The 72,089-nt window shown below is 37.5% G+C and overlaps 4 protein-coding genes, 2 long non-coding RNA genes and 1 pseudogene across 9 annotated transcripts in view; 3 read left to right on the forward strand and 4 right to left on the reverse strand.

Annotated features, from left to right (window-relative positions):
• The window catches only part of LOC121781841, a 1,573-nt gene extending 170 nt beyond the window's left edge, over positions 1 to 1,403 (reverse strand). Inside the window, exons 1-3 of the long non-coding RNA XR_006046194.1 lie at positions 1,322 to 1,403; positions 866 to 913; positions 1 to 289 (exon numbers count right to left, since the gene is read on the reverse strand). The exon at positions 1 to 289 is cut by the window's left edge and continues 170 nt beyond it. This is a non-coding gene — a long non-coding RNA (uncharacterized LOC121781841). The remainder of the gene's footprint in view (positions 290 to 865; positions 914 to 1,321) is intronic.
• Positions 1,404 to 2,658: 1,255 nt separating this feature from the next.
• Positions 2,659 to 3,697, reverse strand: LOC121781482 (bromodomain adjacent to zinc finger domain protein 2B-like). The gene is made up of 2 exons (XM_042179214.1): positions 3,186 to 3,697; positions 2,659 to 2,689 (listed from the first exon to the last, which is right to left on the reverse strand). Exons 1-2 carry the CDS (start codon positions 3,695 to 3,697, stop codon positions 2,674 to 2,676), a joined length of 528 nt encoding a protein of 175 aa, XP_042035148.1. The 3' UTR covers positions 2,659 to 2,673.
• A 5,573-nt stretch (positions 3,698 to 9,270) lies between these two features.
• On the reverse strand, positions 9,271 to 12,627 carry LOC121780612. Of its 4 annotated transcripts, XR_006046064.1 has the most exons (6): positions 12,409 to 12,627; positions 11,756 to 11,937; positions 10,883 to 10,920; positions 10,345 to 10,449; positions 9,618 to 9,697; positions 9,271 to 9,327 (listed from the first exon to the last, which is right to left on the reverse strand). It is a non-coding gene; the product is annotated as an uncharacterized LOC121780612 (long non-coding RNA). The 4 variants fall into 4 exon arrangements; XR_006046063.1 differs by having other exon boundaries at positions 9,274 to 9,697; XR_006046062.1 differs by having other exon boundaries at positions 9,293 to 9,327; positions 9,618 to 10,449.
• A 9,030-nt stretch (positions 12,628 to 21,657) lies between these two features.
• On the reverse strand, positions 21,658 to 23,573 carry LOC121780714. Its single transcript, XM_042178348.1, has one exon. It carries the CDS (start codon positions 23,566 to 23,568, stop codon positions 21,745 to 21,747), a length of 1,824 nt encoding a protein of 607 aa, XP_042034282.1. The 5' UTR covers positions 23,569 to 23,573; the 3' UTR covers positions 21,658 to 21,744.
• An 8,790-nt stretch (positions 23,574 to 32,363) lies between these two features.
• Positions 32,364 to 37,318, forward strand: LOC121781483 (L-arabinokinase-like). The gene is made up of 11 exons (XM_042179215.1): positions 32,364 to 32,539; positions 33,562 to 33,669; positions 33,882 to 33,950; positions 34,067 to 34,150; positions 34,298 to 34,374; positions 34,921 to 34,987; positions 35,833 to 35,890; positions 36,493 to 36,560; positions 36,634 to 36,696; positions 37,035 to 37,088; positions 37,169 to 37,318. Exons 1-11 carry the CDS (start codon positions 32,462 to 32,464, stop codon positions 37,316 to 37,318), a joined length of 876 nt encoding a protein of 291 aa, XP_042035149.1. The 5' UTR covers positions 32,364 to 32,461.
• Positions 37,319 to 37,651: 333 nt separating this feature from the next.
• LOC121781484 (L-arabinokinase-like) lies at positions 37,652 to 38,986 on the forward strand. Its single transcript, XM_042179217.1, has 4 exons — positions 37,652 to 37,699; positions 38,286 to 38,342; positions 38,654 to 38,823; positions 38,932 to 38,986. Exons 1-4 carry the CDS (start codon positions 37,679 to 37,681, stop codon positions 38,984 to 38,986), a joined length of 303 nt encoding a protein of 100 aa, XP_042035151.1. The 5' UTR covers positions 37,652 to 37,678.
• A 3,807-nt stretch (positions 38,987 to 42,793) lies between these two features.
• Positions 42,794 to 55,983, forward strand: LOC121781485 (annotated as a pseudogene).
• Positions 55,984 to 72,089: the final 16,106 nt, after the last annotated feature.

The raw sequence follows: 72,089 nt of genomic DNA on the forward strand, positions 1-72,089 counted from the left end.
TGGAGAATACGCTCAAACAGCCAACAATTTTTAGCTAGACACTGGCATTGCTAAAGATGAGCAAAAAACTCACAACCCAACAAATATAAGCTATGCTAATCCTAAGAGAGCCTCCTCAGTCCTCACCAACATGTAGCTCAAAACTTACAGCTATCATCAGCCTCTTCTCATCTACAACTTAATAGCCTTTCATCATCCTCGCCTTTCGTCATAATCTCAACCTGTCCTGTGAGTCGCTCCCCTTCAAACTGCCCAATTTGCGCCTTCTCGCAGCAAGCCGGGGTCTCAACTGCAATACAGTTTCAATAGTCTACATCACGCGTGTATGTATGCAGAGAGGCAGACTGGCAGTACAGAAGCAAATGATGGCGAGAGAGTTAACGAGCAAAAGAAGCCTACTCAGAGGGAAGTTCATCAATCTAGGAGACTTTCTACAGCCAGGAAATATTACTAATCAACCATACATGGCCTCGACATAATACTATTAACGCCCAATTCCTGCTAACTTTTCTCGTAGTGATTCAGAAATTCTTCAGTGAAATCCGATAATGCACATCAAAGTCAAAGAGATGAAACTTCTTTTGGTGAATCAAATATTACTAATGGTTGTAGTCAGAATTATTCTATAGTAAGAACGTGAGAACACTGCACTTAACCTATAAAGTATCTGCACTGAACGTATAAAGTATTTGCCCAGCGAGGAGCACTTAATGCACCTTAAAATTATCCCAGTGCATATACTTTAAACTTTATACATTTAGTGCTATTAAGTGCAATGGATCGATTCTCATAATCTCACTTTCATAAGGTTCTTATGCGAACGCTTCCTTTATTATGCGTACATATATGAAATCAGAAGACATACCATTTCCACATACTTTAACTGCTGCATGACTTCATCCGTTTCTAGTTCCTGAATCAGCAACAGGTGATTACTCTTGGTACAAATAACTGTCTAGCTGCAAATTGCATGTCAAAATAGGCAAAAAAATTTCACATGATAAAACTCCATGAAAATTGGGAATGTGTAACATCAGTATTCAGAAGAGTTCCATGCTGACAAAAGGTGTTGATTAAGACTCCAATTGATATCATTCATCTTCGAACTGTTCTAAACATTTCAACTTTAGTCACACACAGATCAAATATCACAATACTGAGTTCAGAACAGATATATGAGTATAGAAACAGCAAGAATATTCTTAAGAAGAGAACAAAATTGTTGGTTTTAGCACTTAGGAAGAACAATGTCTAGAGTTATTAGATAACAAGACAATTCCAAAATCATAAAATGTAATAAAAAATAGAATTAGCAAAGTACCTGGGGTACAGCACAATCGGCATGTGTTGGGTCCCAAAGAATGCAACAAAAGCATTCCCAGTCATCTGTTTGGACTTCAAAGAGGGGGCTCTGCCGATATTTGTGTTCAAAACTCAGTAAAGTAATCAAATAGAAAAGACCAAATATCTTGAAGTTAGATACTTCTCAACCATTATTGACAAACAAGATGGACACAGAAGAAGATAGCCATATATTGACCATATTTTAAAGCTATGGCAGAATCTTTACAAGGTTTTTCAATCGAGATTCAAAGATGGGCAAATAGATAAATTCTTATTACAAATCTGCTCATACCATTATTACCAAATAGTCTCATATATATGTCACGGTGTCAAAAGGAGACATTGTGCGGTCGAAGTTAACAGAAAAGTTCAGATCCAATCCAATCCTTCATTAATAGATCTATTGCAGACTTTACTTAAAATTGCATCTATTTAACTGCGATGCAAAGAGTATTTCGAAAACATGCTAATTTTTTTCAGTTAGGACAATCTCTGGCCAGTCATCATATATGTCGCTCTGTCAGTGTTCAAAAAGTTATGGATGATCCTTTTGCCATGTAATAAGAGGAAACAATGAAAGCAAGTTCAATAATTTCCCCTCCTACCTGCCTTCAATAAGATTCTTGTCATATGAATTGTTAATTATCAATAGTTGTTTTCTAATCAAACATACCAACAAGATGCAAAGTCCATTAATTGAAGTTGCATCGGATCAATATAGCACCCTAACTTCTTAAACTAAACAACATCCAATTTAAATTCACGAAGTTGCAGTTATAACCTCTACACTAGAGGTACAATATCCTGTCTGCAGTTGTCTCATCGCAGTCAGCAGTTGTCTCATTGATAATGAATAGCCATAAGAATCTCACTGAAGTACAACATCCTATCTCTCTCCATCCTTGAAAATTGACCAGCATTCCAATCCCAAATTTAATCCAGATTATGAAATGCATTAATTTTACCTGCGCCATTTTGCACATACGGTTCCATCAATGCCTTCTCCAACTCCATCGATGACTTCACGGCACTGAAGCCAATTACCAATAGGAATGCGCTTCAAAGATTTGATAGTATCCCTATCCTAGAGAGTGATGCTATTCCTTTTAGTACCCTTAGGGACATGCTGTTACTGATACATGAAAAAACTAAATCATCGGAAATGTTACCTGCATACTATTTTTACTTGAAGTATCCACTTCTAGTAGATCGCCAAAAAAAATTGCATTCCCTGGAAATATTGATAGCATCAATCACTAGGGCTGGGGAATAGTCAGATAGGCACTAGGCAGACAATTATAATGCGGAAAGCAAGATGGAGCATCAATCTTACAACTCGTGGAACCTATAAGATCAACCTAATCCAGGTCAATCGAATCCATTTTTATTTCCAAGATGATAATAAACCAATCAAGTGTGTACCCCTAGAACAATATGCTATGTAACACAACCTATAGCCTATTGCAGAGCAATGAAATTTCAAGATCATTTGACTGCAAGCAGTGGAAAAGCAAATATAACATATTAACTTCAACAGTTATGTATGATGCTTTCTGAGGATCTGTTGAACATTACTGGAATTGGAAACACTGAAAGTCTAAAGGCTGGCTGATATAGGGTTATTTGTAAGAGAAAAAATGAAATGTTCCTGGACAAGTAAATCTAGACCTCAATGGTCCAGAAAACTTGGGGGATGAAATGGGGCGATGGTAAAGCGAAAAATACCAACTCCATAAGTGAGTGATCATATTGAGAGTTGATCCACTATCATGCATGACAACAGCCACCAATAACGGAATAATAAAGAGAGAAAACAGAGTACATGAAACTGAAGAACATACTCATCAATGAGGCCACACCAATCAGGAACATCTGCTTGAAATTCATTGCCAACTCGCACATTGGACATATACGGTTCAGTATCTCTAACCATGAACTCCAAGGACCCCAGTTCCAATTCTGATTCTGAATGCCGATTTCTGCCAGTTTCAGTACTTGTGTTTGCCAAATTGCTGCTTGTAGATTTATCTTTCAATATTTTGTGCTTTTTTTTCAGACAGGAGCTACAAATCCACTCACTAACTGGCAATACTTTTATACGGGGATTATAGCAAGCAGTATGAAATGCATCATCACAATTATCGCATATTAGCATGTTTTTTGAACTGTCCACCTGCTCACATACTTTGCAAGACTTCAAACAGTAGTTGTTAGTATTTTCATTAGAAGCCCCATCTCGTCTAACCCAAACTTTATCAAGTAGTCCCTGATCTCTAAGAATTGAAATGCAAATATCTCTTTCTGAAATATCTTCTGGTGCCTTCCCAGCAATCAATGCACCAAAGAGGAGCATTCCCCTGCATCATCTGTATGAAATTTCAAGGCAGGTGAACTATGTTCCAAATTTGATTTTGATGATGAACAATGATCATTAGCACTGCTGTCATTCAAAATTCTGTCCACACCAGTTGTCAAGCCATCTTCAAAACCAGCTTCTTCCCCAGCACAGAACCAGTTGGAGGGTGCTGTCACTTTGTTATTTTCAACTGGATGCACCACAGGAGATCTTACACCTTCTTTTCATGCTCGGTAGCAGAAACCACACACTCTTTCACAGCTAACAGAGGAGCTTCAGAACAGACGGCAGAGTGACCAGATGATTCAATTTCGAAGAATGAAACAGAGTTCTTATGGTCTCTTCTACGTTGGTAAACAAAAGTGGGCACGAAATTCTGAGACATTCTACTGGATGTTGATAGCAGGGAACAACTTCTTGAGTAGCTTAGGAAGTGCAGAACATCATCTGTTTTCCTCTCCTCTTTAAAAATCTCTCCACAGCCATCACAATGGCGTCCACAACAAACTGAACATCTTCTCAGAATATTGGTACCTGGCATTAAATCAAATGCATGCCCGTGTTTCATGACATCCGAAGAACAACTTCCATTTAAAAAGAATTGGGAACTTCCATAGGCATTTTAGACTGTTATATAAGTAAAAAGCAATCAGAAAAGCAACTAAAATATCAATAAGTGGACTGTATATAACTGTTTAGAAGCCTAAAAAGAAACATTTACTTAATTGGCCCGCGCATGAGAGCGAGACTGAAGGCTGTGAATTTGAGCATGAAGACGTTGAGACGCCAAAAGCCCTCAAGCTACAAGCAAAAATATATGAAGAAAATATATCAGCTCGATCAAAACATGAATAAGGCATCCATGTTCGAAAGCTTGGAAGAATAGACTGAAGCAAGGAGGAAGGGTGATGGCTGGATTGGACCATGGTTCATTTGAGAAGGATTGGAGACTCCTGTGCATGGAATTCCTTGTGCTTGAGGAAGTAGAAGGTTAGGGTCTATAATCAAGTTTTGAGTTAATCTTTAAGTTGTGTTTTATTTCTAGTCTAGCTTGGGGATCAATTCCAAGTTCAACTAGAACTCAAGTCCTAGAATTAGGTCATCTTTATTTATCTTTATCATCTTAAGAGAATAGGTTATCTTCCTTTTTCAGTATTTTTAGGATTTTGTTAGCCTACATATAGGCCTTTAGCTTGGTTGTTTTCAAAACTTTTGTTTATTTAATAAACTAAGTGTAAATACTCTCTATCTTCAATTATAGTTCCTCATAGCAAAGTGTTCGGATTTATAGTTGATTGTGACTTACAAAACGACTAATCAAATGGTCCCCAACCATTTGTTGCTTTGATTTATCCACCTTTCATTCCTACTTTTCCGTTGTAGAACAGTAAAATATAGATGTATGCGGAAAAGTAAATACACATAGTAGAGAAGAGTAGTAGGTGTAGATGTAGGTGTAGGTGTTGGTGTATTTGGTGTGTATTATTACTCAACACAGGCCACATATATATAGTACAAGAGACTAAGCTAGGCTATGTCATATCACCGACTGTGGGACAGAATACTAATATTCTTAACACTCCCCCTCAAGCTGGAACATCTGTATTGTCCAGCTTTTTACAAAGTTCTCAAAAATGTTTTTTTCTATGACATCGACAACAATAGTAGTAGCCGAAACTATAGGGCAGTAGTAGTTGCAGCTGTTGCATAAGTAGAGTTGTAGAGCTGCAAGGTAGAGTAGTAGTAGCTGTAGCAGAGTGGCAGCTATAGGGCAGTAGTAGTAGTTGTAGCATAGTGGCAGCTATAGGGCAGTAGTAGCAACTGTAGCAGAAGTAGCAGATGCAGGGCAGTAGTAGCAACTGTAGCACAGTAGCAGATGCAGGGTAGGTAGTTAGTATCAACTGTAGCAGATGTAGGGTAGACTGATAGTTGTAGCAGAGTAGCAACTATAGAGCAGAAGTAGTAGATGCATGGTAGTAGTGACAGTTGTAGGGTAGAATAATAACTGTAGCAGTAGAGCAGCAGGTAGATAAGCAGCAGCAGGCAGCAGGCAAGAGCGCAGGCAGATAATAGCGCAGAGCAACGGAGCAGGAGTACAACATCAGGCAAATAATAGCGCAAAGTGCAGCAACGTCAGAAACCCTAGTTTGGTAGTAGAACAGAACACTCATAATTTCGGGTAAAGTATATCAGAGTAGAAACGGAAGAGCAGCGGCAGAAATCCTAATTTCTCTTTTTTTGGGGGGGAGGGGGGACCCTAATTTTTTTTAGAGACGGATTCGAATCCGCTCTGATACCATGTAGAACAGTAAAGTAGATCAGAGTAGAAACGGAAGAGCAGCGGCAGAAACCCTAATTTCTTTTTTTGGGGGGGAGGGGGGACCCTAATTTTTTTAGAGACGGATTCGAATCCGCTCTGATACCATGTAGAACAATAAAATATAGATGTATGCGGAAAAGTAAATAGACATAGTAGAGAAGGAAAAGTAAATAGACATAGTAGAGAAGAGTAGTAGGTGTAGGTGTAGGTGTAGGTGTAGGTGTAGGTGTATTTCATTGCTCAACATAGGCCACATATATAGTAGAAGAAACTAAGCTAGGCTATGTCATATCACCGATGTGGGACAGAGTACTAATATTCTTAACATCCGTATTTCATCGGTTGCTGTTCTTGTTCTAGCAGTGCCGAGAGTGTTCGACGTACAGCCAACCGAAAGATCACCATTGAAGTGTGTCTGAATATTGTTTTGCCGTGAGATTCTTGAACACTTGAAGTCACAAGTGGTTGACCAATTGCTTCTTCACTGTCCATCTTGATTGAAAGTTTCTGGAGCGCACGCCTCAGTAGTTCGTAACGAGGAGCTTGTCATTAATCCATTCAGCTATTTCACCCATCAAAGATTGCATATAATTTGTAGACAGAATAGCAGAATGAACTCATATATACTGGTTTCCAGTCCATAAGACACAGTGGATCAGTACTCATTAGTAAATAAGTCTTGTGAAATCCACTGTTCAAGACAATATCAGCATGAAACCGGTGTTCACTGTAAAAGGTGATCTTAGCGTGTCATGTAACACCTTGATGTATGTTTGAGTTAAAGATATTAACATCTAAAAACTGAACAGCAAGAAACAGTTGACCTTTTTGGATTGTCACTTGGCACACCTTTAACTGAGACATTTCTCTACTATAAAAGGCAAATTTATTCAAAATTACACCATCTTCACTGCATAATATCAAGCCAAGCTCTTGATCACCACTCAACTCCCCATGTTCAACATAAATATACTTGAATAAAGTTTACAGGAAATGTGAATATAAAGACAGACTAGATGAAAGGGAAAAAAAAACGAAGATTGATCTTCAATAATGTGAAACCATGATAAAAACACATCTACTTGGATATCAAACTTCTCAGGGCATACACCAACTCACGAGCCATAAATCCTACAAAGGCTCCTAAGGTAGTCTTAGTTAGAAGCAAGATGTGTTGGGAATTTATCCTAGACCAACAGACTGACTGCCCACCGCAATCACACGAATCAACAATCTCTGGCCTTGGAACCACAATATAGTAGGTAGAGAAAACCAACAGGGTGAACAGCTATACCATATAATTATAAGTCGGTGCCACCTGCTGCTGATGAAACTAATAAAAAAAATTCTTATCAAACACAACCTAGGTGAAGGAAGACATGGCTGCTAAAAATCTTAATCGTACACATAATCGAACCTAAAATCCCGAGCTTCAAATATTATGCAAAAACCCCATCGGATATCACAAATATCAATATTAATAAGTCAGTAATCGAATTCGCACATCGCCTATTATACAGAGGTCTTGGTTTTCCATCCTCCCACACATCCCCCATTCCCCAATATTTCCTCTAAATCTCAAATTTACAAGTTTTCCAACTATCCAATTACCATAACATCATCCACACCATTATAGGAATCTGTATTCATAAAAATTGCTTTCTAAAGCTCTACTCATCAAATTGACAACCCATTAACTAGAAAGCCTCTTTCCATTCCAAACAATTAATGTTATTAACATTAAGGGTTCCCTGCATATCATTCCTCTTTCTAACACGGACTGACAATTTTGCAGTAGTGAATCAAACGATTGCAAACCTATTTGAACAGATAAACAAGCATTCACACGATTATACAAAAAATAATGCAGAAGTGTGCCCCAAACTTGATTTCCTGTGTATTACAAAGCTAATGAGAATAAAGAAGCAAAAAGATGATTCTTATCGTACTATTTTTTATCAGAGTTGAAGGAAATAACGACGGCAAATTCAGGCAATAAGGCAAGATTGAATTTTTGTGTGTATACCGTTAGTCTGCCATTGCAACAGTGGCATCAGTAGAGTCTTACTCTCCAACGCTTTTCGCTGGGCTTTGGGGGTTTCTGTCCTAGGGAGAGAGGGAAGAGGGGAGAAGAGAGTTTTGTAGTTATGCACTATGCTGTATTTTTATGTTTGGCAAAGAAGAGTTGGAAATAAGGCCATGTAAATATACTTATGTGAAATTACAATATTCCTTGCCGCACTTAAAGTGATACGTTTTCGTTTTGGGATATCTCATTTAAATTGACACTATTTTAATATATTCTGTCTTATTCTTTTTTCATTTAACAGACAAAATATCATTACATAAAATCTTGTGTTAAAAACTAAATGATTCACTTTTTTACCAACATATTTTCCTCTCTACATGGGTGTCTCCTCATCAAGTTAATTTTTTTAGTACTACTATTTCACGGAGAAGAGCATCTTAATGCGTTACCCTATTTTCTGCAAAACTTTAACAACTTAAAGAGTTATTTATGCCGGAGGTATATAAAAATTCATACCTGTAAGGTATCATACCTTATCAAAAATCACGGTATACCGAAAATTCGGTATTTTCGGTATTTTTTCGGTATGATAAAGACGGTATTTTCGGTATTTTTCCCCAGCCCTACCACTAACAACCAACTATTATCCCACAAAATTATGCGAATTCGAAATCTCATGTTTTTTGACACTAAATATTACTCTCTTCGTCCCTCTGTAGTAGAGGCGTTTCTTTCCGACACGGGATTTAAGAAAGTTGTGTTAACTGAGTTAAATAAATGAATAATAAAGTAGAAAAAGAAAAAGGTCGAGAGATGAAAAAAGAATAAAGTAAGAGAGAGTAAAGTAATAGAGAAGAAAAGTTGTTGCTTTTTGCCAAAAAAAAAGAAACGACTCAGCTATAGTGGGACAACTCAAAAAAGAATACGACTCAGCTACGGAGGGAGTACAAAATAGTATACATAACAAGGAATGCTATTCTCAGTCAGAATATCAAATATATTGGCACAGAGACCATGTGAATATAATGACAAAAGCTTTATTGATTGTGTGTTGCAATAGAAGCTGGTTGGCGATCCTTACAACTTACAAGAAGAAGCCTTTAGACTATAGAAACAAATGAAGAAGAAGAATCAGAATCAGAACCATCACAGCACTGATGCAGTCTGATAAATTCGGCCTCGAATTCAAATCCTAAAACTGAATCCTACAAAATCATCAAAAAACTCAGTTTGATCCATCATTTTTCTAGTCAGCTGGCTCCATCACCGTCGTAAAACCTGCACAGCAGACCAGTCAATCAGAAGAATGCATAAAGATTTTCCGACTTGTGCTCAACTACTCAGACTAAATTATAGAGATAACAGAAAAAATGTTGGAAACATCATTCAAACACCAAAAGTACAAACGAAAACAGAGAGGCTAGGAACAGAATAAGATTATTCCAAGTGAAGCAAACTTGAAAATTATCGTAATGCAGATATATGAAAGCGTTCCTTTTCTGAGAACTAGAAGAGTATCAATACCAAATAATTCAGACATATAATGAGAGTATTGTACCATGACATACCTCTTCACATGGCAGTAAAAGTAAACTTCACAAGGAACATAACTACACATGTGCGAGCACAACTCTGTGAGGTTTCGATGCTGAATTCAATAATGTTTTGTTAAACATATGAGGTGATAAAAAAAACTATTCGTATTTTACATAAAAAACCCATCAAACAAAATTTCTGCATTACAGGCTCAAATGGTGCACATAGAAACTGTGACCCAAGTGAAAAACTAAATCTTCAAAAAGCTGTGGAAAGAGAAACGTCATCTTTACCAAATGTGCTATCAACCAAATTGCTCGAATGATTCATAGGGGAACTGAGCCCATGTCTCCTAATGAAAAGGTGCAAGTAATACATAACACACAGCTACTACAACTGAACTTCAGTTCAGGAAGAGTTGGATACTGATTTCTTGTAAAAACCCGTGATACCTTACAAGATGATCATTTAAGTAAAGGTTAGAATGTGTTCCTTCCCTAAGGATTACATCCAAGTATGTGACAGCCCAACCTTTCCAAGGAAACATTTACAAGGAAAATAATGCATAATGTTGGATTGGCATCAAGTGTAGATACTATAATCATAATATGCTAGAGTAGACATTAGAGAGAAATCATCTAGGAGAATATCAATATTTTCCACAAAAGGTAGCTTGTACATCAAATATGTTGCAACCTAATTCTCAGACTTCTCCAGCATATGTATTAATTTTTAATAAGCTACATGAATATAGCTAACCATTTGGATTTCCTTGCTCATAAAAGCTTTTGAGAAGATTGATGGCTTATGTTGCCATTATTCCTCCAGTGCACTGAAATCCCTTCTTTTTTTGAAGTTCCATCACTGAGAGAAAATTTAAATAGCACATCACAAAATGAACAATCTTGAATCATTTCAATTTGTCAAAGAGAGAAAACTCCCACAAAATCGAACCACAACCTCCGAACTTATCATATGCACAGCAATAATATACTTCTTCTAGTCCTGATAGGGAACCACGAAATGGCAAGCCAAAGTTCAAAATTTCAAATATCAATAAGAACTTGACTTCTACTATGCAATACTTTTCAGAATTGCAGTGCTATTATGCTAGTTCATAAATTAATTCAGTCAGCGTTGCGCCAGCTGGATGACAAAAAATAAGACTTCTACTATGCACATCTTACAATCAAACAATTATTTTAAATTAACTTCACTTAATCCACAACCAAAGAGAACAATTAGAATACCAATTTTCAGATTTAAATATGTAGCAAAAAATAAAAAGAAAGATTACCCCACAGGCACTTCAAGGCTGTCCAATGCTAACTTTGCCTGGCAGAAGAAAGCCGGATAAGAATTTGATGTTTTAAAACAGCTCACACTATAGAACAGGCAAGGCACATGATCATAAAAGTCTAGAAACTATGACTTAAGCAAAAACCTCATTTAAAAAAGTTGAGGGTGTTTCCTCTTTTCATTGATTTTAACAATTAAGAAAATTAGAACGAGAAACAAGAGGTGAATAGATGGTGAATAATGCACTGTGTATAGTATTGATTGTGATATCAGTATAATTGAAAACTTTGAAAATGCAATAACATATTAGCATTTGTAGAATCAGATTTTGTTAATTCATATATTACCAAATGAATTTTAATGTGAAAAATGTGAAAGTGGTGGCCAATAAGGCAAGAAGATGATTTATGGAGATATATTATTTCACGGCCCAACCTTTGTCAATCTGTAGTGTAAAGCATAAGTACAAATATTATATAGTTATAAAGGAAAAATCACAAAGTTTTGATTTTCTTAATTGTCCCATCCGTCCTATTTCTGGTGAAATTGGGGCTGGAGTGGCGGATGGAAAATTGCATGTACAAAACGTGGAAAAGCCTACAAGGATAAAATGTGCGGCGAACTATTTTAAACGACATTGTTTTTATTGTGAACTAAAGTTTAAATATAAAACTAATTTCCAATTCACCATTTTCTCTCTTACTCCCCTTTCTCTCGTTGTTTCCCTCCTTTTTTCAAACAACAAATGGCTTCACCTTCTCTCTTTACTTCTCCTCAATTTTTCTCTTCACTCCCAACCCCTCCCCCTAAACCCTCCATTTCCGACAAAGAAGCATATTTTTGGAGTATAATTCTAGAGGGAAAAGAATACCTCAAGTATGTAGATAGCTCAAAAATTCCCAATCTTGATGAGCTTCTTCTGAGCACATTTGTTTTACGACAGGTTCTCGACGTCCGGCACCTCAACCCTCTTAACGACGCTATTTGCCACCAAAATAACTCCAGCGGGGATTGTTGACAAGGGCAAGGGCGATTTGCAAGTACATTAATTTCCTAAAAGATGCAACGTGTGTTGAGGGAAACAATCCAACTGAGAGTCACTGAAAGCTTTACAACCATGACATTATTTAGTCTGAATCAAAGATTCTTCAATGTAGAATACAGCCTTAATTAATGCCAATAAAAGTGGATAAACAAAAAGAGGTCGGATTTCAGATTTATTGAGTACACTAGATAAGTATCAGTTGCAATCACATCCTTGCAACCTATAAGAAAACCCAATATCATTCTCAACTAAGTTAAATCTTATCCAGTCCACATACAAACATCAGACCACAAAAGTAGCAAACACATAACAAATGTACCATAAACTTCTAAATCGTACTACAACAACTTCTATGTTGCCAATTATAGCCTGATTTCAAATTCCAACAAGCCACGCCTCAGAAGTCGCCAATTATAGCATCTAATGACGGGGATAACAATATCAAATATTACGAGGAGCCCCTAAATACTCCTTCCTACCTGAGGGGAAGAGGTGGAGACGGTAGTGCGGTCGGTGTAAGGCGAGCCTAAGCCTAGAGGCGTGGGCCGCAGACGAGGAGCAGCGTCGAGTCGGAGCCTCTCGGAGGGCCGGCGACGATGTGAAGTGAGCTGAGAGAGAGGATCGCCGCGTTTTTTTCTCAAAATAAGCACTTTTTAAAACGTGTTCATGTGCAACACGTCACCATTGAATGAATCGCATTTTTCCCGAATTCGTAGTTTATTTAAAAGCTTTTTGGGGGCTAATTTTTATTTATGCATGAATTAAAAAAAAATCATATGGCTGCATAATATATACACTTCTTTCTTTTTAGTCCATCTCCAAGAATAAACAAAAAAATTTATTTCTAATAAGGTGGGATCTATTATCCACTAACAATACTTTAATTATTTTATGTTTTTACTTCCCTCTTATTTTACCAATTGTATATTAAAACATGTGTATAACTAAAAGTGCATTTCTGGATCAGGCTGGGTTGTTATTTGCGCACTTGATGTGTTACTTGGTCAAGCTACGACCTTTAGCCTTTAACTTTCGGCTTATTTTCTAACTCTCAACTACTGGGACAGGTTACAAAATTTTTCTTGCCCTCCCATTTTTTTCTTTCTTTCTTCAGCTTTTCTCAACTTTTTTCAACAACTTTTCTCTCTCTTTTTTTTTCTTTCTTTTGTTCGAACTAATCAATCTAACCGATCAACCTGACTGACTAACTTACCCAACCCGGCTACCCTTTTATTTCGGCTTTTCTATTGCCATCCCTTTTTTCTTTTGAAACAATCCATCTCTCGACCCCTTTTTCTCATGTGTTACAAAATTTTAAAAAAATTGGTTTTAAGGCTTCAAAAGATGGGTGAAAGTGTATATGGCTCAACGTGGCTTTCTAGGGGGTTCCTTGTTTGATGAGGTGGGTCCGTGAACGAAAGAAGAAATGGCTCAATTGGTTAAGTCCTAATGCCTTTAGTCCTTACTACTTGTGCAATTTTCATCTAAATATCAAAAAGTAACCTCTCGTAATTTTTTCTTTGTAAAAATAGTAGAAAGTGTTCTACTTTAGCTTATAACTCACATATAGAGAGGCTTTCACAGAAGGTTTTAAAATTGAGCATTTCCATTATACGTGCGTCGTTCAAACTGATGAAGTTAGGCAATCAAGTTTCACATGCAAACATACTGTATCCTTTTTCTTACTCTTTTCCAGGCATTCATATCTTTCATTTATCCAATTGCATGCATACTGCCCTAATTATCACTAACTGATTGTTTGCATTTTTATAAATTGACATGAATGATTCAATTAGGCTAACCCTCCCCCCTCCCACTGTATATTAGCTCGCCCTCGAGCGACTTGATGCAGTGGAAAAAGGGTTAGGCAACGACACAGATTAAACAAAACAAGGAAAACTTCTCACACTTAGACCAGGGCTAAGTGGGAGATAGTGCCAAAAAACAAAGCATGTCGAAAAACAGAAAAACATGAACAAAAACACATAGGCAGTAAAAAACGAGCAGAGAATACATAAACTTCTCACACTTAGACCCGACAAAGGTCTAAGTGCGAGATGAATCAAAGTATTTATACAGACCAAATATTCAAATTAAAAATAACAGAAATTGTTGAAGTTTGAAACGAGCTGAGTCAGGGGGGATATACTAATTCTTCCGGTGTGGCTGAGCATCTGGAGCAGAGGATGGCCTGGTAGGAGTGGAGGTGCGCCGTCCTTGAGGTGAGCTTGTTGAGGGAGGTGGTGGGCGCCTCGCGCTGGGCTGTTGCGCCAAGGTGCTGGCCGGGTCGCAGACCGCTTCCAGCATCCTCTCCATCGCCATCCCAACCCTGGTCATCAGGACCAGTTGGACGTGGGAATTCTCCATGAGCTGCTGCATCATTTGCTCCATGCGGAGCTTCCATCCATCTTCAGCTTGAGCAGCCTCCTCATGAAGTAGAGCTCCGCCAGGGTTATGATAGCCATGGTATTGGCTTGACCCAGCAAGTTGTAGTCTAGGTAGACAAGGGCAAGGCGTAGGGCTAGGTTGGCGATGTGAGTACCCCTGGACTCAGAGGCTTTAAAGGCTGGCGCTCTCTCGTGGCTCAGTGCCTTCTAGACGACCTGCTGATTTAAGTCGAGCTTCCGGTGCAGGAGGCCGATATCATGCCCGAACCACTCCCCGTTGGCTACCTGGGCTTCTTTATAGAGTCCCATCCTGTCGGAGAACTCATTTAAACTCATCTTTTGGCAACGGCCAAACACCCGGAAGGAGACGCTCTGTGCTGCCGGTAAACCGGAAGGACGTGAAAAATTCCTTGGCCAGGACCTCCGGAACCGGGGTCTCATCCACCTCTAGGAGCCATTCGAATCCAATGCCGGTGATGTACTCGGTGAAACGCTCCTTGATTTGTATTTTTTCCAGAGAGGGCTGGTGGAGTTTCTTCCCTGCCTTCAGCCGCTTCTGGGTGGTCACCCGCTAGTTGACCTCCTCCTGCCACTTGGGATTGTCGAACTCTAGCATCTGTTGGCGGAGGTCTGCGGTCAGGGCCACAGTTGGTTTGGAGCAGTCGGCGGCAGGGGGTGTTGCAGGCCTTCCTTGTTGCCTCCTGGACGTCCGGGTCCACCCCTCGGTGTCACTGCCTTCGTCTTCTTGTCGAGGCGGTGGGGAGTCTGGCTGGTCGGCGTCTCTGATCACTATGCCCTGGTTGGCGGGCCGGCTTTTCTTAGGAGGAGGAAGAACAATCTCCTTCCCCTTTCTCTTCCTCTCTCTCTGTGCATGGCTGTCATCTGCAGCCTCATCTTCGTCCACCAGGCGCCGCACGACGTGGGGCCTCTGTTCTGGCTCCTCCTCCCTCCTCGGCTTATTGGCCCTTAGGGCCTCCGCTTCCTCTAAAAGCCGGTCCATACTCATACAGCGCATCCGGCGACGCAGCGGCTGCTCCTCCCTCTCCGGTTCATCCTCCACATTTGGAATGAAGTTCCATTCCGCCTCCTTTGTTGTAGTAAAATATCGCTGGGAGGAGGCGGAAAGTCCTCCAGGTCGTCATCATCGATCTCCACCACCTCTACTTGTGGAGGCCCTTGAAACGGGGCAGAGTTAGAACCCCCGCCACTCACATGTGGCGGGATATTTAGGGCGGGTGTGCCCTCTTCTGGTCCGGGGCTAACCTGGCCAGGATCGCCAATGAGCGGCTCTAACTCCGCTCCTCCCCTCTGCGGGGTAGATACGCCCTGGGTGTCAGCGGCGACAGGTTGTGCTGGGCCATCCTCCCCTTTCTCTTCGCCAGAGTCGTCCCCACTGTACTGTACCAGCGGGAAGACGGGAGTAGGTTTAGGAGCGTGGGGAGGGGATTTTGTTTTGGTGGGAGAAGGTGGGGGATTTTGGGATGTGGGAGTTGGAGCGGGATTGTCAGACCGAAAAATTCCTAATTGTGCTTTAAGGGTGGCGTAAGCCGCGGCGGAATCTGTCCCGGTGGGTAAGCTGCTGAGGAGGCCTCTAGTCGCCTCTGGAAAGCGGGGTCCACTTCACGAGGTGGAATGGAGGCGCTGGGTTGTGGCGATGGGACCACCGTGGTTAGCGTGGAAGGTCCACGACCACTACTGCTAGCGCTGGGAGCTTCCTCACTGGATGATGTGGTGATTTGTGTAATCTTCATCGTTCTGATCTCTGGGGGGGGTTTGTTTTCTCTGTCTGTGTGTGGAAGTGGTGGTGCTCTGGCTACGGTTCTGAAACTTGAGAGAAAATGGATGAGAGCAAACAAGCATATTGTAGGTAGTTGGGAGAAAAAGTGAAGTACACATCAGTCTATCCTTCAATAGCTGGAACGCGGCCTTGCAATCATCAGAAACCTCGAACTCCACATCATTTTGGAGCAGACTTGTCAAGGGCTGGGCTATCTTCGCAAAATCCTTGATAAATTACCTGTAAAAGCCCGCATGACCCAGGAAGGCTCGGATCTCCTTTTGATTCGTCGGGTATGGGAGCCTCGCTATAACCGCCACTTTGGCTTGATCCACTTCTAACCCTCTACTTGACACCACGTGGCCCAGGACTATTCCTTTAGTGACCATGAAATGGCATTTTTCAAAATTTAAAACCAAGTCCTTCTGCCGACACCTTTCCAGCACTCTGTTTAGGCTGTAGCCCTTGATCAAATGTGTCCCCATAGACGGTAAAGTCGTCCATGAAGATCTCTATACAGACCTCCAACAGATCAGAGAAGATGCTCATCATGCATCATTGGAAAGTGCCTGGGCGTTGCAGAGGCCAAACGGCATCCTTCTGTAGGCGTAGGTGCCGAAAGGGCAGGTGAACATGGTCTTCTCTTGATCCTCCGGATTCACCGCGATCTGGAAGTAGCCACTGTACCCATCAAGGAAACTGAAATATTGCTTCCCCGCCAATTTCTCAAGCATTTGGTCAATGAATGGCAGAGGGAAGTGATCCTTCTTTGTGGCCGTGTTCAGCTTCCGGTAATCAATACACATTCTCCACCCAGAGGCCGGCCGTGTCGGAATCAATTCATTCTTCTCATTCTTTACAACTTGGATTCCGCCCTTCTTCGGCACCATATGTACTGGACTGACCCAGTTGCTATTAGGGATGGAGTAGATGATTCCTATAGAAACCAGCTTGACTATCTCTTTTAGTACATCTTCCCTCATGTTGGGATTGAGTTTGCGCTGCTGGTCACGATGGGGCTTAGCTCCTTCTTCCAGCCTGATATGATGCATGCATAAATCTCGGCGGATGCCCACCAGATCTGTCAGCTTCCACCTGATGGCCTTCTGATTCTGCCTCAGCACTTCCAGCAATTTGTCTTCCTGCCCCTGGGTCAATTGACTGTTGATAATAACGGGCTGCGTTTCGTCTTCCCCCAGATAGGCGAACTTCAAATGTGCTGGAAGGGGCTTCAATTCCTTCGCGGGTGTTGGCGTTTCAGTAGGCAGAAGATTCTCTTCTGTTTCTCTTCTCAGTGGCTTGCCTTGATCAGGCAGCTTCTCGAGGCTAGACACTTGAGCTTTCTCACTTGACCCAGCTGGTCGCGGCCGCTCGAAAAATCCATCACCGCTTTTGCGATGGCTTGATCATCCATTTCACCAACGTTCATGGCTTCATACCATTTGGCAAATTCTCTTTCAACTTCCTCGTCCGCGGCGGAGTCTGTGAACTGCCTTTGTAAGAACTCCTCTTCCAGATACTCCTGCACCAGCGGCTCAGTCACATCCACTGAATGCACATTTTCACTGTCTGCCGGCCTCTTCATTGCTTCGTCGATGTTGAACGTAAACTGTTCTCCGTTGAAATCCAAACTGATCGTCCCATTAGGGACGTCGATTATAGTGCTGGTCGTCGACGAGAATGGTCTTCCCAACAAAACTCCGCTGGACTCCTTCGCTGCTGGCTCTGTCATCTTGATGACGAAGAAGTCGGCTGGGTACAGAAAATTGTTCACCTTCACGATTACATCTTCCAGAATTCCCTCCGGGTGAATGCAAGCTCTGTCGGTTAGCTGTGTCACGATGTCGGTATCGACCAGCTTAGCCTCCCCTAGTTTTTTTATAAATATCATACCGCAGAACGTTGATAGATGCCCCTAAATCGCACATGGAGTGCTCCACTTGAATATCCCCAATTGAAATCGGGAGTGTGAACATCCCTGGGTCGGTCTTCTTTGAGGGGAGGTCGCTCCGCTGGATTACTGCAGAGACATTTTCTTCTATGATTATTCTCCCGTCTTCATTGACTTCCCAGCCAGGTAGTCCTTGATAAACTTGCTATCGGGGGCATCTTTAACGCCGTCAGGAGTGGCACCTTGACTTCCACGTCTTTGAACATACTGGCCACATCGATTGTGGCGTCTTTCTTCCTGGTCACCATTCCGCGGTATGGGTACAGCTTGACCTTCTCGGCTTCTTCTCCTTGACTTTCTCTCGAGGTCTCGCCGCCTACTTTCGTTTTCCCTTTATCTCTTCATTTGGCTTGATCAGCTCCACTAGACTCTCCTTCTTCTTGGTGGCTCTGTCCAGGCATAGACAATGGGGACACCGTAGGTGGGCTAGGGCTCTGGTATACTTTCCTTGACCTCAGGGAGACTTCACTTATGTTCTCACGCCCAGGTTGTTGCACAGTAGCAGGGATTTTCCCTTCATATCCTCTCAGCTCTCCCAGCGACATGGCAACTTGAGATAGTTGCTTCGTAAGCATGTCCAGCGCTGCCCTGTGCTCATTCTGAGCCTCCTGAATTTCTCGCATCGCATCATTAGGTTGGTGCGGAACCATCATTTCTCCTGGGCCTTCATTGGGGTGCCGGTTATATCTTTGGTTTGATGCCCCCACCATGGTTTGGCTGAGCGTAGTCGGACGGTGCTCTGGCTGGTATTATGGCTGGTTATGTTGTTGGTTACCTCTTTGATGCGGTGGAACATAGCTAACCACCTGGTTGTTCGGTTGTCTCCCCTGGTTGCTTGACTGGGGGCCTTGATGTCTGTAGCCCCAGTTTCCCTCCTGCTGTCTGCTTGACCAGTTAGGCTGTCCTCCACTGGACCAGTTCCCTTGATGACCGCTTGATCAACTGCCTTGTGGTCCACCTGACATTATGTTCCATCTGTTGTTCGGTCTCTCTTGATTTCGAGCGGGCCAATTGGGCAGCCCCTCGTCTGTATTGGCTGCGGGAGGTCCCATACGATCTCTTCACTTCGATTAGCCTCTCCAGAATACTCTTCGCTTGACTGAATGGGGTTTTTGAGAAATCCCCTTCGGTTGCTAGGTTGAGATCGTTCTTGCTGTCCACCGTAAGTCCGCCATAGAAGGTTGAATAGACCTCACGATCTCCCATCTTGTGGTTGGGGCATGCTTGAAGTAGTCCCAGGAATCTGTCCCAGTATTGGCCCAGAGGTTCATCATACTCTTGTCTCGCCTCTGTGATCTCTCTCTTCAGGGCGCTCGTCTTCGACGTTGGGAAGAAGCGGTCTAAGAATATCATGTGAAACTCGGCCCATGTTCTGATTGATCCCTCTGGCAACCTCGACAGCCAGACTCCTGCGTCGCCCTTCAAGACGAAGGGTATAGCCTTGAGCCTATAATCTTCGGATGTGGATCCAGCCGGCATGGGCTGAATATCACAATATCTGCAAAATTCTTCCAGAAAGGCGTAAGGACACTCCTTCGAGAGACCATAAAAATTTGACAATACGGCTAACACCCTTGATTTGATCGCGATCGTCCGCATTCCTGGAGTAATAGCGATGGCATGGGTGGGCTCCTTCTCATCGTGGGCATGTAGGGAGCCAATTCTTGAATCATTGTCGACGAGGGCCATATCTGTTTCTGTTTGTTCAAATGGTGGTGGTTTAGGTGGCGTGGGTTGTTCTCCTTCCTCCTCACTGGTCAGTTGTTCTGCGGCTGCTGCTTCTAATGCGGCTCTGTAATGGGTGTGGTAACAACACCGACTTCCTGGACTCGCCAATGAGCGTTTGTATCTCTGTATATGAGAGGATGATTCCAATATCCTCCGCGATGGTACCTTCTCATAAAAGGAAAGTAAAACAAATTAGAAAAGAAGGAAATAAAACTATTTACACCTATGCACTAAACACATCCATGTAATAACACCATGTTGTCCCCGGCAACGGCGCGATGATTGGATCAAGCTATATGGAAGATAACCGAACCGAGTGGATCAGCCTCACGTGTCTTTCTTCTAGAACGAAGTGGTCCCCCAGCTAACTGCTTGATTACTCCCTTGATCAACCCACCCGGTTTTTGGCCTTTTCGCCTTCTGTACCAGCTTGATCAGCTTGGCCTTGTTGCCCTTGGTCAAGCGGCATTCCTGCACAATTAACATTCGCTTTGCGCGATAAACTGATCAAGTAGCATACATTTTACCCCTAAACCGATGCATGAAATAGGCCTTATCAACTGTTTTGAGTTTTCTTTGTTGGTTCTTTCCCGGGTCGTAGAGTCGAACCAACCTTATGGTCCTTAGTTAATATAAATAGGTATTCTTTCTTTGAGATCAATTAATCAAGAAATCAGAATTTACCTACTTTACGTTATTTTCTTTTTGCTCAAGTTTCCTTCCGTTTGTTAACCCTAGCGGCGGAAACTGGTTGCTCGACGGAGATCTCCTCCGCGAACGGACCTTTTATCTATGCGAATCAGTGCCTCTCTTAGATACGGGAAAAGCTCGTATCACACACACTGCATATAATTTCTTCAAATTAAATTCCGCATCAATTACGTCATTTTACTGAATAAATTATTTGAAATTGAATTATAGTTAAATTCCAATTCAATTTCACCCAACTATATGGAATAATTTGGATGGACTAACCAAAAAATCAATTCTTGTCACCTCACAGCAAGTGGGGGAATATAGGAATGAACAAAGAACAGAGATTTCCTTCGTTTCATCCAAGAAAAAATGAATGAAAAAGTGAAAATACTCTTCATATGTAGATGTACTCCCATGAAGTTCCATGATATTTATCTCCCGAGAAATTTCAGAATATATTTATGTAGCTCACTCTTTATATAATTTCTATTGTAGAGGACTTAAAATACAGAAAAGTCAATTATCTTGACGCAGATAAAAAGTTGTACAAAAATTTCCTAGCTTTCATTTAATAAATTTGCTGCATCATATTAACAATACACGTGGATACAAAACTGAAAATAATAATAGATAAACAAATGATGAACTAAGACAGTGACCTACTTTCCAACAAAAGTTAACAAAATGCAGTGATTCAAAATTGAACACCACCATAAATTGAACCAGAGACCCAAAATCAAACAAGACTAGAATTTTGGACAAGAAAATATGAACAACAATCACATATTTTTGCTTGTCTAGAGGCTCGTATATGGCTCGAAAAATAGATAGAGCTAAACTGCAAAATACATAATCAAGTCACAACCCATGGCTTGAAATAGAATTATTAGTTATTAAAGCATAAACAAAAAATAAATCATGCCTTATAATATAAACTTCTAACACAAACTTCCACATGGTCAGATGGTAGTTGTCTTTCCGGTTGACATTTCATTTAATTAATATACAGATAATGAATTTATGATTATGTGGTCAAAGGGTAGTTGCCTTTCCATTAGAATTTTAATTCATTAATATACAACATTACTGAATTAGAGTTACCTTAATGATTTTGAATTTATGATTGTATTTTTGTTTATATTTTTAGGTAGTAATAAAATTTAAAGGATTAAATTCAAATCCATTAAAATAGGCAGAGAGAAAGAAAGAGTATTGATTAATAACAAAGTTATTTATATGTACATATTTGAAACTCAAAAGTGTTAGAATAGAAGCATCAATCCAGCACAACCAGCTTGTCATATTCTTTCCCAGAAATGGCAGCTTCCATCACCGCCACTGGATCCATCACTCCACCTTTTTCCAGAAATATTTTCATGAGATTCTTGGAGAATCCGCTCACAAGCGCCACCCCTTTCTGGTTGGCCGGCACCGGCGTCGCTCTCGAATCCCGCAGATTCCAAAACACAATCTCCGGCACACACTCTCCATATCCCTTCTCTTTATACTTCCTCACAATCACCTCATAATCCGTCTCCCATGGATTGGATGAAGCCTGATCGAATTCCATATCACTGAACACAAACAGCCTCTTTATCATCTCCTCCGCCTTCAGCTTCCCTTTCACCGCCACTTCAAGTATCACATCAAACACCTTCTGGAAATCAGTGTTCATTCCCCATTCCATACGTTCCACAAACTCCGTCTTCGATTTCAAGCTCTCCCCTTCCACTTTCTGAAGCTTCGGATTTTCGCTGAATGTGATCACCTTCCCCTTCCACGGTTCCTCGCTCAGCTCCGACACCAGCACCCCTAGCGCCACCGACACCTCCATCGGAATCCCGGACATGCTCCCGGAGACGTCACACACCGCAAGGCAATTGCTCAATTTCCCAATTCTACCCATGTCATCCACCATTCTCCTCCACTGCAGCTCTGCCACTTCTCCGCCGTGCTCATCGTTCAGGGACTCGATTAACTGGTGAGGGAGCAATGCGCCGGCGGCGATCGTGGCTTTGCCGGACTTCACTTTATCGAGATACTCATTGAACCTCTGTTCATCGTGCTTGAAGAAGAGAGGCTTGTATGTTTTCATGGCCACAGAGGCGACTCTGTTGTAGGGCAGAGCCCCCCATTGGTTGGCGCCGATGTAAACCTCCGGCAGCTCCAACGCCTTGCGCAGTGGAACCAGCACCTCCTTCCTCAGACGATCCCTCACCCGATACGCGTAATGCGCCTCCTCCACGCCTTCGTACTCTGCGAATTCCGCCCTCGGAAACACCTTCTTCGCTACGGTCTCACACAGCAGAGTTATTCTGTCGAATGAAGAGTCCAGAGAGGGGCACCATTTCGCGGCGAGGCTGATTCTGTTCAATTTCCCCAATTTCAACATCTCCATATCCGATCTCAACTGCTGCGCGAAGAGATCGGAAACGCAGTCGTGCAGGAACTTGAAATTGGCGTCGTGATTGAATCTCTCCACCACTCTCTTCGCTCTCTCGATCCTCTTCTCTTCAGGCGTGGATTTGTTCAATCTGTTGAACTCAGCCGTGTAACCGATGCCTCTTCTCCTCTTTCCATTCGGATTCTTTGATTGAGATGATTTCCAGAGGTCTCCAATCTGTTTGGCCAATTGGCGTGCCTCAGGCCCTTCGAGGAGGCGGAAGAGGATCTCGAGCAAATCCTTGTAATATCCGAAATGAGCGAAGGAAGCAGCGTTGGAAGCGAGGGTTTTGGGGTGGTTGTGGTGCAGCCAGAGGGCGGCGGTGTAGAAACCCTCTTTATCGGATTTGCCGGTGCCTCTGACTCCGCGGAGGTTGCAGACGAGCTTGAGAGCCTTGAGCGGATCCTGATCCCAGGCGAGCTTGAGGAGATGGGTGAGTGATTGGGGAGGCGTGTCGGGGACGATGTGGAAGAAGAAATCCAAGCAGGGGTTTCGGGTGGAGAGAAACGTGGGAGAGAGGTTTTCCGTGAGGCCTAACGGCGGGAGTGTTGTGTTAAAATGTGCAACCATGAGATCAATGAATGCATCGCCAGTGGTGGTGGATTTGGAAGAGTGGTGATAGATTTCAGGTGGTCCGACGAGAAGAGCGGCGGCCATGATTGTATATTGTATTTGAGGAATGAAACAAATTGAAGGATGATTCACTTTCAGAATTGAGAGAGTTGAAAGCGGCAATGATTTATAGCATAAGAAATACTGCTCCATATACTTGATGGCCACGCACTACACTACGTGGTGACCAAGCACAACTGCCAAGTCTTTTATTTATCCTTCATAAATATAATCAGTAACCTGCCTTCCAGATTAAACTCTCTTAGGAATAATTAATTTTCCAAAGGGTCCTTTTTTCTATTATTTCCATGCCTCTGTTTTATCCAACCACATATCTCCTTGTAAGAGCATCCACCGTGGTTTTCGCCCAGCCATAGCCTAGCCACAAACTCCTCCTACCACATCATCAGCACTAAAAATCCTCCTGTCACATCATCAAAACAAGCAAATAGCTCAGCCATAGCCCAGCCACATCACTCAAAATTATATAAAACAAATAATGAACAATCACACAAAATACGGAATTAAATTTACGCCACAGATACGGGAAAATGCAACAATTTTATTTAAATTTTAAAAAAATTACATTTTAAAAAATTACATAAATAAAAAAAACTAACTCCGAGTAGTCCTCCGCGACCATAACTCTTCAATTAAATCCTTTTGGAGTCGAATATGAGCTTCCGTTTGGCGCATGTCGGCATGTGCTTGGAGGAGGCCGACTTCATCGTGAGGTACCCCACTCCGTGCGTTGGGGACGGCCACGCCGTGGCTTGGACCGGCTTCATTATCGTCGTTGGCCCAATCCGTCAGTTGTACACCTTCATCTTCGACAATCATGTTGTGCATGATAATACAAGCGTACATTATATCAGCAATGCAGTCGACATGCCACAAACGTGTTGGACCCCTAACCGCCGCCCATCGAGACTGGAGCACACCAAATGCGCGCTCCACGTCCTTGCGCGCCGACTCCTGCCGTGCCGCAAAGTAGGCCTTCCTCTCATCTGAAGCGCATCGGATCGTCTTCACAAACACGGGCCACCTAGGGTATATCCCATCGGCCAAGTAGTAGCACATATCATGCCGGTTGCCGTTGGCGACAAAACTGATGGCCGGCCCGATGCCCTGGCACTGCTTGTTGAAAAGGGGCGACGAGTTGAGGACGTTGAGATCGTTGTTCGACCCGGCTATCCCAAAATACGCATGCCAAATCCACAGCCGGTAATCAGCTACGGCCTCGAGGATCATCGTGGGATTCTTTCCCTTATAGCCGGTCGTGTAGAACCCCTTCCAGGAAGTGGGACAGTTCTTCCACTCCCAATGCATACAGTCTATGCTGCCTAACATTCTTGGGAACCCATGCTTCTCCCCGTGCATCTACATCAGATCCTGACAGTCTTAGGGGGTAGGGCTTCGAAGGTACTGATCACTAAATATTTCAATCACGCCATCACAGAAATACTTCATACATTCCAGGGAAGTCGTCTCACCGATGTGGAGGTACTCGTCCCACATGTCTGCCGCGCCTCCGTAGGCCAACTGTCGGATTGTCGCAGTGCACTTTTGAATTGGTGTGTGGCCGGGTATGCCAGCCGAATCGTGCCTGAAGCGGAAATACATATATCACCAAAAAAAAGTCAAATAAATCTAATTAAATCTTTTCCTAGTTGACTTGGTCAAATATATTTCTCTAAACCATATCACCAAACGATTTCCCCATATCTATACTCCCTAAAATCTCTCCAACCACCAAATCCATCAATATCTATCAGTTTTGCCTATATATATCCAATCAATCCCACGATCTTTCTACACATAAATTCAATACCAAGAAAAACCAGGAACTAAAATTTAGAGAAAGAACAGAGTTGGAGAAGAGAGTTTTCTGCCGCCTAAGAAGGTAATCACTGATCAATTTCCAGCCTTGATTTCCTTGCATTCATTTAGGAAAACTCGAATTTTGGAGCATGAAATCTGTAGTATTCGGACAGTAGGTTCCGACGGATGTTTGACTGACCAAACGAACTCCTTTTTATACGATTCTTTTTTCTGAGTAAACCTTAAGGTGTCTTCTATGCGGTGTGTGAATTTCAACCTATTTGGATGAAAGATGTATTTTGGTGAATTTTTGAAGTTGACTGCGCAGTTCTGCCAGAAATTATTTTTCTCGACCAGGGAGTTACGTTTTCGATTTGACCGACCTAAAAAGATTATTTTGATGTGAAATTTTAATTGAATGATATTTTATGTGTCTACTGTATTGTGGAAAAGTTTCAGCCCCAACGGAGACCGGATGAATTTTAAATGATTTTTACAAACCAACCGCGCAATTCTGCCAGTTTTGTTGTTAGGTGAAAATATCACTTGTTGCTAAGTTTTAATAAATTATATGATGCATGTATGATTTAAGAAGGTATCCTATGGCATGATTATGTGTAACATGTTGAGAAGTACTATGGCATGTTTTTCCTTATGTTGATGAACGTTCGGGAATGGACAATCTAAGAAAACGATGAAAGGAACGATAGGACATGCATGATAATTGTAATAATGGAAAACCTGATTGTGTGGTGATATTGACAAGGGTTGTTGCACGTACGAGGGTACCAAGAGTAAAAGGTTGCGTAAAGTCGTGATTGTGTGGTATAAGCAAGCGAGGTGGGCTTTCTTTTTAAATAATGGCTATGCCCTAAGTATATTTTTTATGTGAAAATATTGTGAATATTTGTCATGCCGTGTTTTGTTTTATTCTATGGAACCTATCTGATGTGGCTTTTGCCATCAATGGATAATCGAATTCGGGTCTGTCTAGGGAGTGCGTCCCTATTCAGGCTAGTGTACACCTATGGAGATCATGAGCCGTCTCTTGGGTCGGCCGGTCTAGTGACTTGGAATGTGGCCACGTTCCTTGTCATCAATGGATCAGATATGGTAGACATCTATGGGAAAATGACTGCAGTCACGAGTTTTACGATGGAAATGATTTTAGTGTCTTGGGTGATTTCTAAAGTTAAAACCCCAAGGTCACTCAATGGTGGCATGATAAATACTTTTATAAAATGTTTTCGGCATGAGTCCACTGAGTGCATCAAGTACTCAGCCCTGCTTTTCTTTTTAAAAATTGCAGGTTGAGCGTGACGGGTGCGGTGGGTGTTGAGCAAGACCGTTGAAGAAATTTAAGTGTGTAGAATGTGTCATGTCTTCACACGTGGCATATTCCTTCTATCAAATGCTTCCGCTAAGTAGTTGTCTTTCTTTTGAGTTCTTGTATCGTTGAGATAGTATTCATTTTTGAGTTGTTGAATGTTGATTGTTGAGATACTCTGATTTTATTCGAGCTATTCCCATTTGTTTCGAGCTATGGTTGAGTTGTGTTGATTTCCCCCTTTCTTCCCCGCTTCTCTAATCCTCCCCTAGTCGCGATCAACCGTGTTTTCTATCCTTAGAAAATGCGGGCGTGACATTCGAAGGTACTGATCACTAAATATTTCAATCACGCCATCACAGAAATACTTCATACATTCCAGGGAAGTCGTCTCACCGATGTGGAGGTACTCGTCCCACATGTCTGCCGCGCCTCCGTAGGCCAACTGCCGGATTGCCGCAGTGCACTTTTGAATAGGTGTGTGGCCGGGTTTGCCAGCCGCATCGTGCCTGAAGCGGAAATACATATATCGCTGCTCCAAGGCGTTAACAATACGCATAAACAGGGCTCTGCTATCCTAAAACGACGCCTGAAAAGGTTGGCGTTGAACCGCGACTCCTCTGCGAAGTAGTCTTCGTATAGGCGCTGATGTGCAGCTACGTGATCACGATCAATCGCTTGTCGGCGATGGACAACTGGCAGAGGTCGAGGTACCGCCGGCTGCAAGGCTCTTTGCATCCATTGGTCTATCCCGGGTTGGTATATGCCTCAAACGCTTCGGCCATTCGACGTTCGTACTCCTCAGCGTCCCCCCACTACCTCCACTACTACCACCCGCGTTACTCATTTCTCGGTGTTGATCTTGTACAGAAATTAAGATAGAGAGAGTACTCGTTAATACAAGTGGTGCGAATGAAAATGAAGTGCAAATCGCGTATATATAGTGTTTCGAAAATTTAAAAAAAAAACCGCTGGGCTATGCGCTGCGCGATCCGGGCGCTGCAATGGCGCCGAGCGGATCGCCCAGCGGATTTTGACCGCCTAGCGCTAGGCGAAATTCATTTCCGAAAAACCGCTCGGCAGTTTTCGGCTCCTGCAATGGTTCGCCTAGCGACCGCGCTCGGCTAGGCGGTGCGCTAGGCGCCATTGTGGATGCTCTAATGGTATTTTGCTATTTCATGTCCCACTTTATATTTCTCATTATTTTGTTTAATATTTTTGCACTCCTATATTTAATATTTTATCACAATAATTAAATTAAAATGTAAAAATAATGTAATACATGAAATAAATTTTAATTAATCCCAAATATATAACGACTTATTAATTATTTAGATGAAAACTTAAATTAGGCATCTCCAATCTATAGTCCATTTATTTAATAAAATTATTGGCCCACTAGTAAGCCCAATCTATAGTATACAAATTAAGGTTATATTTTCTCATTCTTTCTCAACCAGCCAACTCTTCTTCTTCTTCCTCCTCCAGCCTATTTCTTCTTCCTCTATCTCACTTTATCTCTCAGCAAAAAAATGGTCGATGATCGGCCTATCAGCCACAATGGCGCAAGATCGACGGCCGATCATCGGCCCCTTTCCATCAGCCATGCCGTTCCAACGGCCATTTGGGGGAAGCGTCTGAAGGCCAATTATCGGCCCTTTCTCTGCAATGGTGGCTGATCTCCATGCCGATCCCGAGAGAATGGCCACCCATTGCTAATGCTCTTATTATGTATTTTAAAGTTTGTGTATTTGTTAATATTATTATAAGTTTGTCCTATAAACTACATCGTTTAAGAGAATCGAGGATTAGATGGCATAGACTTCTTGGTGCACCACGTAGGATTAAATTTGGATGAAACTGAATTTTATGTGAAATTTACTAGTATAAGTAAAAAGTTGGTGTATATTTTACCATATTTAAAATATGTGGTAAGAACCTAAATTGGCCAATAATTGATGTACTTTTTTTTGGCTATTAGCCATAATTTTTAGAATCCAAAGCTAGCACATTTGATTATATGACCAATTATATTAAAGTAGATGTACACAACCAATTTTAGACTTTTGTCTAGTTAAAATGTCAAAATTTTGGAAATTAATACATTATGTAAAGTTTATTATTTTGACATCATCCTAATAGTTCGAGAAAATATCATATTTGACTCTAGGGCGTGTTTGCTTTATTAGAAATGACAATATATGAGCTTCTCCTATAGTATGCAATTATTAATTTCTTGTTGGCCCGAGTTTTGCAAAGCGGGCAACACTGTTCATTAGAAATGCAGTGGTTCCAAATCTACCCAAGAGGTGGTTAAGGGTCGGTTCGGTGTATTAGATATGGATAGAATTGAGTTTATTTCTATGCATTAATTGTGTTCAGTGTGCATGTGATATATCTCCAGATCCCTCGAAATAAATAACGGCCCACACTTTTTAGTACATTAATGGACATAATTCATTTCTTTCACATGAGGTGGTATTTGTAACAGCTTTGAGAAATATGTGAAGAAATGGAACGAAGTTTATGTACTAGAAATCACCTTTCGAATGATTAAATACTGTAAAAACTCTTATTTTATTTTCCAATGAATCAAATAAATTATTTTATCATAATGTTGTTATGTTTTACCTTTAATGTTTGATTACATATTTAAATGCATAAGAAACTTAACAAAGTCTAAATCTTTGTTTTAGTAGACCGGTTGTGGGCGGCGTCCACTTTAAGGTAACACAGTCAGTTCTGAACAAATAAAAAGAAGAATTTAACAAGCCAAATAGGTTTAGACTACCTATCATGAAATGTTGCATTGTCAGTCCGCATATTTCTAAGCTTTACTGAAATAAGATGACATTAGTGGTACAGCACTGAACGGATCTAACAACGAGACGTGTCTTTATGCTATCTACTGAAAGACGAGGTCTTGATAAATATTATTTCTTAATCAATATATGTTAGCATTGAGCATACGGTATTGATTATGCATTATTTTGACTTATCAAATTGTGCGGGTTTTTTGCAAACCCAATAATCCTGATATATAGGGTAGTGGTGATTAATATCTAGCGATGCTAGGATTGCTATTATATTGAATCGTGCGCGAGGTGAGTCTCGTTTGATAATGTCCTCAAGAGGAGCTCGAAACAAGGTTTTATTATTCAGAACCTAACTAGTTGGAATTTAATTATTCTATGAATAATAAATAAATGTTTCTTGCTAAGTCCTCTCTTGGAATGAAACATGTTAATTAATTAAGTCTATAGCAGACACTAATTAATTAATGGACATTTATATCTTAACCGGGGGAAATGAATAATAAACTAAACGGAAACTCAGATTACTTGTAATTTCGGATTTGGATGAGCAGTGCAATATTACTACTGTAGTAGCTGATAATAATATTCCAATATAAGCTTATATTAAATTGTGGGTTCAATTTAATTAGTAAAAAGCTAATTGTGGGAGACCATATCCAAAAAACCTTCCATAGATCCCTGACTGTGACCAATATTTAACTTAATACTATAAATAGGAGAATAAAGGAGACAGAAAATACACTCAATTTTATTCAAAATTTTTGTCCCTCTCCTATCTCTAGAAGGGGATGATTTTTCTCTCTATCTCCTACCCCGTGAGGAATTTCTGTCTTCTTTATTTACGTCCTAGTATCCTGGTGAGATCAGCCCACAGACCCCACACTGATATCGGAATACAGTTCGAGAACCAGTCAAAAAATTTGTGGTCGAATACTCAACATCTTTCACGTGGAGAAGTAGCGAGTCATCTACGATTCTTTGGAGAATCAAGAAGGTATAATTATGTTCAGTAGAAAAACATGTTTTAGGTTTCAATTAATCATAAAGCATGTTTTAATTCAAGTTATCAGCATGATATGATAATTATGCGAAATGAATTTTTCTGAATAATCTAATAAATAGATCATCTTCTCTGATTTATTCATGCTTCCGCTGCCAACCCCTTTAATTTACGGAACTTCCCCTTCCGTTTTCAACTCTCCCAAATTCTTACGGTGGAATTTTCTAAATTGGAAGAGGTCATTTACATCAACCCACTTTAAAAAAGATGCAACTAATAAAAAAACTACTTCATCCGTCCTATCTAATGACCATTTTACCCCCTCCCCTCTCCTATTTTAAAACATTAAGAGCATCTGCAACGGTGAGCACAAGCTCTCTGCCTGTCCTCGCCGCTGGCAAGGACACGCTTGTCCGCCGATGTGCTCTTGCCGCTGGCACGGACGTGCTTTTAGCTAAGAGTACGTCCGTGCCAGCGAGCAGGACGACATGACGTGTTTCTATTGGCCGTTGGCATTTTTTTAAAAAAAATCGAAAATAATACCAAAAATAAAAAAAATATTTTCGTATTCCCAAAAATATAGCCGTTTTATTACCGTTTTTTTGAATTTTTTTTGAATTTTTTTAAAAAAATTTAATCCCAAAACCATCTATAAATACACACATTCATCATCCATTTGGATGAAATTCGGTCACTTATGAATTTAATTATGTAATTTTTAATTTTTAGGATTTTAATTACGTACTTTTTAAATTTTAGGATTTTAATTATGTAATTTTTATTTTTTAGGATTTTAATTATGTAATTTTTATTTTATTTGTAATTTGTAATATTATTTCGGATATTTTTAATGTATTTTAATTTTGTGGAAATGTTTTTATTCAAATTGAATAATAGAATGGTGGGGCCCTTGTGCTCGTCTTTGCGGAAGAGCACGACTGTGGTGTTGTGCTCTTGCCTAAGAGCAGGCAGAAAAAGTGGGGCTGGGCCCACAACCATGCTCGTTGGCAAGAGTACGATTGTGGATGCTCTAATAGAGTGTGAGTCCTACTTTTATATTATATTTGTTAAAAAAAATGTGAGTTAGTGAAATGTGGGGTCTATTACCAAAAGTAGTAAAAAATAAATAAGACATTTAATTGTAGACGGATAAAAAGGAAACTTGAGATAATTATTCGTGAACGGAGAGAGTAGTTTGTAGATAGAGCTTTTATTCCAATGGTGTTTGGTATATTACGTAGAAACTCATTTTTTCCTACATTTGTTTGGTGAGGTTAAATTGCAACAAAGATACACTCCTATTTTATTTCTTTATTTTACTTTTCAATATAATTTCTTATATTTTACTTTTCAATATAATTTCTTAATTTGTTTGTCCTAAAGTTTTGATTCAACTTATTTAGAACGGAGGAAGGGAGTAGTATTTTTTTCAATAAATGTTTGTCACATAAGAGTAACCATACCACATAGTATCAAGTGTGCAATGTCAATTTTTAATGATTACTGTAAATCTGTAATGACCGACCCTATAAAATTAACAAATACTCCAATATTGAATAGTCCAATATGATTATAATAATTAATTTGTAGAGTATAATAACTGAATATCTTATCACTTTTGCCTAGAAAATATACTCCAAATTTATTTAAAAAATTATTTTAAGATAGGAAAAGACCATCTCCCGCGCATCTGTATCCTATTCTCCGGCCATTTCCATTTCTCAAATATGCTCAGCCCAAACCACAATAAACCATTTAAATGCAATATGATATTTGTACTGTGCAAAACGAAATTAATTTAATGGAAATTGGGAGAAGACGAATAATTAAATCATTACTGAAAATCCGACTTAATAAGGAAAGTGAGGATGGTGAGAGGTTGTTGTTTGTGTACAGAAACAGAAAGAGAGAGAGAGACACACAGAGAGAGAAGCGAATCTGCAAATCTATTAGTGGATCCAATAGAAAAAAGAGATGCAGGAAGAAAAGCCTCTTGTTTTTGCCTACTATGTCACCGGCCATGGATTTGGCCACGCCACCCGTGTTGCCGAGGTTCTCTTTTAGCTATTCCTCTTCCAATTTATTTCGGCAATGTTGGATGTTTATCAATCTCTTCTTAATTGTGTAAATGTGCATTACCTATTACTTTGGTTTCATTAGTTTCTTTCAGTTTTATTTAGTTCTACCTTTGAACTTGAAACTGGTTATCCTTTTTTTAATAACAATTCACTAATGCTTAGAGTAGTTAGATTGAATGAAGTTCAGCTTGTAACGACGAAGCATGTATCGTAGATGATCAGATATTTCTCGGAGAAATGAAGGTGTGGGTTCTGTTATTGTAGGGCTTGATTTGCTTTTCGGGAGCACAAGTTGGGGAAATGCATTTATAGAGTCTACTCAAACTGTTTATGTCCAATTTAGGGAAGGAAATACTTTGGGAAGTAAGGGTCGAAGAAGGACAATCACTCATTTTTAAAATCAATGTTCTTAAGAAAGAGTCAAGAGGGACTTTTGGGAATATCAATGGATGATGATGTTCTTCACTCTGTATATAAAATGTGAGATTTAGAAGTTTTCAGATATATGTAACATGATTGGTTTACTTGAAACTGTGGGCATTGGTTACTTTCACGAAGGGACTATCTTCTCTCCAAATCTTTTTCGGAATCCTTCTTCCTGCAACCTAGTTCTCCACTTTTCCTTCTCTAACAAAGTTTCATCAATGTACTATCCTTGCCATTGTTTGGTCTCGTCTGGGCTTCTCATGGCTCATGCAGTCATGCTGGATCATTTTTTCTCTTAAAGGATCAATAATTGTTCTCCATTTACCTCATGATCAGAATTTTAGTCTTGTAGTTTCATTGTTTCTTTTGGAGTGGATTGCTTGTCTAAATGTATACATTTCATTTCTTTCTTGGATTAAAAAATACCTTTGACTTCCTTAACAAAAGAGAAGAAGAAAAGGTATCAGTTTTCTGTATGATATCTTCTTTGCTTTTACACACAGAAAAATCTCATTTGGTGGCATTTATGTAATTTGATGCTGATATTTTTCAAATGTTGCGTATATGCAGGTGGTTCGCAATCTCATCCTTCTAGGACATGAAATTCACGTGGTTACAGCTGCTTCGGAGCACATTTTTACCACTGATATACAGTCACCTAAACTCTTCATCCGGAAGGTCAATACCCTACCGTCCCCCATTTTTTTGTATGTGAGACTTCAATATGCTTGGAGGTACAAAATTTATGGATACTGTGACACTCTAGATAGAAATTATAGTTGCGTTTGCATAAAAATCAAAACTTGTTTGTCGGACGCTAGCAATGTAGAGTGGATCTGTTGTCAAACTCATGTAGACTGTATAATAAATGTATTTTTATCTGTCTGCAGGTGGTATTAGATATTGGAGCCATTCAAACAGATGCGTTGACGGTTGATCGTCTTGCATCCTTGGAGAAGGTACTAGACTACTAGCAATATAAATGGAGAGAGTCTTATTTTTACTCTTAATTCACATTTTACATATTGACCTCTTTTGATTGTCTGGTGACTTATTGTCTCTCACATTTCAACAGTATGTTGAGATAGCTGTGGTACCTCGGGATTCTATATTGTCAACTGAGGCTGAATGGCTGAAATCCATAAATGCTAGTTTAGTGGTATGACATACAAAAAAACTCTCCCTTTCAACTGATATACTATGATTTAGGCTTGCTTTCCACAAGGAAATTTGACATACAATCATCTACTTTAAGCTGGATTGCAGATGGGAAAACACTCTTTCTAATTGTACTGAATAATAACAGGTATCTGATGCTGTCCCTATTGCATGCCAAGCAGCAGCAGATGCTGGAGTTCGTGCTGTTTGTGTGACCAACTTTAGGTGATTATACATACTTCAAAACTATATATATATATGAGGAAACATAATTTTTTATGTGGGTGTAGCTAATATCCCTACTTAAAATTTATAAAATAAGATAAATGCTTATGGATGAACTTTCCAGCATGCTGCAGTAGTTATACCAAGAATGGAAAAATGGCTCCTCTTAATTGGTGATTATAAAAATATCAGATAATGTTTATTCATAGACATTAATCTAAAGAAATTGATCTATGTTCGTAAGTTAAGCTTAAAATAGTTCGAATTGGCATCACAACACTAAAGACCTTTGTCGATTTTATTATTGCAGTGGTCATCTAAATTTTGAGTTAGTTTTACTAACATATAGTAACAGATTAATATGGCATCAGGAGCCTGAATGGCATAATGATAATATCCAGTAAATACAAGACTATCATTGCAAAGCAAAGACTCCTAAATTGAATCCATAGTCATATATATTTATTGGTTGTTTGAATTAATTAGATTTATTTATCTTGGACACTATTTTTTTTCGTTTCTCTTCTGATCTTTCATCTTTTGTAGTTGGGACTTCATATATGCCGAATATGTTATGGTGGCTGGACGTCAAAGTCACTCTATCATTTGGCAGGTAAGTCATAGTTATTTTAGCCAACTTCCATGGATAATCATCATCATTATTTCCAGCCAAATTAACATTTTGTATTAGAGAACTCACAATTCTTTCATTGCAATTACAAAAGGAGATGGTATTCTTCCATTATTGATAACCACTGAGAAGAGTTCATCTGATGGTTGATGATTGCACTGCCTACTATTTTACAGTTCCTTTAATTATATACTGTGGCTCATGAAGAAATGTTCCATCTTAAATCTTTCTATGACAACTATAGAAATGCAAGAACAATGTATTGAGTTTTGAAGGTATTTGAAAACTGCTAGCATCACCCACCTTCACCACATTGCCTTGCGGCATTTGCCCCCTACACTATATGAAGATCATTAAAAATTTATTGTGCTTTTCACTTAGGACTCATTGCCATTTTTAGCACTGAGATCTCAAAAGTATGGGATCATAGCTCCCATAACACTTGTTAGCTCTAAGCAAAGTCCATATTTATATAATAAGTGTCTCTGCTCAGGACCAAACTGCCATGGTTTTATTTTTACGAGTTCCGATTGTCTTGTTTTGGTCATAATCGTAAGCCCTGATAGTAAGGAGAATAAATTTTGTGTTATTTGTTGAGAGCATGGATCACACAATAAGTCTTAATACTACTCCATGAAGAAACTGTTACGTAATCTTCAATTACATTGACAAATATGGAGTAAGTAGGAGTTTGATTTCACATGTGTGCGCTTGTCACTTTTATTAATTAGTTGTACTCTTTGATCTTTACTTTGAAGATTTTCCTCTCCTTTCCTTATAAGAACTTGAAAATCTTTGTTTGGTTTTGCTTATTAAAATCTTTGCAGATAGCTGAAGACTATTCTCATTGCGACTTCGTTATACGTCTCCCAGGATACTGCCCAAGTATGGTGGTCCCAGAATAATATCTATATGTGCACACACTAAAATAATATCTTCTCTTTTTTCTCTAAACCCGACTAAATGTTGGTAGCTACATGAGCTGAGAAAGTGCAGTACGCTGGTCTCTTTGGTAACCATTAGAATTTTGAGAACCCTTGAGAAGTTGTGGGATAGGGTTATGTTCAATGTTGATTATATGGTTTTGATTCACGAGGATGTTAAACCGACCTTGTCTCTGACATTGTCAGAGATCGATGATGTATACATTAGATCCTTCTGTGTATCTTCATTCTGTTAGCTGAAAGGAATATAAAATGATATTTAGCACACTGACGAAGTATGCTCAGCAGATGTCATAAATAATTGCTTCATTAATTTTCAACTTCTCATTTGTTTTCTCACCACTTTCACCATAATTCATTTAGATTACCAATTTACCATGCATGTCTGCTGAACTAAGATTTGGGGATATCCTGGGGTACAATATAATCTTTGTAGTTGATGATTAGGTAATCTTTGTGTAAGTGTGTGTATGTATGTAAATAGGTTTACTTAATAGTTGAAATCATATGCAACTAATTCTCAAGCATGCACGAACCTTGCAGTGCCTGCTTTTCGAGATGTGGTTGATGTACCTCTTGTAGTTCGGAGATTACGCAGGTCACGGGCTGAGGTTAGCTTATGCTACTAAATGTCTTCTGCTGGTGTAAGATACCCATTCTGATTGTTGGTTCACTTTTGTTCAGGTTAGGAAAGAGCTTGGAATTGCGGAAGACACAAAAGTTTTGATTTATAATTTTGGCGGACAGGTGGAGATTTTAACTGTACATTTTAAAATTCTGCTGTTTGTGAAGGCATCAGAGATTCCATTCTCTTTATCTTTTTATGATCCTAAACTTTTGAAATTAATAAACTAGTCATCAATATTCGGCAAAGTTTTGTTGGTCTGTTTCTATCAGTGGTGAAATTTAAACGAACCACTTTAGATGCAGCAGCAGTTCTAGTGTTTTGTCTTAGGTGCAAGTACTTCTATAGGAATGTCAGTTTTCTCTAGATAAGATTTGATTTAGTGACCACTTTTAGATGTTTTGTACTATCTTATATTTCTCAAACAATCACTAATATCAGAGTTGTTCATTGTTTACAGCCAGCTGGGTGGAAGCTTCAGAAGAAGTATCTACCCGATGGGTGGATATGCTTGGTTCGTCTCCCTACATGTTGTTCGTGTCTTGTTTGTTGTGAGTTATAATTTTCTGGTTTGCATACTGTTACTTGATCTAGGTTTGCGGAGCATCAGAAGGGAAGGAGCTTCCAGAAAATTTTATTAAACTTCCAAAGGATATTTATACTCCTGATTTTATTGCAGCCTCAGACTGCATGCTGCTTGGTAACCTTACAGCAAACATCTTGCAATATTTTTCTGATGAATGATTCAATTTTAGTAGTAGTATTTTCAACTTACATTATGATGACTCACATCTCTCAGGTAAAATTGGATATGGTACCGTGAGTGAAGCCTTGGCACACAAAGTGCCTTTGATTTTTGTACGCAGAGAATATTTTAATGAGGAACCGTTTGTTAGGAGCATGCTTGAGGTGCATTCTCACCTTGAATATTCATTAAATTTACTTGTGATGTGAATGCAAAAGTAACTATTTTTTGAGATATTGTCAACCTGTATCATATTGCATAAACAGTGCTACCAATGTGGTGTGGAGATCATAAGGAGGGATTTGCTTACCGGATGTTGGGCACCGTATATTAACATGCAATTTCTCTAAGACCGTGTTATGATGCAGGCACTAATGGTGGTGAGGTATCTTATCTTTTTTTAATTTTTCTTTTATACTAGAGGGTAGGAATGCATCAAGATATTTATACAACACCCTCACACTGGCAGACATGGATAGTTCAGGTTTGGCTGCTGGATGACAGGCTTTGTTGGATGATATCCAAACACGAGCTGACTTTTATAAGTCAAAATTCATAATCTATAGCATAGCGAATGGGCTTTTTATGAATGTATGCTTTACCGCAGCCTTTTAGCACTTCACAACTGTTACTGTCTTTCTTCACTTGTTTCTTCTATTCGTTCGACAAACCATTAATAAATGTACATTTTTTGGTTTGCGTTAAACATTATATTTTTTGGACTTGTGATATTTTGGAGTAAAGTTTTAAGTAGTTTTTATATTTGATTTGGTGCCAAGCTTCATTAAGCATTAAGTGCATAATGTTCCATCAAAATTAGTCGAATTCTATTTTGGAAACTTTTTCACCACACATTACATACACTACTATTAAATTTAATGTTGGTCCCACTATCCACTAACACTATTTCACTAGTTTGTTTAGTTAGCTTCAGCTAACTTGTTCTCATTTTTCATGAATTTCAAGGTGGTTGCCCATATACTTCGGGATACAGCTATGGGGAAAAATGTTACTCATTCTAAGGTTTTTTTTCTTTAAACATCTTATAATCCTCTTTTTCCTCTTTCTTTCGCATTTCTGCATCCTCTTTTAGGACTGATATATTTTAAAATCCGAATTAAAGAAATAGTATCCTAGTTTCCTAAGGATTTGATTTAAGTCCATAATAAAAGTTTGATTTCATCTGAACACCTGTAAACAATTTATGAAATTAAAATGTGATAGGAGAACAATGTAAGCATGATCTATTGTTTGGGTTCACAGATTCTCTCCTACGGTTTTTGTGTTGTGCACTATATCATTCTTACTCCTTAGATGACTTGTTTGATACACAGCTTAGTGGATCAAGAAGGCTGCAGGATGCCATTGTCCTTGGGTATCAGCTCCAGAGAGTTTCTGGGAAAGATATAGATGTCCCTAGTTGGTATGCACTTGCACAAGATGAACTTAGCTTTCACACACCATCGGCAGATGAGACCAGTATTCAGAGTACCTTGACCAGAGAGTAACTTTTTTGTCTTTTAACTTTAAATTGGTCGTCACAACTGCACTGATTTCTAATACTTGATCGCTTTGAAGTGTTACGACTTTCTCCATAATTCTCTATGTTTAGGACTGATGACATCGAAATCTTGCATGGAGATCATCATATCTTTCAGATACAATAGGTTTCCTAAAGAGTTTGATGGAGCTGCATGCCTTAACCAGCATCAGGAATAGTAGTCAGCTTCACTCACGTGAAAGTCTTGCTGCAGCTGCAATGTTTAACTGGGAGGTACTTTAAAGACTTTTGTCTAGTTAAAATGTCAAAATTTTGGAAATAACATTATGTAAAGTTTATATTATTTTGACATACATCCTAATAGTTCGAGAAAATATCATATGACTCTAGGGCGTGTTTTGCTTTATTTAAAATGACATTATGAGCTTCTCCTATGTATGCAATTATTAATTTCTTGTTGGCCCGAGTTTTGCAAAGCGGGCAACACTGTTCATTAGAAATGCAGTGGTTCCAAATCTACCCAAGAGGTGGTTAAGGGGTCGGTCGGTGTATTAGATATGGAAGAATTAGTTTATTTCTATGCATTAATTGTGTTCAGTGTGCATGTGATATATCTCCGATCCCTCGAAATAAATAACGGCCCACACTTTTTAGTACATTAATGGACATAATTCATTTCTTTCACATGAGGTGGTATTTGTAACAGCTTTGAGAAATATGTGAAGAAATGGAACGAAGTTTATGTACTAGAAATCAATTTCGAATGATTAAATACTGTAAAAACTCTTATTTTATTTTCCAATGAATCAAATAAATTATTTTATCATAATGTTGTTATGTTTACCTTTATGTTTGATTACATATTTAAATGCATAAGAAACTTAACAAAGTCTAAATCTTTGTTTTAGTAGACCGGTTGTGGGCGGCGTCCACTTTAAGGTAACACTCAGTTCTTCTGAACAATAAAAAAGAATTTAACAAGCCAAATAGGTTTAGACTACCTATCATGAAATGTTGCATTGTCAGTCCGCATATTTCTAAGCTTTACTGAAATAAGATGACATTAGTGGTACAGCACTGAACGGATCTAACAACGAGACGTGTCTTTATGCTATCTACTGAAAGACGAGGTCTTGATAAATATATTTCTTAATCAATATATGTTAGCATTGAGCTATACGGTATTGATTATGCATTATTTTGACTTATCAAATTGTGCGGGTTTTTGCAAACCCAATAATCCTGATATATAGGGTAGTGGTGATTAATATCTAGCGATGCTAGGATTGCTATTATATTGATCGTGCGCGCGAGGTGAGTCTCGTTTGATAATGTCCTCAAGAGGAGCTCGAAACAAGGTTTTATTATTCAGAACCTAACTAGTTGAATTTAATTATTCTATTAATAATAAATAAATGTTTCTTGCTAAGTCCTCTCTTGGAATGAAACATGTTAATTAATTAAGTCTATAGCAGACACTAATTAATTAATGGACATTTATATCTAACCGGGGAAATGAATAATAAACTAAACGGAAACTCGGATTACTTGTAATTTCAGATTTGGATGGGCAGTGCAATATTACTACTGTAGTAGCTGATAATAATATTCCAATATAAGCTTATATTAAATTGTGGGTTCAATTTAATTAGTAAAAAGCTAATTGTGGGAGACCATATCCAAAAAACCTTCCATAGATCCCTGACTGTGACCAATATTTACTTAATACTATAAATAGGAGAATAAAGAGACAGAAAATACACTCAATTTTATTCAAATTTTTGTCCCTCTCCTATCTCTAGAAGGGATGATTTTTCTCTCTATCTCCTACCCGTGAAGATTTCTGTCTTCTTTATTTACGTCCTAGTATCCTGGTGAGATCAGCCCACAGACCCCACACTGATATCGGAATACAGTTCGAGAACCAGTCAAAAAATTTGTGGTCGAATACTCAACATCTTTCACGTGGAGAAGTAGCGAGTCATCTACGATTCTTTGGAGAATCAAGAAGGTATAATTATGTTCAGTAGAAAAACATGTTTTAGGTTTCAATTAATCATAAAGCATGTTTTAATTCAAGTTATCAGCATGATATGATAATTATGCGAAATGAATTTTTCTGAATAATCTAATAAATAGATCATCTTCTTCTCTGATTTATTCATGCTTCCTTCCGCTGCCAACCCCTTTAATTTACGGAACTTCCCCTTCCTTTTCAACTCTCCCAATTTCTTACGGTGGAATTTTCTAAATTGGAAGAGGTCATTTACATCAACCCACTTTAAAAAGATGCAACTAATAAAAAAACTACTTCATCCGTCCTATCTAATGACCATTTTACCCCCCCCTCCCCTCTCATATTTTAAACATTAAGAGCATCTGCAACGGTGAGCACAAGCTCTCCGCCTGTCCTCGCCGCTGGCAAGGACACGCTTGTCCGCCGATGTGCTCTTGCCGCTGGCACGGACGTGCTCTTAGAGTAGCCGGCCAGGACGTGACGATGTGTTTTTCTATTGGCCGTTGGCATTTTTTTAAAAAAAATCAAAAATAATACCAAAAATAAAAAAAAATATTTTCGTATTCCCAAAATATAGCCGTTTTATTACCGTTTTTTTGAATTTTTTAAATTTTTTAAAAAAATTTAATCCCAAAACCATCTATAAATACACACATTCATCATCCATTTGGACGAAATTCGGTCACTTATGAATTTAATTATGTAATTTTTAATTTTTAGGATTTTAATTACGCACTTTTTAAATTTTAGGATTTTAATTATGTAATTTTTATTTTTTAGGATTTTAATTATGTAATTTTATTTTATTTGTAATTTGTAATATTATTTCGGATATTTTTAATGTATTTTAATTTTGTGGAAATGTTTTTATTCAAATGAATAATAGAATGGTGGGGCCCTTGTGCTCGTCTTTGCGGAAGAGCACGGCTGTGGTGTTGTGCTCTTGCCTAAGAGCAGGCAGAAAAAGTGGGGCTGGGCCCAACCATGCTCGTTGGCAAGAGTACAATTGTGGATGCTCTAATAGAGTGTGAGTCCTACTTTTATATTATATTTGTTTAAAAAAAATGTGAGTTTAGTGAAATGTGGGGTCTATTACCAAAAGTAGTAAAAAATAAATAAGACATTTAATTGTAGACGGATAAAAAAGGAAACTTGAGATAATTATTCGTGAACGGAGAGAGTAGTTTGTAGATAGAGCTTTTATTCCAATGGTGTTTGGTATATTACGTAGAAACTCATTTTTTCCTACATTTGTTTGGTGAGGTTAAATTGCAACAAAGATACACTCCTATTTTATTTCTTTATTTTATTTTTCAATATAATTTCTTATATTTTACTTTTCAATATAATTTCTTAATTTGTTTGTCCTAAAGTTTTGATTCAACTTATTTAGAACGGAGGAAGGGAGTAGTATTTTTTTCAATAAATGTTTGTCACATAAGAGTAACCATACCACATAGTATCAAGTGTGCAATGTCAATTTTTAATGATTACTGTAAATCTGTAATGACCGACCCTATAAAAATTAACAAATACTCCAATATTGAATAGTCCAATATGATTATAATAATTAATTTGTAGAGTATAATAACTGAATATCTTATCACTTTTTCCTAGAAAATATACTCCAAATTTATTTAAAATTTTTTAAGATAGGAAAAGACCATCTCCCGCGCATCTGTATCCTATTCTCCGGCCATTTCCATTTCTCAAATATGCTCAGCCCAAACCACAACAACCAATTAAATGCAATATGATATTTGTACTGTGCAAAACGAAATTAATTTAATGGAAATTGGGAGAAGACGAATAATTAATCATTACAGAAATCCGACTTAATAAGGAAAGTGAGGATGGTGAGAGGTTGTTGTTTGTGTACAGAAACAGATAGAGAGAGAGAGAGAGAGAGAGAGAAGCGAATCTGCAAATCTATTAGTGGATCCAATAGAAAAAAAGATGCAGGAAGAAAAGCTCTTGTTTTTTGCCTACTATGTCACCGGCCATGGATTTGGCCACGCCACCCGTGTTGCCGAGGTTCTCTTTTAGCTATTCTCTTCCAATTTATTTCGGCAATGTTGGATGTTTATCAATCTCTTCTTAATTGTGTAAATGTGCATTACCTATTACTTTGGTTTCATTAGTTTCTTTCAGTTTGATTTAGTTCTACCTTTGAACTTGAAACTGGTTATCCTTTTTTTATAACAATTCAACTAATGCTTAGAGTAGTTAGATTGAATGAAGTTCAGCTTGTAACGACGAAGCATGTATCGTAGATGATCAGATATTTCTCGGAGAAATGAAGGTGTGGGTTTCTGTTATTGTAGGGCTTGATTTGCTTTTCGGGAGCACAAGTTGGGGAAATGCATTTATAGAGTCTACTCAAACTGTTTATGTCCAATTTAGGGAAGGAAATACTTTGGGAAGTAAGGGTCGAAGAAGGACAATCACTCATTTTTAAAATCAATGTTCTTAAAGAAAGATCAAGGGGACTTTTGGGAATATCAATGGATGATGATGTTCTTCACTCTGTATATAAAATGTGAGATTTAGAGTTTTCAGATATATGTAACATGATTGGTTTACTTGAAACTGTGGGCATTGGTTACTTTCACGAAGGGACTATCTTCTCTCCAAATCTTTTTCGGAATCCTTCTTCCTGCAACCTAGTTCTCCACTTTTCCTTCTCTAACAAAGTTTCATCAATGTACTATCCTTGCCATTGTTTGGTCTCGTCTGGGCTTCTCATGGCTCATGCAGTCATGCTGGATCATTTTTTCTCTTAAAGGATCAATAATTGTTCTCCATTTACCTCATGATCAGAATTTTAGTCTTGTAGTTTCATTGTTTCTTTTGGAGTGGATTGCTTGTCTAAATGTATACATTTCATTTCTTTCTTGGATTAAAAATACCTTTGACTTCCTTAACAAAAGAGAAGAAGAAAAGGTATCAGTTTTCTGTATGATATCTTCTTTGCTTTTACACACACAGAAAAATCTCATTTGGTGGCATTTATGTAATTTGATGCTGATATTTTCAAATGTTGCTTATATGCAGGTGGTTCGCAATCTCATCCTTCTAGGACATGAAATTCACGTGGTTACAGCTGCTTCGGAGCACATTTTTACCACTGAAATACAGTCACCTAAACTCTTCATCCGGAAGGTCAATACCCTACCGTCCCCCATTTTTTTGTATGTGAGACTTCAATATGCTTGGAGGTACAAAATTTATGGATACTGTGACACTCTAGATAGAAATTATAGTTGCGTTTGCATAAAAATCAAAACTTTTGTCGGACGCTAGCAATGTAGAGTGGATCTGTTGTCAAACTCATGTAGTCTGTATAATAAATGTATTTTTATCTGTCTGCAGGTGGTATTAGATATTGGAGCCATTCAAACAGATGCGTTGACGGTTGATCGTCTTGCATCCTTGGAGAAGGTACTAGACTACTAGCAATATAAATGGAGAGAGTCTTATTTTTACTCTTAATTCACATTTTACATATTGACCTCTTTTGATTGTCTGGTGACTTATTGTCTCTCACATTTCAACAGTATGTTGAGATAGCTGTGGTACCTCGGGATTCTATATTGTCAACTGAGGCTGAATGGCTGAAATCCATAAATGCTAGTTTAGTGGTATGACATACAAAAAAACTCTCCCTTTCAACTGATATACTATGATTTAGGCTTGCTTTCCACAAGGAAATTTGACATACAATCATCTACTTTATTAAGCTGGATTGCAGATGGGAAAACACTTTCTAATTGTACTGAATAATAACAGGTATCTGATGCTGTCCCTATTGCATGCCAAGCAGCAGCAGATGCTGGAGTTCGTGCTGTTTGTGTGACCAACTTTAGGTGATTATACATACTTCAAAACTTATATATATATGAGGAAACATAATTTTTTATGTGGGTGTAGCTAATATCCCTACTTAAAATTTATAAAATAAGATAAATGCTTATGGATGAACTTTCCAGCATGCTGCAGTAGTTATACCAAGAATGGAAAAATGGCTCCTCTTAATTGGTGATTATAAAAATATCAGATAATGTTTATTCATAGACATTAATCTAAAGAAATTGATCTATGTTCGTAAGTAAGCTTAAAATAGTTCGAATTGGCATCACAACACTAAAGACCTTTGTCGATTTTATTATTGCAGTGGTCATCTAAATTTTGAGTTAGTTTTACTAACATATAGTAACAGATTAATATGGCATCAGGAGCCTGAATGGCATAATGATAATATCCAGTAAATACAAGACTATCATTGCAAAGCAAAGACTCCTAAATTGAATCCATAGTCATATATATTTATTGGTTGTTTGAATTAATTAGATTTATTTATCTTGGACACTATTTTTTTTTCGTTTCTCTTCTGATCTTTCATCTTTTGTAGTTGGGACTTCATATATGCCGAATATGTTATGGTGGCTGGACGTCAAAGTCACTCTATCATTTGGCAGGTAAGTCATAGTTATTTTAGCCAACTTCCATGGATAATCATCATCATTATTTCCAGCCAAATTAACATTTTGTATTAGAGACTCACAATTCTTTCATTGCAATTACAAAAGGAGATGGTATTCTTCCATTATTGATAACCACTGAGAAGAGTTCATCTGATGGTTTGATGATTGCACTGCCTACTATTTTACAGTTCCTTTAATTATATACTGTGGCTCATGAAGAAATGTTCCATCTTAAATCTTTCTATGACAACTATAGAAATGCAAGAACAATGTATTGAGTTTTGAAGGTATTTGAAAACTGCTAGCATCACCCACCTTCACCACATTGCCTTGCGGCATTTGCCCCTACACTATATGAAGATCATTAAAAATTTATTGTGCTTTTCACTTAGGACTCATTGCCATTTTTAGCACTGAGATCTCAAAAGTATGGGATCATAGCTCCCATAACACTTGTTAGCTCTAAGCAAAGTCCATATTTATATAATAAGTGTCTCTGCTCAGGACCAAACTGCCATGGTTTTATTTTTACGAGTTCCGATTGTCTTGTTTTGGTCATAATCGTAAGCCCTGATAGTAAGGAGAATAAATTTTGTGTTATTTGTTGAGAGCATGGATCACACAATAAGTCTTAATACTACTCCATGAAGAAACTGTTACGTAATCTTCAATTACATTGACAAATATGGAGTAAGTAGGAGTTTGATTTCACATGTGTGCGCTTGTCACTTTATTAATTAGTTGTACTCTTTGATCTTTACTTTGAAGATTTTCCTCTCCTTTCCTTATAAGAACTTGAAAATCTTTGTTTTGGTTTTGCTTATTAAAATCTTTGCAGATAGCTGAAGACTATTCTCATTGCGACTTCGTTATACGTCTCCCAGGATACTGCCCAAGTATGGTGGTCCCAGAATAATATCATATATGTGCACACACTAAAAATAATATCTTCTCTTTTTCTCTAAACCCGACTAAATGTTTGGTAGCTACATGAGCTGAGAAAGTGCAGTACGCTAGTCTCTTTGGTAACCATTAGAATTTTGAGAACCCTTGAGAAGTTGTGGGATAGGGTTATGTTCAATGTTGATTATATGGTTTTGATTCACGAGGATTTTAAACCGACCTTGTCTCTGACATTGTCAGAGATCGAGATGTATACATTAGATCCTTCTGTGTATCTTCATTCTGTTTAGCTGAAAGGAATATAAAATGATATTTAGCACACTGACGAAGTATGCTAAGCAGATGTCATAAATAATTGCTTCATTAATTTTCAACTTCTCATTTGTTTTCTCACCACTTTCACCATAATTCATTTAGATTACCAATTTACCATGCATGTCTGCTGAACTAAGATTTGGGGATATCCTGGGGTACAATATAATCTTTGTAGTTGATGATTAGGTAATCTTTGTGTAAGTGTGTGTATGTATGTAAATAGGTTTACTTAATAGTTGAAATCATATGCAACTAATTCTCAAGCATGCACGAACCTTGCAGTGCCTGCTTTTCGAGATGTGGTTGATGTACCTCTTGTAGTTCGGAGATTACGCAGGTCACGGGCTGAGGTTAGCTTATGCTACTAAATGTCTTCTGCTGGTGTAAGATACCATTCTGATTGTTGGTTCACTTTTGTTCAGGTTAGGAAAGAGCTTGGAATTGCGGAAGACACAAAAGTTTTGATTTATAATTTTGGCGGACAGGTGGAGATTTTAACTGTACATTTTAAAATTCTGCTGTTTGTGAAGGCATCAGAGATTCCATTCTCTTTATCTTTTTATGATTCTAAACTTTTGAAATTAATAAACTAGTCATCAATATTCGGCAAAGGTTTTGTTGGTCTGTTTCTATCAGTGGTGAAATTTAAACGAACCCGCTTTAGATGCAGCAGTTCTAGTGTTTTGTCTTAGGTGCAAGTACTTCTATAGGAATGTCAGTTTTCTCTAGATAAGATTTGATTTAGTGACCACTTTTAGATGGTTTGTACTATCTTATATTTCTCAAACAATCACTAATATCAGAGTTGTTCATTGTTTACAGCCAGCTGGGTGGAAGCTTCAGAAGAAGTATCTACCCGATGGGTGGATATGCTTGGTTCGTCTCCCTACATGTTCGTGTCTTGCATTTTGTTGTGAGTTATAATTTTTCTGGTTTGCATACTGTTACTTGATCTAGGTTTGCGGAGCATCAGAAGGGAAGGAGCTTCCAGAAAATTTTATTAAACTTCCAAAGGATATTTATACTCCTGATTTTATTGCAGCCTCAGACTGCATGCTTGGTAACCTTACAGCAAACATCTTGCAATATTTTTCTGATGAATGATTCAATTTTAGTAGTAGTATTTTCAACTTACATTATGATGACTCACAACTCTCAGGTAAAATTGGATATGGTACCGTGAGTGAAGCCTTGGCACACAAAGTGCCTTTGATTTTTGTACGCAGAGAATATTTTAATGAGGAACCGTTTGTTAGGAGCATGCTTGAGGTGCATTCTCACCTTGAATATTCATTAAATTTACTTGTGATGTGAATGCAAAAGTAACTATTTTTTGAGATATTGTCAACCTGTATCATATTGCATAAACAGTGCTACCAATGTGGTGTGGAGATCATAAGGAGGGATTTGCTTACCGGATGTTGGGCACCGTATATTAAACATGCAATTTCCCTAAGACCGTGTTATGATGCAGGCACTAATGGTGGTGAGGTATCTTATCTTTTTTTTAATTTTTCTTTTATACTAGAGGGTAGGAATGCATCAAGATATTTATACAACACCCTCACACTGGCAGACATGGATAGTTCTGGTTTGGCTGCTGGATGACAGGCTTTGTTGGATGATATCCAAACATGAGCTGACTTTTATAAGTCAAAATTCATAATCTATAGCATAGCGAATTGGCCTTTTTTATGAATGTATGCTTTACCGCAGCCTTTTAGCACTTCACAACTGTTACTGTCTTTCTTCACTTGTTTCTTCTATTCGTTCGACAAACCATTAATAAATGTACATTTTTTGGTTTGCGTTAAACATTATATTTTTTGGACTTGTGATATTTTGGAGTAAAGTTTTAAGTAGTTTTTATATTTTGAATTTGGTGCCAAGCTTCATTAAGCATTAAGTGCATAATGTTCCATCAAAATTAGTCGAATTCTATTTTTGGAAACTTTTTCACCACACATTACATACACTACTATTAAATTTAATGTTGGTCCCACTATCCACTAACACTATTTCACTAGTTTGTTTAGTTAGCTTCAGCTAACTTGTTCTCATTTTTCATGAATTTCAAGGTGGTTGCCCATATACTTCGGGATACAGCTATGGGGAAAAATGTTACTCATTCTAAGGTATTTTTTTTCTTTAAACATCTTATAATCCTCTTTTTCCTCTTTCTTTCGCATTTCTGCATCCTCTTTTAGGACTGATATATTTTAAAATCCGAATTAAAGAAATAGTATCCTAGTTTCCTAAGGATTTGATTTAAGTCCATAATAAAAGTTTGATTTCATCTGAACACCTTTAAACAATTTATGAAATTAAAATGTGATAGGAGAACAATGTAAGCATGATCTATTGTTTGGGTTCACAGATTCTCTCCTACGGTTTTTGTGTTGTGCACTATATCATTCTTACTCCTTAGATGACTTGTTTGATACACAGCTTAGTGGATCAAGAAGGCTGCAGGATGCCATTGTCCTTGGGTATCAGCTCCAGAGAGTTTCTGGGAAAGATATAGATGTCCCTAGTTGGTATGCACTTGCACAAGATGAACTTAGCTTTCACACACCATCGGCAGATGAGACCAGTATTCAGAGTACCTTGACCAGAGAGTAACTTTTTTGTCTTTTAACTTTAAATTGGTCGTCACAACTGCACTGATTTCTAATACTTGATCGCTTTGAAGTGTTACGACTTTCTCCATAATTCTCTATGTTTAGGACTGATGACATCGAAATCTTGCATGGAGATCATCATAATCTTTCAGATACAATAGGTTTCCTAAAGAGTTTGATGGAGCTGCATGCCTTAACCAGCATCAGGAATAGTAGTCAGCTTCACTCACGTGAAAGTCTTGCTGCAGCTGCAATGTTTAACTGGGAGGTACTTTAATTCCAGTTATGGATTTCTGCAAATACATCTAAATAATGGTTTTTTGAACTCTGTAATATATGGTGTTTTCTTGATATTTTGTACACAGTATAGACAATTTTGTTGACAATTGGTCATATTTTAAGATTCTGGTCCTTATCTGGTTCGCAGGAGGAAATTATTGTAGCTAGAGCACCGGGTAGATTAGATGTCATGGGAGGATTTGGAGATTATTCAGGAAGCTTAGTTCTGCAGGTGCTTATCTATCCATGAGATGCTTCTTTCATACAGACAACGGTGACTTCTTTGTCACTACTTAATTTACAAATTTCACCTGCAGATGCCTATTAGAGAGGCGTGCCATGTTGCTATTCAGCAAAGTCATCCAGACAAGCAGAAGTTGTGGAAACATGCTGAGGCCAGGCAGCAAAACAAAGGACAAGGCTCCACACCAGTTCTCCAAGTTGTATGTAGCCATGAAAACTCTTTGGGGAAAAACCACCTTAAAAAATTAGATTTAATACTTAATAACGTAAATATCTATTTAGAAGCTTTGATTTCATAAAAACATTGGCTAGTGCTAGTAAAACCAATCACTAAGAACTTTCAGTTAAGGTTGTTCAACCGTTCAACGACTAATCAATCATTACTAATTGTCCTGAGACATAATAGAATCATAGATAAATTTAGTATTCAGAAATAAGTTGTGTCTAGTTATGATTTTATATTTTCAAGTTACGTCCCTTCAGCTTGGTTCATTTAGCTACCGAGCTAGTTCACGAACTAACAAGCCGGATACTACCACCCTCAAGCTTGGTTTGTCTAGTTAACGAGCTTCACTATATGAGCTTTTATCAAGCCAAGCTTGGAATAGCTCATGAGTAGCATGTTCATTTACGGCCCTAGCTCTGCATGCATCTTTCTACGGTAGAATGTGTTCACATCAGTGTTATCAATCTCGTATGTCGGCTTATGGCGGTTCGCCTAAAAACCGCCACAAGGATATGGCGTATTAGTATGGCGGATATGGCGGTCAATAATTAAATAAATAAAATAATACTTATTATTTATACATAATTCAAAAATTGGAAAATAACAAAATATAACACCTAAAACTCTTAAAACAATTAATAAAGCATAAAATACAGCTCTAACATCCATGTTTCTTGCATAATGCCCCATTCCTAAATGCAGTACACACGCAATGTTGTCAAATGGCGGATATGGCGGTGCTATGGCAGCGCCATGCTGCTATAGCATTTCCACCACAGAACGCCATGCCATAGCGCCATGGCGCTGCCATATCCGCTATTTGATAACATTGGTTCACATATGCTTTGAGAGGTCTGATCCTCTATTCCAATTAGTTTAACCCTGTAATTACCTTTTCGTGATTATTTTCCTAGAATCCTGAATTAAGAAACATAATATAGGTTTTTTATTATCAGAATTTGGCTGCTTAAGAGATTAAACGCCCCCATAGGTATTTAATATGTATCTGTAGCTTTCAGACATAAGCACTAAGGTGTTGGTTATGCAGGTATCATTTGGCGTAACCGAGCTCCTACGTTTGACATGGACTTGTCTGAATTTCTGGAAGATGGACATCCTATTTCATATGAGAAAGCAAGAGACTATTTTGCTCAGGACCCGTCACAGAAGTAATCCCATTTTTCATGTTCAGTTTACTTTTACTTGTTCTATAAAAACTAGTTTGTCACTATCCTGATGCCATCCTAGGTGGGCAGCATATGTTGCTGGTACAATTCTGGTATTGATGACTGAATTGGGCATTCAATTTGTGGACAGTATCAGCATACTGGTAAAAGATCTGATGTTACGGGAATTATTATTATACTCCTAATTGGGAAATGCTTTAGTGCATAACAACTGCTACTGGGAATGTTGTTTTCTGCTTCTGTGAACTGATGGTTTGAGTAGATTTATGATAATAATGTCTGGCATAACATGAACTTAATCACATTAACTGATTGTGCTCTACATACCAATACCAAGACATTGTTTCATAGTATAGAACAAAATTGTAGTAACGTCTCGGGTTTCTTGTACTAAGTATATAGCCATGATTTGAACAAGACTGGCAACCATCATGGATGTATAGACAGATAATAGGAAAAATGATATTTTATTTGATAGAGATTATCTTAGGGAATAATACCACTATCAATGTGGTGGTAAGTCACCTTTGAATGGTAGTAGGCTAACCGCTCTGTCCTGTAGTTTTAAGAGAGTTGGACTATCTTCATTATTCATTTGAAGTCATAAGAAGTTTATTTAAATAAATAGTAGCATAACTGCATAAGAAGACAATGGAATAAAACTGGATGGAGAAAAAATATAGTAAAATATTACAGGGTTTTTCTGATGACCAAAAAGATCCATATGGAGCTGTCAAACTAGAGAATTTCACAACAGAAAACAAAGTTTCTGATTTTATTAATGGGTTGCATTATGCTGTAGTTGCTGATGATTTCTCTACTATAGTTTATTCTCTGTTTTCTCAGAAATAGATGGAAAATGTTGTTTTCAGTTGATTCTGTTAATTTTCGTGGCCTCCGTGCAAGTAGAACTATCAGTAAAAGCTAAATTTGAAAAAATTTAAAGGTGATTTCTGGTGTCCCGGAGGGCAAAGGTGTATCATCTTCCGCTGCAATAGAAGTTGCAACAATGTCTGCTGTGGCTGCTTCTCATGGTAATGATAAATGCTAGTACCTCTTCAGGTCTCAGACAGGAATAGTATGATCAGTCAAAGTCTTCATATGTTAGGCAATAACAACTTCAGTATTTACTGTTTGAATCCAGTAAATCATTGATTTTGAGGGTTCTGCTTATGTGTTTGTAGAGATCCAGCATGAATAAATATGATTTTTGCAAGCGATGGTATCTTAGATAAAGGAGGCAAGGATCTTAATATCAATAAATATATGAATCAATCTGATACTCTAGAAGCTACCCAATGGTTAATTTGAACTCAATGCCACTGTGAACTAACACTAACTTGTACATCAAGAGACATAGATCCATAAAATCTCGAGTGTAGATGTACAGTCTTGGATGAAGATTTTGAGCTGATCAACTTTTATTATTTATTATAGTTTTTCCCAGCCTTGTGAATGAATTATTTGACTGCTGTTCAAATTTTCAGGATTAGATATTGCACCAAGAGATCTTGCTTTGCTTTGCCAAAAGGCATGCTACGCTCCTAATCAATTTTCCTTGGAGTTCTTTAAATCTAAATATTTACACTGCTTGTTACGACTTAACATTGATTTAGTATCCCATGTAAAAGGTCGAGAATCATGTTGTCGGTGCTCCGTGTGGAGTGATGGACCAGATGGCTTCTGCATGTGGTGAAGAAAACAAACTACTAGCAATGTTGTGTCAGGTGCGAACTATAGTAAAGCATGCTGTTCATCATAAATTAAGAAGCTACTTAACAACTGAATTGTTGTTTTCTTGTCTCTGCAGCCTGCTGAAGTCTTAGGTCATGTGGAAATCCCTCCTCACATACAGTTCTGGGGGATAGACTCAGGGATACGACACAGGTATACATTTAGTGCATGTACTTCTTAGATCATTTTTGTAGTTAATATTTTGAGTTTTGTGTTCATGAAGAACTTTTCGGTGTTCTAGTTGTGCCCTCTATTGTTATAGAAACTGCAACAAATGTTGTATTGTCTGGTGGTACTTGACAAATATATGATTTGAATTTAAGAAACATGATGTAATAATCTACTATGAGTTAATATTTTCTGATACTCCAACAAAGAGAAGCTTCTATAATGAGAAGATGAGCTATTGAGATCAACTTTTGTGCTTCACTACAACTCTTGAACATATTAATCTGTACTACTTTTAGTAATGAACTGATTTATATAATTCTTATAAATAGGGCTATGATCTCTACTTCGCAGTGTTCAGAAATAAAGTTTAGTTCAGTTACTTTGTCATGGTGTTTTTGGAGGATGGTCTCTTAGTCGCAGGAGTATTTATCTTTTATTTTGTTTATCTTTGTTTATTTCGTATCTCGGTTTCTTCATTATTATCATGTCAATTGTCCGATATGCTTTGTATGCTACTATGCTTATTAGCGAATGCATATGGTATGCCCGCCTGTCACTCCGTATCATATTTGTTTAAAAGTCATTTATTCCATCAAAGTTACGGATGGAAAGAATCATTGTTTCCTGCTGGGGATCTAATCAAATGGTTACTAACTACATTTGGAAGTTAATTATGGTTGTCACCAACCAATAGTTGTGAAATACTTACTAATGAGTTTCAGAAACGTTTTTGGCAATGCAAAAGAATCTGATGTATGCATTTTATAGTCTTGATATTGGAATGGTTGGGTAGAGATGGAGTGCTATTTATTTCAGGTGGCAGTTGAATGTAATGAATCAATGTCTTGGTTGAGGGACTTTTTCTGTCTGTAACATCATATCCATGATGCATATTGCAGTCGCATATTATGACTGTCCATCATCGACTTGGTAAAGATCGTGTTTTTAGTATATAAGTTGGACAGCCCTCTCCTCTTATAAAACCATTATAAGGATAAAATGGGCTCAATCCTAAAATGGTATCAAAGCAGGCTAAAGTCGATGGTAATATATTTCGTCATGTGTTAATAGTGAGTTTGTCTCACATCAGTTTGGCAAAAATCATGTTTTCTCCCACATTGACTTGGCAAAGATCCTGCAAGTTAGTTTTATTAATATACATTCTTCTCTCCGGTAATTGTCACTAGCAAATAGAATGTTATGGCACGCACTGGTCTAATTCATTTCCCTTTTCACTATAAAATGCTACAGCGTGGGTGGTGCAGATTATGGATCTGTAAGAATCGGCACCTTTATGGGTAGAAAGATGATTAAATCCATGGCATTTCATAATTCAAAGAAAGTCGAAGGCCTTAATAATAATGGAAAGGATGAAGATGGCATGGAGTTACTCGAAGCCGAAGCTGCAGTGGATTATCTATCCAACATATCCCCACACCGGTTATATTTACTCTTTACCTTTGATACTAACACAAATTTTTTTCTTATGAAAATGCTAATTGGTGTCTTTTATCCAGCTTCAGCTTATAAAGTTTTTCTTCTTTCTTCCCAGATATGAGGAATGTTATGTACGTAAACTCCCAGAATTTGTATCTGGCAATGAATTTATCGAGAATTATGGCCATCATGATGATCCCGTTACAATAATTGATACAAAGCTTAGTTATGCAGTTGGAGCACCAACAAGACATCCAATATATGGAAATTTTCGAGTCAAGGTCAGTAAGTGACTTCAGTTGTAGTTACAACGGTATATCATATGCAATTTTTGAATTTTTTTAATGGTATACTCACATCTTGGATCAACATATGGCTTGAGTTGATTATTATTACCTACACAATGTGGTATGATCCATCGATAATTTGCCATGTATTGCTGTTTAGGCTTTCAAAGCATTGTTATCTGCTGCTCCTTCAGATGATCAACTCTCTGCACTTGGAGAGCTCATGTATCAGGTATCTTTAACTATCGAGTATCGACCATATTCTTTTATTGATGCAAGGATTTGGAACTTCATTTCACATCGGGCATTTCCTCGTATTACAAAATCCCAACTGCTAATATGAACAGCCCTGCATGTAGATCTATTGTTCTTCGCCTTACCAAAATCTGCAAATTCAGTACCCCAATAAACATAGCCCTATACAAACTAATAATCAAATAAATACTCTCTTTGGATGATACAAGTATACACAAATAGTATGAAGTTAAATTTACTAAAGTACAATTGATCATTTAATCACTAACATAAATTATACATACATTAGTGTCACTGCAGCTACAATGCATGTGGACTTGGCTCAGACGGGACGGATAAGTTAGTCCAACTGGTACAAGAAATACAGCATAGCAAATCCTACAGCGGGACTCTATTTGGGGCGAAGATTACCGGCGGAGGTTCAGGAGGAACCGTTTGTGTCCTGGGGAAAAACATATCAAGAAGTGGAGAGCAAATCGCTAAGGTATCTTTCAAGTTCTCTTTTGTACTTTACAACATATCTAGCTGAGTTCCATTCTTTTCAAACTTCACGTGTTACATTCTATTGTCTCGTTGTATGAGCAAAACCATCTTTACATGTATATGAAAAGCCCCATTTTTTCCATGTATTACAAAGTTTTTGCCTGTGTGCAGATTCAGCAGAGGTACAAAGCAAGCACTGGCTTCTTGCCTCATGTCTTTGAGGGATCTTCGCCCGGTGCTTGCAAGTTTGGCTATCTGAAAATACGCCTTAGATCGCGTTCGACCTAGAATATGGAACGTGGCTGTCTCGTTTTGTAAACATTGCGGACATTAGTTTCGTGCCAGCACAGTTTAGAGGTACATGAAACTGCTACTGATGCCTCTCTACCTTTGAAGCTTAATAGTCTATGATATAGATCATGAATCATTCTTCAATTGCATTATAATTTGAGGCAAATGATACACCATTATATATGATTGATAACTACTTCATCTTTACTTCATATGTTGCTTTTTTCTTATTTCATGTGCCATTATTCAGAAACATTAGATTCAAGTTGAGCGTTTGTCTGTCAAAGAGTATGTTATCTTTGACAGAAAATGGAGGAAAACATATGGTTTCTCTGTTTTTGCACTCATTTCACACATTCCGTATTATGCATGATTGTTGATGATATTATATTTTTCATTCTACGATTAGGAATCCCAGTCTGCCATTTCAGTCCATCTGCGATTAAGAGTTCCGGTTCATTTTCATAATAAATGGTAAGTAGCAGGGGCGGACGCAGAAAAAATTGGGTGTAGGGGCTGAGCTTTATTATATATTTTTTCACAGTCAAATATAATATATATATATATATAGGGAGATGATCAAAATAAGTGTGTGTTTAAATCCAGAAATGCAGACCAAATCTCAGCCCTAGGATTAGATGATCTAATGGTCAATAATTAACCAAAAACACGGAAGGTCATAATTAAGCAATTTTAGGTCATATTATAATATTTGGATTTAATGTCATACTAAGATCGTTTTAGGTCATGCTTTGTTAGCATGACCTACAAATTACCTAATTATGACCTAAAAGTGCCCTAATTATGATATTGTTCTGCGTTTCTGTATTTAAATCCAGTTTTGCATAGATCAAAACCCTATATGGTCAAAATAAGTATGTGTTTAAATCCAGAAATGCAGACCAAATCTTGGCCCTAGGATTAGATGATCTAATGGTCAATAATTAACCAAAAACACGGAAGGTCATAATTAAGCAATTTTAGGTCATATTATAATATTTGGGTTTAATGTCATGCTAAGATCGTTTTAGGTCATGCTTTGTTAGCATGACCTAAAAATTACCTAATTATGACCTAAAAGTGCCCTAATTATGATATTGTTCTGCGTTTCTGTATTTAAATCTAGTTTTGCATAGATCAAAACCCTATATATATATATATATATATATATAGGGTCTTAATCTATCAAAATACGCCCTTAAGTACAAAAATACTGACTAAATTTGGAACGGAGGATCTGATTATGAACGGCCACGATTTAGTCTTGTCAACCATTTTGTTAGGTCATAATAATAACGAATTGAGGCATAAAAGAGTAATATGGGAACTAAAAAAAATATAAAGTGACGTTCCGTTTTTTCTTCGCGGAAATCATGGGATCATTACTCAAAAATATAAACTGACGTTCCGTTTTTACTCATGGCATAACCATACTAAAAACACCTTTACAATTTAAGCACGACAAAAAAAAATTACCCAAAAATATAGACATATCTTTGGGTCATACTAATTTATGTTATGTGTCATAATAAAAAATATGGTAAAATAGGGTCAAAATATAATTACATTCAAGTCATAACACAGTGATTATATGGCATAACCATACTCAAAACGCCTTTACAATTCAAGCACGACAACAAAAAATTACCCAAAAATATAGACATATCTTTGGGTCATACTAATTAATGTTATGTGTCATAATAAAAAATATGGTAAAATAGGATCAAAATATAATTACATTCAAGTCATAACACATGGATTATATGGCATAACCATACTAAAAACACCTTTACAATTCAAGCACGACAAAAAAAATTACCCATAAATATAGACATATCTTTGGGTCATACTAATTAATGTTATGTGTCATAATAAAAAAATATGGTAAAATGGGGTCAAAATATAATTACATTCAAGTCATAACACATGGATTATGTTTTATACCACAAAAATTTAATTTATTCTAATATGTCATAATAGATGAAAATATAGGTCATGATCATATAAAAGGAACATTAGATGACGGAGCAAAATTATAGGAAATACTATAACTAACGACGTAATGCAATTTTATATAATTAACCTTTTAAGATTATAAGTAATTAAATATTAATATCTACCCAATAAATCTAGCCGTTAATTAATGTAATCTTAAGATTAGATTGGCTAATCCAATGGACAGAAAACCGTCTGCATTTCTTTGTTTAAGCCAATACTTGTTTTGATCAAATACCTATATATATATATATATATATAGGGGAGTGATCAAAGTATAACTAATTTTAAGTGTATAACTAGAGAACAAATCTAAGTCACACATCTTAATACTCCAAATTAATACTATGGCTTAAACAAACTTTCATATTTTTATAAAAAAAACTTGTCCACGGGCATTTTGGGAATTCAATACATCAATGTGAATTCATGAATAACATATAATCATCGTGAATCCATGCGGCGCGCTAGCTGTCTCTGTAGCGGAGCTGCCGCAGGCTCCGCCCACTCCGACGCCTTCTCAGACGGCTTCGGCGGCTGCACCGCCGTCGTCGTTGGTGATCTCGTCGACTTCTCCGGCGCTGTATGCATCGTCCGTCCGTCGGTGGCTGTACCTCTACGTCGGACTCACCGGGATCAGCGCCGACGGGAAATCTCCGAGGATCCGTCTTCTTGCGACAAGACGATGATCAAAGTTGTGTTGAATCATCTCACCAAAATGGAAAGTGAGAGCGATGATCAGATGAGCTGTGTTGGTGGCATGAAATCGGTCAAATACATGTAGCACCAACTAAGTTTTGAATTTTAACATTTTTTCGTTTTTCTTCTAATTTTAACTATTTTTCTGATTAAGATTTACTAAAATCTAATTTGAAAAACTCCACTTAAATTCCAATTTTTGAAAGTCATGAAATAGATCCACTCATTTGAGAAGAAGATAATGATGATATAATTTAGAATAATAGTTGGGTTTTTTCTCGATTACTAGCTAATTTACAAACATTATATTGATGAAGTGTAAAAAAGTAAATCAATGAATCTCGTTTGAATTGAATGAATAATATATATAGGAAAAACATTGGATACACTCGGAATCATAAATCAACCCTGTCTATTATTAATTGTGACAGTCAATTTTAAACGTTTTATAAGTATTTTAATTTACAATAAATTATGCGTTGCATGTACTAACTCTTAGCATGATTTTACTTAACTATTGTTTTCAAAACACATCACTCTTAGCATGATTTTACTTCACTCTTGTTTACAAAATACATCACTCTTAGCATAATTTTACTTCACTATTGTTTTTAAAACACATCACTCTTAGCATGATTTTACTTCACTATTGTTTTCAAAACACATCACTCTTAGCATGATTTTACTTCACTCTTGTTTACGAAACACATCACTCTTAGCATGATTTTACTTCACTCTTGTTTACGAAACACATCACTCTTAGCATGATTTTACTTCACTCTTGTTTACGAAACACATCACTCTTAGCATGATTTTACTTCACTCTTGTTTACGAAACACATCACTCTTAGCATGATTTTACTTCACTCTTGTTTACGAAACACATCACTCTTAGCATGATTTTACTTCACTCTTGTGTACAAACACATCACTCTTAGCATGATTTTACTTCACTCTCGTTTACGAAACACATCACTCTTAGCATGATTTTACTTCACTCTTGTTTACGAAACACATCACTCTTAGCATTTTACTTCACTCTTGTTTACCAAACACATCACTCTTACTTCACTCTTGTTTACGAAACACATCACTCTTAGCATGATTTTACTTCACTCTTGTTTACGAAACACATCACTCTTAGCATGATTTTACTTCACTCTTGTTTACAAAACACATCACTCTTAGCATGATTTTACTTCACTCTTGTTTACGAAACACATCACTCTTAACATGATTTTACTTCACTCTTGTTTACAAAACATATCACTCTTAGTATGATTTTATTTGAAGTTGCTCAAATTAATAGTCCACGATTTTTTTTGGAAGGCCCCCGCATATACAGTACTCCTATCATTCTAACTGGTATTAATAAATATGAAAATTGAATGGATTATCTATAGTTGTACGTACACTCACATGTCATGTGATAAAAACTAATTGTTCATGAATGAGTGATATTTAATGTTGAATCTACCTGGCTCAGAAAATCATATTGAGTGAGAAAAAATTGATCACCAGCAATTGCTGCGTACCGTAGCATATTTGGTAGGGTACATGCAATTTTAGGCTCAGTTTTTGTCGTTGATGTTATTAATATCCAATTATCAAAGCTCGTTTGTTAAGAGTTAAGACCGTGTTTGAGCTAATTAAATCATTCTCCTAATCACAGGGTCATGTCATTCGTCGCCACCACGCACACCGCGTCGCCGCCGTCTTCATTCTACGCATTCACGCAGTGCAGCTGATTAAACCCCGCCGCCTCAATCCACACGCTCTCTGCCTCATCCTCCGCATACTTCGGAATAACCCCCAATCTCGCCACATTCTCCCGATCCACCCCCACCGGCGACCTCCCCCTCACAATCAGCCACTGATCCAACACGATCTGCATATCCGGTATCACGGCGTACTTCTCCGTCACCGCGAAGTCGTGAATCGACATCGGCCTCTCTATTGAGTTTATAGCCACATATCTATACTTTTGACCATAATACCCCTGCATTTTTATTATGGAGTAAATTTATGATTAATGGAACTAATATCTCCTTAAATTCAAAAATTAATATTAGCCCTTGATTTTTTTGATCTTGTGGCTATGATTTGTTCTCTAGTTATTTGGTTAAGGGGTGTTTGCCATAGATCACTACTATATATATATATATATATATATATATATATATATAGAGTTGTGATCAATGTCGAACCAATTTTAAAGACCGAACTAGAGACCAAATATGGGCCATTAGATCTAGTTTTTTTGATGAGATGTGCTGCTGTGTAAATTTTTCGGTGTTCATTACAAGCCCATTTTACTACATTGTATAGGTTGATTACTTCATTCCGTACGTAATACCTTGAAACTACATGTTTTTTACTTTCTTCCAGTAGATTTTGAAATGATTCAACATATGTTTCATTTGAATTCATTAAACTGAGTTTTTACTTTATTTACATTAAAAAATACAATTTATTCAAGTGCATTTATTACTTCATTCAGAAACGTTATTACTTCATTGGATAAGGTTTTTACTTCATTCCAGTAGGACTTCAAATGCTTCTACACATACTTCATTCCAATAATTTATTACATCATTCCATGTGTTTATTACACCATATCAGCGTTGTGGCGGTGATGATAGATATTGTAGAGAGAAAGAACGGCACGCGACGGCGAAACCGCATTTACATACTGGAATGAAGTAATAATCCTGCTGGAATGAAGTAAACACCTACTGGAATGAAGTAAAAACCTACTGGAATGAAGTTAAATCTTCGTAACATGTTAGTATGACTTATTTACCTTTGAATGAATTAAAATAGGCTCATGATGAAGGCGAAAATAATTGATAAATTTGTGCCTCTCATCCATAAAAATCTAGATCTAAAAACCCTAATTTGGTATGGTTCGGTGGTTCGGTCTTTAAGAGTGGATTTGTGAATAATGAGACTCTCTCTCTCTCTCTATATATATATATATATATATATATATATATATGATTGTATTCAATGTCGAACTAATTTTAAAGACCGAACTAGAGAACAAATCTCTTTCACCCTTTATTCTAATCTAACGGTTAATTCATTATCAATTTTATCTCACTTGTTTATTCAATTAATATTACAAAAGGGTTGTAATGGAAATTCATAATTCATACGATTATTGCTTTTCCATAATTCATGCTAAGTTAATTAAGGAAATTGGATCAACATTATTGTGATTCACGATTATTTGGAACTGAATTTTGCATTCCACACCATCGCTCACACCTTCAATTACATCTCCATCACCAATTCACGCTTGCAAGTAGATGAACATGTTTCCATTCTGCGGCTGCAATTAACGCACACCATGTCTTTAATTCAGCGCCTACAATTACATCTCCATCGACTGCAATTCAATATATGTAATTCAGCACCTGCAATTACATTCACCATCTACAATTTAATCTCCATTGATTTCACGCTTACATCTCCGACTGACCTCGAGTCGGTTACCGCCCATAACTCGGCTCCTAACACCGCACCTCGGCCCTCCCTACTCGCGGTTCAACGTTGTTGTTCGGGCACCGTCTCGAGGTCAGTCCCGGGTTGAAATTCACCCGCAACTCGGCCCCAATATATTGTGCCACCGCCGCCGCTGCTACAATGTTGCCGTTCAATCACTTCATCTTATAATTACTGTACTTCATCTTATAATGAAATAACTTCATCTAAGAAATGGGAACATGTCGGTTAAATGAACCAAATTTTAACAGTCCAAAACAAATAACTTCATCTTACGATATAATTTCTTCATCTTTTTACGAAATGACCTCATCTTATAATGTAATTAATTCACGTTATATAGTTAAAATGAACCATCAAACAAATCGAAACTCAAATCTTGAAAATCAACTCACCATAAAATACACTACAAATGAATCGAAATTAGAAATTAAGACATGCAATCACTTCATCTTATAATCACATTAATTCATCTTATAATGAAATAACTTCATCTGAGAAATAGAAACATTTCGTTAAAATGAAATAAATTTCAACAATCCAAAATAAATAACTTCATCTTATTAGAAAATCATTTCATCTTATATTATAATCAATTCACCTTATACAGTTAAAATGAATCAGATTTGAACCATCGAAACAAATCAAAACTCATATATTGAAGATCACTAAGAAATCCCGAATTGAGAATTAGTTCCACAATACTAGCAATTTGATTCACCATAATACATAAACAATTCAAACCAATTGAAGTTTAGTAGAACCAAATTGATAATCAGTGTGAACCGAATAAGATTTCAAGATACATATGTAAAATCTTATTCAATTGGTTTAATATACAATGAAAATAGATAGTGTATGCTTGAATTAATCTTCTTGTTTTAACTTTCGCCAACATCGCATCCATTTTCCCCTTCATATGTAGCTGTGCGCCTGGCCTTGACATTCCTCTTTGCAACAGGCTTCTTGGCATCACACTTCTAGCCCAACACAATTGAAAATACACATACTAATCAAATATCCAAAATTTATCCCAAATAATAATTTAATATCTTCAGATTATAATTTAAACCTAATACTTCAGCTAACGTTGACAAGACTTCATCTTATAATTGTATACATTCAGATCACTTCTTCAAAATCTTCACCCAACACAATAATTTTGGAGACTTCAGCCGATTCTGAAGATACTTCATCTTATAAGTTGATAAGTTCATTTACAGCAGTCTAACATACTTCATCCAACAAATTCACCCGAGTTTGAATGAAAAACAAGAACTTTAATCAACTAAATAAAACTGAAAACTGTGAACAAAATATGAATACATAATTCTTCATCTAATGTTGACAAGACTTAATCTTATAATCGTATACATTCATACCACATCTTTAAAACCTTCACCCAATGCAACAATTTTGGACATACTTCAGCCGATTCTGAACATACTTCATCTTATATGTTGATAAGTTCATTAACATCAGTCCAACATACTTCATTCAACAAAATCATCCAAGTTTGAATTAAAAACAAGAACTTTAATCAACTAAATAAAATTGAAAACTGTGAACAAAATATAAATTCCAGAATTGGGGTTAGCTCACCTGAAATGTTTGGTTCAATCCGGTGTGGGTTAGACCTGGGTTTGGATTTTGGAGGGCGTGGCAGTTTAGTTTTTCCAATTGAATGTCGTGGTACTAATTATAAGAAAAACGATAATCAGAATCTGAACTAAATTACCATATACACTGAACTAATTTGAAGTTCTGGAACGCAATTTGCAAAACACAGAATCTGAACTAAATTCAGAAAAGAACTGAACTCACCGGGACAGGATGAATTTCTGGAACGCAACGACTGCTCATCTGTTGGGGTTTGGAGCCCCTTGCACAGCGGAAGACTTGTACAAACAAATAAATCAGACATAAGATCTATTTGACCGATTATGAGATTAATCTATTCACATGTTAACACGGAATTGCATGCTAGAACGCAAATAATTCATGCTCATAGAATGTAAATCCTAAACATGAATTCTACGGTTTAGAGTTACCGATTTGATTCTCCAAAGAATCGTCGATTGCTCGCGCCTCTCCACGATGATCTTCAATACTAGACCACGGATCTTCTGACTGGTGTCCCGAACTGTATCTCGACATCAGGGTGGGCTGATCTTATCGAAACACTAGGACTCGAATACAGAAGACAGAACTTTCACACGGAGGAGAGCTGAAAAACTCACGGAGGAGAGTTTCACTAAAAAAATCGTCCCTCTCTTAATAATTAGAGTGGGTGAAATTTTTCCCACTAAAAAATTGTGTTTTCTGTCTCTTTTATTCTCATATTTATATTATGTTCATATTGGGCCCAGTCAGGGATCTATGGAAGGTTTTGGATATGGGCTCCCTCAATTAGCTTTTTACAAATTAAATTGAACCCACAATTTAATATAAGCTTATATTGGAATATTACGAGCAGCCACTACAGACGTAATATTGACCTCCCCATCCAAATCCAAAATTACAATTAATCCAGGTTTCCATTTTGTTTATTATTTATTTCCCGCGCTTAAGATATATATGTCCATTAATTAATTAAAGTCTGCTATGGACTTAATTAATTAACATCTTATTAATTCCAAGAGTGGACTTAGCAAGAAATACTTATTTATTATTCATAGAGTAATAAAACTGCAACTGGCCAGTTTCCGAATAATAAAACCTTGTTCAAGCTCCTCTTGAGGTCAATATCAAACGAGACTCTCCTCGCGCACGATTCAACATAATAGCAATTCTAGCACCGCTAGATAATGATCACCACTACCCAATATACCTGGATCGTTGGGTGACGAAAAACCCACACCTTTGGTAAGTCAAAGTAGTAGATACTCAATATCGTATACTCAATGCTAACGTATGTAGATTAAGAAATAGATATTTATCAAGACCTCGTCATTTAGTAGATAGCATAAAGACTCGTCTTGCTGTTAGATCCATTCAGTGCTATACCACACCAACGTCATCTTATTTCAATAAGGCTTAGAAATAATCGGACTGGCATTGCAACCTTTCACGATAGGTAGACAAAGCCTATCTAAGTTGTGAAATTCTTCTTTTTCTTTTGCAAAGCATTGCATAGAACCAACTGTAGTTACCTTAAAGTGGACGACGCCCACAACCAGTCTACTAAGCAAAAGACTTAGGCTTTGTTTGAAGGGGCTGGCAGCGGAAGCGTGCGGACAAAACGGATCACATGAATTTGATCTATTTAGCAGATTATTTAGACAAAATCTATTCGCGTAATTATCACATGTATCATGCTCATAACTTGAATTAAAACATGCTTTAGCACATAAAATTCCTAAAACATGCTTACTACGGAATTAGCCAATTTACCTCGTTGATTCAATCAAGAATCGATGATGGCTTGCTCCGTCTCCACGTGAAGATCTTCAATACAAGACCTCGGATCTTCTGACTGGTGTCCCGGACTATACGCTGATATTTGTGTGGGCAAATCTCACCAACGTACTAGGACTCGAATAATGGAAGACAGAACTCAGCTCACGGAGGGAGCACAATTTTCGAAAACTCTCTCAAGAGGGGGGGGACGAAAATTTTACAAATTAATTGTTGTGTTTTCTGTCTCCTTTATTCTCCTATTTATTTAAGTCACATATTGGGCCCAATCAGTGATCTAAGGAAGAATCTGAACATGGCCTCACCCAATTAGCTTTTTACTAATTAAATTGAACCCACAATTTAATATAAGCTTATATTGGAATATTACGAGCAGCCACTACAGAAGTAATATTGCACTGCCTTCCAAATCCGAAATTACAAGTATTCTGGGTTTCCTTTAATTGTATTTGATTTATTTCCCGCGCTTAAGATGGAAACATCCATTAATTAATTAATGTCTGCTATAGACTTAATTAATTAACATATTTCGAATTCCAAGAGTGGACTTAGCAAGAAACTCTTATTTATTATTCATAGAGTAAACAAACTCCAACTAGCTAGGTTCCGAATAATAAAACCTCGGTTCGAGCTCCTCTTGTGGATGTTATCAAACGAGACTCTCCTCGCGCACGTTTCAACATAATAGCAATCCTAGCACCTCTAGATAATGATCACCACTACCCAATATACCTGGATCGTTGGGTTACGAAAAACCCGCACCTTTGGTAAGTCAAAGTAGTGGATACTCAATATCGTATGCTCAATGCTAACGTACATTGATTAAGAAATTAATTCTCAAGACCTCGTCTTTGAGTAGATAGCATAAAGACTCGTCTTGCTGTTAGACCCATTCAGTGCTATACCACACCAACGTCATCTTATTTCAATAAGGTTTAGAAATAATCGGACTGACATTGCAACCTTTCGCGATAGGTAGTCTAGGCCTATCTAGGTTGTGAAATTCTTATTTTTCTTTGTTTAGAACTGACCGTGTTACCTTAAATTGGACGACGCCCACAACCGGTCTACTAAAACAAAGACTTAGACTTTGTTACGTTTGCTCATACATTTAAATATGCAATAAACAACCATTAAATGTAAAACATAACAACATTATGACAAAAATAATCTGTTGCATTTATTGGAAAATAACCATTAGAGTTTTACAGTATCCAATCACTCGAAAGGTGATTTCTAGTATACAAAACCCTAACATTGTTTACTTCTTATGCATTTAAATGTTTATAAAACATCTTATAAACGCACAAGCAAACACAATGTAATAATATACTGATTCTATTCATGCGAAATGCTCGAATAATACTGAATCGGGTCAAAAGTGGATTGTAGAGTTTTTTCCGTACACAAGCAAGATTCTATTCGTGCGAACTCGCTCGAAACATGCTTTTCAGTATACTAAACCTAACAATCTCCCACTTATACTCAAAACATGCTTTCGAGTATACCCACTGCCAAAAACTCTCCCACTTATACACAAAGCAGGTCTTGGAGCTAGATATATCGAACTACCATTCATTTCGTATCATGTTTGAAACATGTCGCCACAAAGGCAATTTCTGTGAAAAATCTGCTTGGTTGTTCTCTGATAATATCTTTTGCACCACTATGTCTTTGCTGCGTACTTGATCTTTAATTAATTTCATCTTTCTATGTGATTGCTTAGCTTATGATGTCGTGTTCCTCTTGAGTAAGCCTTTGCTAGAGTAAATTACTCATAGGCATACTCAAACTTACGATCAAAGCTACTAGGAGTATACTCCTAATGTAAGCACATATAATGAGGATGACTCAATCGATCACTGATTAGTCATAAGACTAAGTCAGTGTAACCCCAAGGACATTACATGAATGACTGGTAAACTAGAATATAGCAATTAGTCTTTCTCAAGTACTATGGCATATCCATTACCTCAATCAAAGTCCTTCGCCATGTTTAATATGATATATACTTGCTAGGCAAAAGCACAACTAATATCAAACTTAATACACATCATAGCATACAGAGACATCTATCTCCAAAACTAGTCTCATAATTCTTGTTCTCACTAAGCGTCAAACGACACTTGAGTAGAGACAAGACAATTCCATTTTGAAAGGTAAAAACCTTTGCATGGAAATTCTAATGCTAAAATGTTCCAAGCAATGTATAGATATAGGATTCCTAAGAGAATCTCAACATTCTTTCTAGCAATCTTAAAGACTTAGATGCTTAGAATGTAATTAGTTTATCTTAAATCCTTTATCTTAAACTGGGTAGACAACCAGTTTCCTACACTAGATGCCAATCTTAGTTGTTTGCAACTTTTATAGATTTCATCATCGTAGAGTACCAATAATACCATATTTAATGCACTTTCAACTTCCTCGTGCTTACAACACATTTAAGGGCACATGTCAAATTTCAAACATTTGACAATCTTGATAAAAACACATATACTCTGACTTAGACACTTGCCTAAGACCACAAAGGTCTTCATAAGCTTCCAATCATGTGTTCCCTGCCCTTTATTACATACCTATTAGGATGTTCCACGTAGATGATTTCTTCAAGACTTCTATTAATAGAAAGATGTCTTGACAATCATGATACATACATTCTAATTATGTAAGTTCTGATAGACAGAAGGATCGAACAAATCTTGGCACAACGACAGCGAGAAGATGATATTTCTCTTTGGGCATAGCCCATTGTCATTGTTTAGCCATTTGAGATCCACATTTACACTTGCAAATGTACTAACTCCCACTGACTGACACAACCTGTAGGTAGTATTGCAAGTCTTGTAAAACATGTTGTCTATCTAAGATTGTAGTTTGGAATCTATCACCTTTCCAAGGATGAATATCCAAATGAACCAATTCTACATTGTAGTTAAAAGGGAATATGTTCAAGTTAATCTAAGACCGAGTCTTGCGACACTCTTAGACCCATGAACTTGTTATGTTCCTAGGAACGCTCCCACTACGATATGGTTCTTACAATCTCGGGTGTTGAAGTTGATTTTATTAGTGCAAAATTTCTAATGGTATGAGTCCTTGGTAATGTGGAAAATTCGATATCTCTCTCTGTCCTGAGAGTTATCACGATGTTAGGCTTTTAGTTCTTCTCATGATCTTCATACAAGAATTCTATCTTTGAAGATTACAGAACTAATAATCTTACATCATTTGGGACAACCTTAAAACATACCTCAGTACTCAACTCCAATTACTTGGATACCTTTCCAACATGCGTTGGAACAACATTACACCTTGAGATGTGCTAAACTAGAGTCGCTCTAGTCCACAACTCGTGTTTTATAGAAGGTACTGGTGATGGTAGTTTCTTTAAGGTGTATCTCGTTGTATCTAACGTTTATCCCATTAATGATAAGATTTTCATGAGTACAACTCATCACTTGATCAAACTTGTCTTAGAAAGACTTTGATTCCTTCTTACATAACTATCTCATTCTATGAAAGAATGCTTGGATTCGTTAATGGAGATTAGACTCCCACTACTGATCATAACTCTTTGCTCGTCTCCTAATTAGTGTAAACCATTGAGACTTGCTAGTCTTTCTACGTTGCACTTCTATAAGTATTATGAATCAAATGATTCTAACTCATAGTGCATCGAAAAGACATTCTCGACTTTCAAGCTATTTAACAAATTGTTAAAATCTTGATAGTCTAGATCAGTTTGAACAATAACTAAGTATTTTCCTGGCCTTAAGACTAAGAGCCATAAATACTTTATCATTCATTGTTTAAGAAGTTGATGTGTTGTTTAATACTCAATCTTGTTGCATCTATATTGTTTCAATACTATGATGCCTTAAACATCAACCATAAAACAATAATTGAGCATTAATAGCCCCCACTGCCACAAAAGCCTATTTGAACCAAGATCTCTTACTTGGAAGTTGCATTGTCATGTAAGTCATTGTCCTGCTATAAAAGAGGTCAATCCAACTTACAAAGCATCTTCACTCGCTTTAAACAAACTTTGATGACAATTCAGGCTCTCCCATTTCCATATCTAGTCTTTTGTTCAAATGAACTAGGACTTAGGAAAAATGCAGCCTTTATGAATTCGTCATCTATCATGTTACTTTCCTCTAACAGTAATATAACGACTAATGTTCTAAAGGTTTTCTACTTTTCGGTTAAACCTTCTTTTAGTCATTTCTTATTACTCCAGGCGATGACTTGAGTCAGAAACTATTTGAGTGATCAAAAGATTCCTCAAAATATTCTGTCCTTTTAGGATATTCCAATCGAATCATCTTGACAGATTCTATTGATATCCATCTTTCATCGTCACTAACCAAGACTTGTCGTGCTACTTAAAGAAAATAGCTTGACCTTATTCCTTAAAGAATTTGTCAAGTACATGCAAAAAGCATTCTCGAACAATCTTCGAGGAGTTATGTCGAGGAAATGGAGGACATGAATCTTTGAGTATAAACTCCAAGTTTTAGCGATGAGAATCTTATCCATTTTAATTTCCAGTCTACATAATTTTGGCATTCGAGTTCATTTCTTTAAGGATCGCAGACAAAATATGAATGACATAATGAAGATTTGGCATATAAACTTATTATCACATACTTATGCTCAATACATAATCTCAAATAACCACAAAACAATTATGTATCTTGCAACTGTAAAATTAAAATTTTGTACCCTCCAGAGGAAGTCAATACGCATTAAAATCTTACAATTTTACTGGTCACAACACCGACGAATAGTCCAGAGACCACAGAGTGGCATGGCCGCCTAATGTTGCCTAAGCAAGACCACCGAATTTAGCATTACAGAGTCTCATTTCTACAACACACTCCCATAACAATGCTCATGTACTGCTAACAAGATCAAGCTATCCCATAAATTCTGTGTGATTCTGAATCTTGCAGTTTCTTAGGATTATTGTCCCCACAGAGCAGGTGGCGATAATATTGGAAACCACATTCTAGTTCATACTATTTATTTTTGAGAAATCCGCCCTCATGAACTCGCTATTTCTTAGGATTATTGTACCCACAGAGCAGGTGGCGATAATATTAGAAAAAAGCCTCATGAACTTGTTGTAATTATCGCTTAGATATTTTATATGGTTTCTGCTTAATTATCACATAAGCAGATAAGGCAAATAATCCAACTTAAAATAGATAAACACCAAATAAACAGATAATTCTATTTAATGCATGGCATTTAAACACGCTGGATAATTAACGACAATTATTTAATCTAGTCAAGGGAGAATCAATTAAATAATTATATTTTATCTTGGATAGTAATTATCTAAATTCATTTAGGATTTATCAAGATAGTGTTAACTATCTAAATCAATTAAATACAAAGACAACGTTGATATATGATTATCGTTATTTAAATCGTTCTAGGATATTACTAGATAGAAACGATTCCATCATAATCCATACGATAAATAAAATCCAATCAACCAAGATTTATACAAATCTTATTTCTTTTTAGAATAGACATCTAGAATATATCAAACACCACTTGGGATTTCTTCGATAAATTAATTTATCTAAATCCAATTAAATAAGGATTTTCTTATATATTATCTTTATCGTAATCTATCTAGGATATAAATCCAAAAGATAAGGATAACTTGGATTAATGTTTATTTTAATCCATCTAGGATTAGTCTTAATAGAATTAAATCTATTCAAATCCATAGGATAAAATAAATTAATATAAATATTTATCTTAATTCATCTAGGATTTTATCTTGGATAAATCCACATAAATTCATAGAATAAGATAATATTATATTATAATTATTCATATCTATCTAAGATTTATCTAGGATTAAATCCACATAAATCTATAAGATAAGAATAAATATTATATTATCACTATCCAAATCCATCTAGAATTTATCTACGAATAAATTCATATAAATTCATAGGATAAGAATAAAATAATATTATCATTATCTAAATCCAACTAGGATTTGTCTAGGAATAAATCCATATATATCCATAGGATATAGATAAAAAATTAGATTATTATTTTCCAAATATAACTAGGATTCATCTAGGAATAAAAATCCATATAAATCCATTAAATAAGGAAAAAAATCTAATTAATCCATGATTTGATAAAAAAATCAAATCTTATATAATATATAAAATCCACAAAAGATATATTCAAATCTTATTCTCATATTTATCTTGAATTATTTCCAAAATTGAATCCAAGGATTTAGAAACCCTAATAAAATTTGGAAATCGAAGTCACGGAACGAGGCGTCTCGACGTCACGCATAGGGGAAAGCCTAATCTTGCGTCGTCGTACTCGAGTCCGGGAAACTGCCCGCGAAGGACTCCCACTCGAAATTCGTCGCTGCTGCCTGCGTGACGACGTCGCCGCTGCGTTGTCCTCGAAATCGCTGCATGCACTCCATCTTCGGGCTCCCACTCGAACAAGAACTATCGTTGCTCGAAGACGTCGCTGCTGTCACAAATTGTGCACACCGCAGCCATCTCCGTCGACGTTCGAGCCCGGGAAATCCTCTCCGTCCGTGCCCGCTGCTGCGACGCTGCCTGCGCAGCGGCTGCTGTCCGGCGATCTCCGACGCTGCTGTCGCACCGTCGCCGCCAGACCTCCTCTGCTGCTGCCGTTCCTGCCGTATCTGCAGCCG

Source organism: Salvia splendens, chromosome 20 (genome assembly GCF_004379255.2).
Source record: "Salvia splendens isolate huo1 chromosome 20, SspV2, whole genome shotgun sequence".
NCBI lineage: Eukaryota > Viridiplantae > Streptophyta > Magnoliopsida > Lamiales > Lamiaceae > Salvia > Salvia splendens.

What these genes read in the sequence shown, in the direction of transcription:
- LOC121781482 (XM_042179214.1), bottom strand. Translation starts at nt 3,697, where the DNA reads ATGCTCCTCTTTGGTGCATTGATTGCTGGGAAGGCACCAGAAGATATT.
- LOC121780714 (XM_042178348.1), bottom strand. Translation starts at nt 23,568, where the DNA reads ATGGCCGCCGCTCTTCTCGTCGGACCACCTGAAATCTATCACCACTCT.
- LOC121781483 (XM_042179215.1), top strand. Translation starts at nt 32,462, where the DNA reads ATGCAGGAAGAAAAGCCTCTTGTTTTTGCCTACTATGTCACCGGCCAT. An exon ending in GTCTTGCATCCTTGGAGAAG is followed by an intron (nt 33,951 to 34,066) that starts GTACTAGACTAC and finishes ACATTTCAACAG; the next exon opens with TATGTTGAGATAGCTGTGGT. An exon ending in TCTCCCAGGATACTGCCCAA is followed by an intron (nt 35,891 to 36,492) that starts GTATGGTGGTCC and finishes CGAACCTTGCAG; the next exon opens with TGCCTGCTTTTCGAGATGTG.
- LOC121781484 (XM_042179217.1), top strand. Translation starts at nt 37,679, where the DNA reads ATGATGCAGGCACTAATGGTG. An exon ending in TGATGCAGGCACTAATGGTG is followed by an intron (nt 37,700 to 38,285) that starts GTGAGGTATCTT and finishes ATGAATTTCAAG; the next exon opens with GTGGTTGCCCATATACTTCG. An exon ending in CAGAGTACCTTGACCAGAGA is followed by an intron (nt 38,824 to 38,931) that starts GTAACTTTTTTG and finishes CTCTATGTTTAG; the next exon opens with GACTGATGACATCGAAATCT.